This window comes from Drosophila mojavensis, unplaced genomic scaffold (assembly GCF_018153725.1).
Source record: "Drosophila mojavensis isolate 15081-1352.22 unplaced genomic scaffold, ASM1815372v1 contig_136, whole genome shotgun sequence".
Lineage (NCBI taxonomy): Eukaryota > Metazoa > Arthropoda > Insecta > Diptera > Drosophilidae > Drosophila > Drosophila mojavensis.
The window spans coordinates 21398423-21468763 of record NW_025318667.1 but is presented as its reverse complement, the minus strand read 5'-3'; the positions used below and the strand labels follow the sequence as shown (position 1 = coordinate 21468763).

General features: G+C 35.7%; 9 protein-coding genes across 19 annotated transcripts; 4 read left to right on the top strand and 5 right to left on the bottom strand.

The window, feature by feature from the left end:
• Positions 1-2978: 2978 nt before the first annotated feature.
• On the bottom strand, positions 2979-3798 carry LOC6584423. Its single transcript, XM_002010042.4, has one exon. The coding sequence runs from the start codon at positions 3770-3772 to the stop codon at positions 3101-3103; it is 672 nt and encodes a 223-aa protein (XP_002010078.1). The 5' UTR covers positions 3773-3798; the 3' UTR covers positions 2979-3100.
• A 23108-nt stretch (positions 3799-26906) lies between these two features.
• Positions 26907-36527, bottom strand: LOC6584422 (B-box type zinc finger protein ncl-1). 3 transcript variants are annotated; one of them, XM_015161536.3, is made up of 7 exons: positions 36402-36527; positions 32073-33518; positions 29739-31753; positions 28281-28812; positions 28031-28194; positions 27689-27921; positions 26907-27449 (listed from the first exon to the last, which is right to left on the bottom strand). In XM_015161536.3, exons 2-7 carry the CDS (start codon positions 32630-32632, stop codon positions 27345-27347), a joined length of 3609 nt encoding a protein of 1202 aa, XP_015017022.1. In that variant the 5' UTR covers positions 32633-33518; positions 36402-36527; the 3' UTR covers positions 26907-27344. The 3 variants fall into 3 exon arrangements, with proteins under 3 accessions (XP_015017022.1, XP_002010077.1, XP_043862946.1); XM_002010041.4 differs by having other exon boundaries at positions 28281-28749; XM_044007011.1 differs by having other exon boundaries at positions 28281-28731.
• Positions 36528-37028: 501 nt separating this feature from the next.
• LOC6584421 (zinc finger protein ZPR1) lies at positions 37029-38741 on the top strand. The gene is made up of 2 exons (XM_002010040.4): positions 37029-37825; positions 37896-38741. Exons 1-2 carry the CDS (start codon positions 37132-37134, stop codon positions 38591-38593), a joined length of 1392 nt encoding a protein of 463 aa, XP_002010076.1. The 5' UTR covers positions 37029-37131; the 3' UTR covers positions 38594-38741.
• Positions 38742-38941: 200 nt separating this feature from the next.
• LOC6584420 (NADH dehydrogenase [ubiquinone] flavoprotein 2, mitochondrial) lies at positions 38942-40119 on the top strand. Its single transcript, XM_002010039.4, has 3 exons — positions 38942-39081; positions 39195-39713; positions 39789-40119. The coding sequence occupies exons 1-3, from the start codon at positions 39043-39045 to the stop codon at positions 39957-39959; spliced, it is 729 nt and encodes a 242-aa protein (XP_002010075.1). The 5' UTR covers positions 38942-39042; the 3' UTR covers positions 39960-40119.
• Positions 40120-40758: 639 nt separating this feature from the next.
• Positions 40759-46869, top strand: LOC6584418 (protein penguin). 3 transcript variants are annotated; one of them, XM_002010037.4, is made up of 11 exons: positions 40759-40932; positions 40990-41024; positions 41114-41156; positions 41223-41248; positions 42121-42151; positions 42222-42253; positions 44457-44673; positions 44745-45441; positions 45511-45913; positions 45981-46531; positions 46604-46869. In XM_002010037.4, the coding sequence occupies exons 1-11, from the start codon at positions 40904-40906 to the stop codon at positions 46778-46780; spliced, it is 2241 nt and encodes a 746-aa protein (XP_002010073.2). In that variant the 5' UTR covers positions 40759-40903; the 3' UTR covers positions 46781-46869. The 3 variants fall into 3 exon arrangements, with proteins under 3 accessions (XP_002010073.2, XP_043862947.1, XP_032588242.2); XM_044007012.1 differs by lacking the exons at positions 40759-40932; positions 40990-41024; positions 41114-41156; positions 41223-41248 and adding exons at positions 41871-41932; positions 42023-42027; XM_032732351.2 differs by lacking the exons at positions 40759-40932; positions 40990-41024; positions 41114-41156; positions 41223-41248 and adding exons at positions 41871-41932; positions 41993-42027.
• On the bottom strand, positions 42294-44287 carry LOC6584419 (uncharacterized protein DDB_G0283697). Of its 2 annotated transcripts, XM_002010038.4 has the most exons (4): positions 43523-44281; positions 43319-43462; positions 42852-43255; positions 42294-42725 (listed from the first exon to the last, which is right to left on the bottom strand). In XM_002010038.4, exons 1-4 carry the CDS (start codon positions 43973-43975, stop codon positions 42704-42706), a joined length of 1023 nt encoding a protein of 340 aa, XP_002010074.1. In that variant the 5' UTR covers positions 43976-44281; the 3' UTR covers positions 42294-42703. The 2 variants fall into 2 exon arrangements, with proteins under 2 accessions (XP_002010074.1, XP_043862948.1); XM_044007013.1 differs by lacking the exon at positions 42294-42725 and having other exon boundaries at positions 43148-43268; positions 43523-44287.
• A 404-nt stretch (positions 46870-47273) lies between the features above and the next one.
• Positions 47274-48657, bottom strand: LOC6584417 (putative peptidyl-prolyl cis-trans isomerase dodo). Its single transcript, XM_002010036.4, has 3 exons — positions 48292-48657; positions 47870-48196; positions 47274-47804 (listed from the first exon to the last, which is right to left on the bottom strand). The coding sequence occupies exons 1-3, from the start codon at positions 48347-48349 to the stop codon at positions 47695-47697; spliced, it is 495 nt and encodes a 164-aa protein (XP_002010072.1). The 5' UTR covers positions 48350-48657; the 3' UTR covers positions 47274-47694.
• Positions 48658-48757: 100 nt separating this feature from the next.
• On the top strand, positions 48758-67703 carry LOC6584415 (ecotropic viral integration site 5 ortholog). Of its 5 annotated transcripts, none has more exons than XM_015161294.3 (9): positions 48758-49251; positions 61816-62325; positions 62414-63449; positions 63539-63653; positions 64012-64029; positions 64487-65148; positions 65207-65324; positions 65388-65486; positions 67308-67703. In XM_015161294.3, the coding sequence occupies exons 2-9, from the start codon at positions 62109-62111 to the stop codon at positions 67443-67445; spliced, it is 2403 nt and encodes an 800-aa protein (XP_015016780.1). In that variant the 5' UTR covers positions 48758-49251; positions 61816-62108; the 3' UTR covers positions 67446-67703. The 5 variants fall into 5 exon arrangements, with proteins under 5 accessions (XP_015016780.1, XP_015016781.1, XP_002010070.1 ...); XM_002010034.4 differs by lacking the exon at positions 67308-67703 and adding an exon at positions 66031-66763 and having other exon boundaries at positions 48759-49251; XM_015161296.3 differs by lacking the exon at positions 48758-49251 and adding an exon at positions 60721-60786.
• LOC6584416 (sphingosine kinase 1) lies at positions 54165-58347 on the bottom strand. Of its 2 annotated transcripts, none has more exons than XM_015161535.3 (2): positions 58093-58347; positions 54165-57066 (listed from the first exon to the last, which is right to left on the bottom strand). In XM_015161535.3, exon 2 carries the CDS (start codon positions 57024-57026, stop codon positions 54990-54992), a length of 2037 nt encoding a protein of 678 aa, XP_015017021.1. In that variant the 5' UTR covers positions 57027-57066; positions 58093-58347; the 3' UTR covers positions 54165-54989. The 2 variants fall into 2 exon arrangements, with proteins under 2 accessions (XP_015017021.1, XP_002010071.1); XM_002010035.4 differs by having other exon boundaries at positions 54165-57063.
• Positions 67704-70341: the final 2638 nt, after the last annotated feature.

The window sequence follows — 70341 nt, the reverse complement described above, 5'->3', positions numbered from 1 at the left end:
TGCATCTATTTATCTCTACATTAATCCATTTTTACATCTCTACATCTTTACATCTTTGCATCTATTTATCTATACTTCTATCCATCTTCACATTTATACATCTCTACATCTATACATACATACATCTATGCTTCCATGCATCTATGCATCTATACATCTATATATCTATCAATATATACATCTATAAATCTATCAATCTATCCATCTATCCGACTTTGCATCGATACTCATAGCATTAAAAACATCTTTTTTCTTTATACAGAGCACCTTCTAGTCTGTCACGCCCGATTCAATCCATTTTAGTTACGGCCAATGCTTATATGCACTGCTGCTAACTAAGCAAGTTCGCTATATCATTAGCAATACCAGTTTACCACTTAAGTTCGCTCTGAAACTAGATCGCTATCTAAACCTATAATAGCATTCTCCTTTAACATGTCAATGTTCTACATAATATACACTGACTTTTCAAGCTTCAGGTTCACATAGTTAGTTGCATTATATATGTATCTCTTCAATGAATCACTTTCATATGCATTTTTAGTGCATTTGCAATTCGTTGCATTAGATTTGAGGCTGTCATAATTATAGCTTTATGATTGAATGTGCAGCCCGGTGACACGTTGCCTGACGGCCACCGGATTTTTAATTTTGATTTTGATTTTGATTTGAAGCCATAACAAAATTGAGGCGTATCTAACAGCGGCCACATTCTAGCTGCATACCCTGTAATTAGATAGACAAAAATGGTGGGCTGTATAAGAGTGTGCAAAGTTGATTGCAGAGCATATTCGAAGTGGCCTTACACTATGTTCTAACAAGACTGATAAGAGATGCAATCGATATGCTATGAATTACTATTCGATAATCGATAATTATCGATCTAGGAACAAGGCAGTATATAGTATCTATAAAAGTGTCAAACTCCAAATATCTACTATAAACTATACATCGATATACATATAATGCATATGCATAATCGATACTTATCGATTGCAGTTATCGGAAAACAGGGTATCTCTAGCGTGAATACTACCGTCCTCAAACCGCTGTCGATTGTTCAGTTTTCTAGTTCGAGTTCGCCATTTAGTTGGGCTTAATATGGAGTTTCAGTTGCATTTTAAGTTCAATGCAAACTAGAAAATTGGCTAAAACCGCTGGCCAAAAGCAGAAACTTAAGAAAACCGAGACTTTTCGATACCCACTGCCATTCATAGTCCAATAATTAACGAAATTAAGTAAGTTGTGCGTAATTAAAAGCGCGGCATGCCAAGGCTGAAAACTGAGAGCCAAAAGCCGAGAGCCGAGAGGCGAGAGGCGAGAAGCGAGAGTCAAAAACTGAAAGTCAAAAGCCGCCCGCCCGCTCAGCAAATTAATTATGCATTTGGATTTTGATTAAAAACTTTAGCAGTCTCTCAATGGCGCTTGTATTCGATTATAAATAATAAATCTAAGAGCACGACAAGCCCCACAACAAATGCCCCAAATACCCCAAATGGCCCCTGTCAGTCGCTCAGCTCTCGCGAATTAGGATTACACGCATCCACGCATCTGACATCAGCTTGATGGCTCAGGGACTTTGCTGCGACGCTGTGCAAGTGCCGAGGATTACTACTCGGGGCGCTTGACAAGAAACGAAATTAATAATTAGATTAGAGATATATCTTAGGGGAAGCAAATTTATTGTAGTATTATGACAAATCTGTTTTTATTTAAAAAGAAAATACAATTAAGAAAAAATTCATAAACTCTTAAGAACTCCACTCACTGAACTCACTCGACCTCTACTTGACTGTAACTTGGCATTTTTCGGTCGATTTCCAAATGTTACAAAAATTATTTTGAACTACTTTCTATAGGTACAATCGTTTGGCATTGAAACTCTTTTTAAGCTTACATATGTATAAAGTATATATATTTGATCTCATACTCATACAGCGCTGAAAGATCTGGGCTAAAACAGCTTTACGTTAACTCTTTGATATACAATCACGCCCACTGAAGCGTAAGCTAGAGTGGCACAGTTATTTAGATTTGTTGAACTCCTCTACTAGGCGTTTCCATGCAAGCTTATCCATTATACAGCTATCCAATGTATTATACAGTAAGCTATATTTTATATAGCTGTGCTGTGTGCTATATATTCCGATTGGTATGTGTAATATTTTGGGATCAAATTTTTGAGCCATTAACTTAATCAGAGATAATTTAGCATATTCTGTTATCTCGTCTTTGCCCTATTTCAATAGCTTTATGAAACATATCTAAACAGATTCAGCATTGGTGTTTAGCTAATAAAAAAAACATTAAAAATCGACACCTCTTCAACGAAAACACTATTCACATGCAAATTGTTAATATCGATATTTATCGATTATCTTCAGATTATATCAGCGTTAACATCATTCACATCGAAACCGATATTTATCAATACTCTGAACACATTCTCAATATATCCCAATGGATACATATGTATGTCCCAATGTCTATGAATACTCTACACATCATCTCAACGATAACTCCATTCCACTCCACATTCAAATCAATATTTATCGACAATCCAAACTTCATTTGAGCGATAGTTCTATTCACAGTCAAATCAATATTTATCGATTATCTCAACGTTAACTTAATTCATATCGATATCAATACTTATCAATACTAAATATATTCCCCAAATATATTCTCAATATAAACTCCATTTATATCAAAATTGATATGTAGCGGTATCTTTGGTTACTCTACACATCCTCACAACGATGACTCTATTCACACTCCTAAATCGATATTTATCTGTAATCTAAACATCATCTCAACGATAGCTCCATTCATCCCAACGTTAACTTCATTCATATCTAAATCAGTATATAAGCTTCAAGCTCAATCACTGTTCTCTGGTCAGTGGCTCAATATAAGCTTCATACATATCGATAACTATGAATACTCTAACCATCTTCTCAACGATAACTCCATTCCCATTCAAATCAATATTTATTGACAATTTAAACATCACATCAACGATAACTCTATTCCCATTCAAATCGATATTTATCGATACACTAAACATCATTTTTTTTATTGTAAAATTGAACCAATCGAATTAGCGACGACCAGCCTTGGCAATGCAGACATCGATGTCACCAGTGACCGCCTCCAGGGCTCCGACAGCCTTGCCGGAGGCATCATGGGTGCAGGAGTTGCTGTGGGTGAGCACGGCGGGGATGCGCTCGTTGGTGCTCTGCGTGATGGTTTTCAGGGAGGAGCGGGCGCTGACCAGATAGACGGTGGCCTGCACATAGAACTTGGCCATGCAGGACTGACGCAGCACCACGTTCTTGTAGCTCTGGCACTTGTTGTAGGTGCGACCCAGCGAGTAGCCGCCGAAGACCAACTGCTGCGTGGCCGCGTTCACATCGCTGACAATCTCGGCGGACTCGCGGGCGGCGCTCAGGCCGCACTCGTGCAGCTCCTGGTGCGCAGCATCCAGCACGCTGTTAATCTGAGCATCCTGCTCGGCCACACAATCGGGACTCTCGACGCGACGCGACTCCACCTGCTCGACAGCCTGATCCAGCTGCTCGTGCGGCTCGACGACAATCTCCTCGTACTGATGGATCAAAACCTTGGCCGCATTCTCGCCAATCTGCGTCATCTCGTCCACGATGGTCAGCAGCTGGGCGTCCAGTGCCGCTGGCATCGACGCGGGCTGGGCGTGCCCAACGCTGGCCAGGCACAGGCAGAGGCACACAACACTCGAAATGATGAGCTTCATATTGATTTTTAGCTTTAACTTGACTACTGCCCGGCTCTGCCTTGGTATTTATACCAAATCCTTATCGAGACGCAATGCTACGGCTCTGATACCGTTTGATTGTAAATCGTTAGCTATTGATCATAAATCAAATACTTTTACGACCGTCGTGCTATAACCAACTAGTTCATTGATCGGCATTATTGCAGACTATTGCGAATATACAAATTTTGAATTTGTTATATTATTTACCCATTTATGAGCTCTCTATTCTAATCAGAAAACTCCAAACTCAAACTTGCTCAAAACAAATTAAATTTATATTTGAAAATTTGTTTTAAAATGTCGAGAATGTAAAAATAGAATTGTTCCAATTGCTGTAATACTCTCTAGTTCTGGAAAGATTTTCTATCATCTGAAATTGAAGAAGTCCATGAAATAAATAACGCGACTCTAGAATAGTGGATAATTGACTCACTGAAGACAGCATATCGAAAGAAAAGCTGAACAATATTTTTAAATAGAATATTTGTGCTCTATGGATTGATAGGGATTATTTTGAAAAAATTAAACAAACAAAAAAACATTAAATTAGTTTTGTGAATAATAAATTTAAATAAATTTATTAAAATAATACAATACCTAAATCCAACTGACTAATATAGATTAGGAATAAGAGGATTACTATAAGCAAGACAATGAAGTTAAATTTATTAATATACAGTAGAATCCGGTTATAACGACATTCAAGGGACAGTCGTTGTACCCGGAAGATGCTATAACCGTATAAGTTTGCTCATAACAGTTTGTCTGAGAATCAGAATTTTCATCGCTGTCACTGTACAGACGCTATATCCGGAGTTATAACCGAATTCTACCGTATATTGTAGCTATCTGTACAGGAAAATATTTATCTATCGATATCTAAGACGATATCCAAATCATATCGAACTAATACATAAAAACGACACTATATATATGTCCATATTATTATAAGTATAAATAGATGATTACTATATAATCAAGATGGTTCCTCGTATATATACATACATATTAGTGTCATCCATATACATATGTAAATCGTACAACAATTGATTGTTATTGAATGGGGCATTAAATAATTATTTACTAAATGAAATTGACCGTTCATATTTGGCGTTATCAAAGGCCCTCGAGAGCTTTACGATCCGTAATTGCCGCTGGAATTAGATTCGATTATATGTGTTTGCAAAATTTGACGGATTACAAACAAAAAATTGCGATTAGATATTTTTACCGTTGAGAAATACGAAAGAAAGCCTAAATATAGGCAGACTTTTAGACTCAATCAATATAATATATAATAAATGGTCTATAATATGCAGAAGGAATAGTCCAAAAAAACACAAATCTCTTTTGTTTTTTTTTTTTCTTTTTTTTGGTTTGTTTTTATTTTTATTGAATTATTTCTTTTTGTTGAAATACAATAAATAAACATTTAAACTATGTAGTGGTATATATATATGCATATATATATATATATATATATATATATATATATATATATATATATATATATATATATATATATATATATATATATATATATATAAGTATTTTATATAAATATATGTATACATATATAGATTTATATGTATATATATGTACATATAAATCCTTTTATTTTTACTTTATATATTTTGTATTAAATATTTAAATAAGTGTATATATATTGTTTTTGTTTTGTTTTTTTATTTTTATTTTATTTTTTGTAATTTTCCTTGTTTTCTTGCTCGTTTCTTGGTTTAGTTTTCTTTTCTTTTCTTGCTTTGTTTTTCCAATTGCGAATTATTTGAAAGAAACTTTTTTATTTAAGTAAATTGCTTTTTTTTTTTTTTTTTTTTTTTTTTTGTGGGGGTTTTGTTTGTTTTCATTTTTTTTTTTTTTTTTTTTTTGCTTTCATCAAATATCCAAGTATATATATATGTATGTATTAATAAAAGTTGTTGCATAATGCTAATGTATATAAACTGTTCCTACTAGTATACACATGTATATATATGTGTGTATATATATATGTATGTATATAGCCTCTATATAGCCTCAATATATGTGTATTTGTATATATACACAAAATTTGTTAAATATGCATGTGTGTGTATGTAATGTTTGTGATCTGTGTATGTATGTGTGTGTGTGCTGGCTATGTGCCCTGGTTTAGCTCAGTGTACATATGTAGAATGTATGTACCGTTATCTAACTAGTTCAATTTTTACTGTCTGTATGTGTGTGTGTGTCTTTGTATACATCTTTGTATAGATAGTTTCTAGCCACATTTTTTTATATATATATATATTTTTTTTTGTTTTTGTTTTTTTTTTTTTTGGCCTAAGTTAAATCTTGCAATTATCGCAAAGTTTTTTTAAAAGTTAAATTTTACTTTCTTTTCATTTTTTGTGTATAGATTTTTTTCTTTGCATACTAATTGTTTTTGGAGTTCTTCTCTTTTTGGTTTGTTGTTTGTTTTTAGTTTATATTAGTCACAGTTTTTTTATTATTATTTTTATTTTGGTAGGCGCAATTTTGCAAAACATTCAAATGAATTCAGCGTAGTTTTTTCCATTAAACATTATTCTTTTATATATATTTAAATATATATATATATATATCTTTTTTTTTAGTAAGTAGTAAAAAATAAAATACAAGTAAAAGGCAATTTCGTAGTTGAAAAAATTTGTGCTTAATTTTGTAGAAATGTTTTTCCTTTTTTTTTTTTGTTGACTGTTTTTTGCTTATATTAAAAAAAAAAAACAAAAAAACTGTAAAATCCTTGAATGCATTTTATTTTTATTTTTTTTTTTTAGTTTTTATGTTTATGTATATTAAGTTCAATAAATTCGTTACGACACATGGACTAAGACACAGCAAAAAATATTTATGCTTAATTTTTAGGTTTCAGTTTTTCGTTTCGTTTGTTTTTTTTTTTTTTTTTTTTTTTTTTTTTTTTTATTTTTATAATTTTTTTTTTTATTTAATTGCATGTTTTTCCTCACATCATGTTTGTAAATATTTTTTGGTTTTTTAATATTAATTGATGAAACAGCTAAAAAAAACTTTCAAACTTTTTGTAGCATTATGTATATAGTATATATATATACTATATATTTTTGTTTTTTTGTATAGGGAAATATTTTTCTCATATATAAGTACACACATACTTGCTATTGCTCGCTACTGTTTGTTCAACTTCAAATTGTTTATTTTTTTATTTATTATTATTATTTATTAATTTTGTAAGTTCTTTCTAGTGCTAAACAATCAACTGTCAATTGTCATCAGTTTTTCTTTGATACTGCAATTGAAATAGGTTTTGTTTTTCTTTTGGTATTTTTTATATATTATTATTATTATTATTTAATTTTCGTTATGCTATAATTTTGTTTTGATATGTTCGCTTCAAATGCGGGTCATGAAAATACATTTGCTTTAGTATTGATCTTTTGTTTTATACTTTTCAAAATTTTTATCAATCGTTTTATGTTTTTTTTTGTTTGTTTTTTTTTTATTTTTGAATACAACTCTTCATAAATATGAGTATAGTAAATAGCACATGTATGGTAACTACATATGTATATATATATAATATATATATATAAATCGGATAATCGTACATACTGTAATTTCTTCATCTTCATCATTTTGAACGCAAAAAATTGCTTGTAAAACGTAAATAAATTTGTCCTTAAGTTTTTTTTTTTTTTTTTTATATATATATTTGTTTTTATTATTAAACATTAGTGTGGCCAAAGCTTATTGTCGGAAGCGTTATGAATTTCATTTTCATAAATTACTTTTTAAATATTTTTAATTATATTAATAAAAGTTGTTGAACTTTACCTTTCATTCAAAAATTCCTCTCTTTGTTTAAAAACTCCTCAAATTGTTGTAAAAATATTATTCGCACGCTTCTAATGTACTCAACACTTTGTTAATTGTATTTAAAAAAAAAAGTACTTTTAAAATATTAGGAAAACCACATAATACTATTATATATGTAGTGTACATGTGTATATGTATGTACGTATGTGTATATTAGATGGCTGTATAGTTCCGCTCACAATTGAGTGGCTTTCAGTGCTTGAGCGCGTGTTCGCTCTCACAAAGTTCACTCTCTTGCGTTAATAATGCATAAAAGGGAATTTAAAGTTTGGCAAAGCCTTAAGCCCTTGAGTCAAACACACACACATAAGCTTCGTGTTACGCAGTGCACGAGCACGACGCGTCGTGGCGAACTCGCGTCTCTTTCACACTCATGCGATCGTTTTATTTCGCTTCAATATTGAGCGCTCGCGTCTCATGCGAGCACACTCTTTCACTGAATAGCTGTTCGGCTTCGCCTCAACGTCACTCAACGCATTTTGAGCATTGCTCATACGAACTGGATTTTTGCTTGCCATTGAAGGAGTCATCTAGTATACACATACATATATACATACATACATGCAAGATGCCTATTTCTATTTTTATTATTATTAAATTGATTTGGTGTTCTTAAAATGTGACTATATAAATTGTTTTCCATTCTATGTATGTATATTTGTTCATTTCGTAACTGTTCAATGATTTTATTTCAAAAATTAGTTTCAGTATTTTTCTCCGAACTATTCTTTTACATTTTGTGTTTCTTGCTTGGTCTTTGCTTACAATTTTAATTACTAAATTTTTTGGTTTATAAATTTTAGTTTGACCCTTGATAAATGTATATAAATGTTTTTGTTTTTGGCGCAACTTGGTTTGTATTTTATGCATATATACACATATATATTTGTTAATATGTGCATACATATATACATATTTTGTTTGTTGTTTGTGTGAGCTTCTTGGAAAGGGAAAAAATGTAACAAACAATTTTGTTGGCTTATGCAAAAAATGATGTAGCATATGTCAATATAACCTATGACGTATACATATGTATATAAATAAATTGTAAAATATATATGTATATGTAGTTGTATAATTAAATATTGCATTTGGTTTCGTTGAACGTCTGGACATTGTTTTTGGTATTTATATATATATATATATATATATATATTTGTTTTTTTTTTTTTTTTTTTTTTGCAGCTACCTAGCTTAATAGTTTTAAATATTTGGTATATATGTATGTGTGTATATATATTTGATGTACGTATATATATTATAAACGTTTATGTTCTGTGTATAGTGTAATATATATGTATGTATATATGTAGGTATAGTATATGTAGTTGTAAGCATGTCGTATCACCATAAAGTCGGAAACAATTAAATTAAAAAAATATCGTTTAATTGAATGTGATTTTGGGATTTGAGCTCCTTAAAATGTGTTCTGCGTCATGTAACCGATATATGTATATTTATATATATATTTATATACATATATTTGACATGCTCACATATTTGTTGTATTATTAGTTCAGAATTGTTTGTATTATACATTTGTCTTGGAATAGTTTTATATTTCGTCATTTCATTTCATTTCATTTGTTTTTTTTTTTTTTTTTTTTTAACAAAAATAATACATTTATTTCGTATATAATTAGGTATTTTTTTTATATATGTTATATATTTATTATTCGTATAATTAAAATTTTGATTTCAGTACCTGATTGCAATGATTATATATATTTTGTTCTAGAAACACACATTTTCACTGTAATTGTTGCTGCCTTCAGTTATATATATATAGTATATAGACTTCTTTTTGGGTCAGTTTCTATAATAATATTGAAAACACTTTAAAAATGCTACGGACAAACTCACATTGTTGTTGTTGTTGTTGTTGTAAACTGTAATATGTAAATACACACAATTGCTACACTTATTAAAAAAAAAAAAAAAAAAAAACACAATGAGCAAATCATCTAGGATATCTTCAAGTTTTGACATATTTCCTAACTTACAATATGCATGGAGCTGGTCTCCTATCATGCAAATATATCAATGTTATGTATATATATATATATGTATATATCTATGTAGATAGATATTCTGTAGGATATCTTTAAGAGCCGCAGTACATCTAAGTGTTGAATCACTCAACTAATTTCTACTATAATTCTGGAACATGTCAATATCTCAAATATATTGAAGGAGGGCACACGGCTGAGTATATATATATATATATTTCTTGTTCTATCCGATTGCTGTTTATAATAGAGGCCATCTTTGATTTATCCGAACTATATGTCTGCGCAGACTTGAGAAGAGATAGAAACCAACCTAAGAGTTAGAGAGCTTCTATCATATCAAGAGATTTCTAAAATACTCTTTAAAAAGAAAATCTCTAGAAATATGTCTTTTAAGTATTTTTGTATTTGATTCTAGTTTTTTTTGTAACACTAACATTGCAGCGTAGGACACTGCAAAAAGATTTGCTCAAAAGATTTGCCGAAACAGTTGCTTCAGTAAGAGCGGGATGTATAGTTCAGTTAATGGTTCATATTTCAGAGATTATTATAGATTCAGATGAATATATGCAATAGATCATATCTCTGTGATAAACAAAGATGATTTTCAACAATTTAGTTTGTTATTATTTGCTGTATTATCGGCATTTTAGGAAATATATCAAAGGGTCTCTTTAGAGTCTCTCTCTACTTTGATTAGAGCTTCTAGGAAATCTTGGCGCTACCAAGTCATATAGTCAGCTTCTTGTTTAGTAAGATCAACTAAGTTTGTTGGCCTGTGTTCGTTTTGTTTTTATTAGCTTTTACTCTTGCAATGAATGTTATGAAAAACAAAACAAAAATAAACTTTTTTTAATACTATTTTTTTTTTATGATTTTAGTATAGAAAAAAATTGCAAGAGTATTGAATTGTGCTAGTATTTAATTGCAAATGACATTTGGAAGATTTAGGAAGTAATATGTGTGACTATGTATGTGTGTCTGTGTATATATATAGAATCAATTGTTGGTCTGCTTTCTTGGTTTTAGCTAAAAACGTATGCGAATTCGTTTCGCTTACGAAATTCACAACCATTTCAAAGAAGTGGGCTCTATAAAAAGCGTGGATCGAACGATGCGGTTATCGTTATCGTTGATTAGTTAGGAATAATCATGTGTTAACTATGCTGATTGAATGAGTATATTTTGGTTATTGGATGTCACATATGAGTAAAGCAAACTACTACATATGAATCTAGATTTATATAACTATGAGCTGCTGAACTATTTGTTGGTTATTATTTATCGATACACGATAAACGTGTTATCGTGCATGTATGTTTGCTGTTTGTTTGTTTTGTTTGTTGTAAAGTAAAAGAAAACTCAAGCTTTGTTCTCAAGGTTCAGGTAATCAATTTCTAGTCTTATCTGTTGCACTGAGTAGTCTGCTTTTGAAGATATATGCATATACATATATACATACATATGTATATACATATATATGTATAACTCTCAATTTGTTTTAGCCATCTTAGTCTGCATATGCATATATATATATATATATATATATGTGTATAACTGTTTTATATGTAAAGTACAATTTTCAGATAGTTCTTTTTGCTCTTGTCTCTTAAAATTTTTTTTTTTTTTTTTTTTTTTTTTTCACTTGGTCAAACGAATTGTTAACTTTAACAGATGCTGGAACAAGGCTAACTACATGTTAAAATTTGTAATACATATGTATATATATATATATATGGGTAGATATATATATCTTTTTTTTTCGTTTGTTTTTCTAAATAGTCAATGAGTACCTGCGAAACTATAGTAAAAGTAGTACTTAGGTATTTGTGGCTTTACTGTTTGCTTCTTCTTCTTCTGCTGTTTTCTTCTTCTTCTTTTTTTATTGCATTGTGAAACAGGATTCGAATTAGGAAATAGTTAGTTATTGCTTAGTATATGTATTAACTTCGTTGCGTGCCTTCCGCTTATACAAAAAGAAAAAATAAAATAAAATAAAAACTAATATACCCATTTCACTTTCGTGAATGAGTGTAAAAACAAATGGACTCTGTTTATAGGTTGCTTCTTCTGCTTGGTCAGTTTGGATTCTGATAAATCGACTTTTTTCAAATGTGTTTTATTGCTGTTATTTTTGGTATGTATGTATATACATATACATAGTTATATAAGCTTAATTGATTCAAAGGGAAGACATAACATTCTAGAAAAGGTTCGTAATGATTTGTATTACAATATTTGGTTTCATTTTCTGGGTTTCTCTTATGTATATACATACATATGTCTATACGTATATATATATATATATATATACATACACAATATATATTGTTGTATATTTGTTATTGGTATAATTATGTATGTATATATTTTTCTGAATATATAGTTAAAGCAATGTTTGTTATTATTATTCTTTAGTAATATAACTATTCATGATGTGTAAATATCATTATATCATTATATACTATATACTATATACTATATACTATATATATATATATATATATATATGAATATACATATATATGTTGTTGTTTTTGTTTTTATAACCTTTTTCCACTACTACAATAAGACAATATAGTTGGATTTTTGGTGCCACTATATATACGTATATATAAATATTTTTGTTCACATAACTGTGTGTGTGTGTGTGTGTGTATGTGTGAGTGAGTGTTAGTGTGTGTTGTGTATTTCCTAAGCGAACTCTTTGAGAACTGGGCCAAAACTGACTTGGAACGCACTCGAGTGCAAAAGCACAAGAAAATGTTGATTTCTTATTATTGTTGTTTGTTTGTTTATATGTGTGAGTGTGTGTGTTTTATTGTTGTTTGCTTTATCTGTTGTAGGAATGAGACTTTAAAGCCAACAGGCAAACAATTAAATATTCGGTTCTCTGCATTTGCGCTAAGTTTACCCAATTACAATATTTGAATTTCATAAATACTTTAATATAATTTCTATATATTTAATATATATATATATATATATATATGTATATATATAATATTTTATTATTTAAAATATCAAAAGTGGATGGAATTATGTGATTCTAGTTATTACATACATACATAATAAATCATGTATCATATACATGTATATATACATATACATATATATATATATGCATGTATATTAGGTATATTTTTAAATGTTATTTGAGTTCTCTACAAATTTTCTTTTGTTTTTCATTTGCATTTTCCGCCTTGGCTTCCTTAATTAACAATTTTACGCATTTCATCGAGTGATGTACAAAAATATGATTAGAGATGTTGTTGTTGCTGTAAATGGTATAGACACATACACATATATATATATATATATATATATATATATATATATATATATATATATATAAAATGAAACCATTTTGGAATAAAATGCTCTCAATAGCAAAAATACAAACCGAATTTGGGAATATTTCGATAATCATAATGCTCAATAGATAGTTAGGTATATATATATTTATACATATATATATATATATATATATATATATATATATATATATAGATACCTTTACAATATTCAATAAAATATTGTCCTCTGACGGGTACAAGTAGAAAATCATAATTCAATTATAGCTGGGCAAATGGAAAATAATTTTTTGAAAAAGTTCTCGGAGAGTTTTTGTTTATTTTTGTTTACAGCAAAAAATGATTGATCCAAAAATGTTCTCTCTATGTAGGTTTTCTTTTCTTTTTCTTTTTTTAATACATATATTATTTTTAAGGTACTTTTACCATTTAGAATGCTTTGTTGTGCTTTATTGTATACTTAATTGGTTCAAAGTTTGTGGTATATGTGATGTGTGTGAGTATATGTGTGTGTGTGTGTACGATCTGGCAAATCATACAATTTAGTTAAATACTGAGAAAAGTTGTAAAGCGAATACAAAATATCTGTAGCCGATCCGGTTCGAGTCCGACATAATTTAAACCTAAAACCAATCCTAACCAAGGCATTCAGTAACTTTAGGTACCGGTTCGAATCAGAAATATTAATAAATTCTTTAAGCCTACGCCGAACCCTAAACAAAATCTTAAGCCATAAGGTATTCACTTATAGGCAATACAAAATTATCTTAAATATAGGATGATCCATTTAGTAAGCCAAACCAAATCTTATAAGATTTTCCTCCAACATGTAAACCAGATATGTTGCTAGTAGAGTTCTCTGGCGACCTCTCTATGTAATATATTGTCATATTAAACGTTCGTTTTCGTATATATGTATATGTCATCTGTGTATATATGTATATATGTATGTATGTATGTATGTATGTATGTGTGATGTCTATGACCGGACAATATTTCTGGTGATCTATTACATACAAAGAAATCTTAAGAAACGCATCTAAGCTGCTTCGTTTCTTCCAAGAATGGAATCAATTTTTTCATTTATATTTCTTTTGGTTTTCAAGTTGTATATCTATATGTTTATACATACAAACATATATAGGTATGTATGTGCATTTGTTTTGCTCAAAATTTGATTGTTTTTTTTTTTTTAGTTTTCTTTGTATATAAAAATTAATTACCTAAATAATGGTTCCAAAAGAACAAATTTTGAATCTAAAAAAGCTTGTTTGGAAAATATTCATAAGTGTGCCGGGTAATACCGGGTAACGTGTGCCATAAATTGGCAAAAAATGGCGCCGGCACTTGACCGTTATTACAATATTACATTAACACTATCACAGGCGGGGCGGGGCGGGGCGTGGCGGGACATGGTGTGTGTAGGAGTTGGAGGAGGGGATTTTTATCGAAATAATCGTATATCATATGATAACATATGAGAGAAACACAGTGCAAGGAATTTTCATCAGGATTATCTGTGGCCAGAATTGTAAAATATATGTATAGATATATGTATGTATGCATGTATATAATGTAGAGCTTACTTAATTGGTATGTATATATCGTATGTATATCATGTAGATTGATTAAAGAGTTAAGTCGCATGCAAAGTTCGGAAATATTCTGCCACTGCGAATAAAATGGTAAAAGGTGTAAAAAGCCTAAGGAGTACAGTCAGCAAAAATGGTATAAGTTGGTTGTTCTTGTTCTTGTTGTTTTTCTTTCTTTCTCGATTTCGTTTTAAGTAGTTTTTCATCATGTATATATAGGTTTTTTGTTTTGTATATATATATATGTATATATATGTACGTAGCTTGTAAATAGTTGTATGCATATATATATATAGATATATATATGATTCATACCCTAATACTCTCGCATAGTCCAAAATAAAAACTAAGACTTAAATCAATTCAAAAATCGAATGGCATTGCGTGCGCCCAAGGGTTAAGTTACACAAGGAGCTGAGAGCGCGGGTGAGCGAGCGAGACAGCGCACGAGCTCCGTTGGTTTGAGGAACGCGAAATGTTAACCCTTGTGGCTGTCAAACTAAATGCTGTCCAAACATCGTTAACAATTTACGTTTTTAGCTCAAATATTTGTTTGCTTCTTGTTTGTTCACTAAAATTTTTGTTTTGTTTTTTTTTTTTTATAATTAATTTGGTTTTTTCTGTAAGTTCACTTTAGTTTTTTTCGCTTTGCATTGTATATTAATTTGAAATTTCTTTTGTATTTGTTTTTGCTTTTCTTTTTCGTTAGTTGCCAAGTACCTAGTTACATATATTTTATATGTATAATTTTGTATAAGAGATATATGTTTTACATTATTAATTCATGTTTTTACTTTTCCTTTTCTTGTTCATTGAGGCAGCTTTTTGAGTTCTAAACGTTATGTTGTTGTTGTTGTTGTTGTTTCGTCAGTGAAATCAATTGCATATGTATATATATAAAATATAATTGAAATAAATAAAGTAACCCAGATCTAGTCATACCTTTGATATATATCATATTTGTGCCATTTTTGTTGTTGTTTTGTTTTTTGTTTTTTTGTTTCTTGGTTTTATTGTAATGCACACTTATCTCTTTTAGTTAATAATTCAAATGCCTAACAATTCGTTTACGATTTCTTCTTCTTCTTCTTCATTTTAATAACAAACACTCTATTTTGTTCTTTATATTAATTTGCTGCATTTGTTTTCCAAGTTTCATTTTAATTTGATTATTTTTGGGTTTTCTTCATTTCAATTTTACAACATCATAAATAACTCACATAAAATTGATCAACATCTTATGTTTAGTTAAGTAGTTTACTAAGTATATATACCCATACATACATTATATATATATATAATATAATATATATATGTAGCATGTATATATATATAGTTTGTATATAATTCATAAAACATTCTAATTATTTGTTGTATTGTTTTTTGTTTTGGTTTTAGTTCTTGTTTATTTCTAGCTGAAAAACCGTTGCGCCCTTTAAAATACGTTGTTTTTGTTTTTGTTTTTTTTTTTTTTTTTTTGGGAAGGGGTTTTTAAATATTTCTTCAATATTTTTAAATTTTAATTCTTGTTGTTTGTAAGCACACACAAAAATTTTAATATATTTAAATATATATATACATACATATTATATATATATATATATATTTGGTGCCCAAAAATATTGTTGCTGTCTGTCTGAGCTTCTTCCTACTCCTAGTCCTACTCTTGCTCTTGCTCTTCCTCTTCCTCCGGTTGTGTGTTTACTTGCTCTAAAAAGAGTGTCTAAAATGTGAGGCACGCTTAGAAATCTATATAAATTTTTCATTAAGCCACAAAAACACACAAAACAAAAATTACGCTAACTTACAAATTGTTCTTAAAGCCTTTTGACAACACAGGAAATTATTATTTATGTTTCTATTTATGTTTTTTGTTGTTGTTGTTGTTTTTTTTTTTTTTTTTTCATGATATTTAAATGTTTTCCTCCAAAAACTAATTTTCTGTTGTTTTTGATTTCAGTTTGCTTTCAAAATGTATTCTTGTTGTTGTTGTTGTTCTTTATTTAACTAGCTTTACGAATACCAGGCAACATTGTTGATATTATGTATACGTACATATGTATATGCATATATCTATATAACATTCCATCGCATTGTACATTCATTAATCATCGTTGTCTGACTGTATATATATGTATATACCCTTTATATTATGCTTAATTCATACAAAATTGTGATGATGGAAGTGTAGAGTTTGTATATACATATATATGTATATACATATACATATATATATCTGTTAAACTTTGTCTACGTAGTGTGTCCCCCCACTAATATGAATTCATTTTGCATTTCAATATTTTGCATTTGTTTAAAGAATTCGCTTCGCAAGACGAGTTGAGTTGTTTTTGTTTTTGTTTTTCTATTTTGGTCGGTCAAATCTTAAATATTAATTGTTTTTCTTGTTGTTGTTGTTGTTATTATTATCAATTATTTTGCTGTTTGCATACGCTTTGTATACGCAATTGTTTCAAGTGTATTTCTGCATATATACATACATATATGCGTGTGTGTTGTCTGTATGTATACATCGATAGTTTTAGTAATATAGATTTTGTTTTATATAATATGCTCTAGAGTACGTCTTTTGCTTTTTCATACACGTAAAAACTTTTTCTTTCTTGTTTTCAAACAACCCAGAGATATTGAATGTGTATATATATATATACATACACATACATATATATATATATTTATATGTATGTAAATTGATATATGTAATATATATACATATAGACATGTATACATATACATATATATATTTATATATATATATATATTTTTATTTTTTTTTCGTATATGTATATGCATTGTAGATTTTTGTCGATTTGTGTTCATTACACTGAGAGAAATTAGGAAGTTTTTAGTTGCTTAGTTATTTGGTTTGCTGTTCGCGAATAATTAACTACGTTCATTTTGGGGTTTCTGTTTTTGTTTTTAATTTTCCTTTTCTTTTCTTTAATTATTGTTAATTATGTTGTTTTTATTTTTTTTTTTTTTTTTTTCATTTAAAATTCTAGAAAAATAAAAGCTTTCTAATTGCTTCGTTTTTCGTATGTGTATGTAAGTGTGTGTGTGTGTTGGTGTGTTTGTGTTTGTGTCCAAGCTCATGCTTGGGTAACTCTCTAATCTAGAATTCGAATAACGGTTTCTTCATTGTATAATTGTAATTGTATTTGCCAACTGTAGTTGGTTGCATTAAACATGTTGCGCCCCTCTGCTGCTAGTTTAGATATACTATTTTAGTAAATATATATATATATATATATATATATATATATATATATATATATATGTGTGTGCTACACATACACATAAATATGTATATGCATATGTAAGTTTTATTATTATTATTATTATTATTATTATTATTATTATTATTATTACAGCACATTAATATATATATATATATATATTTATCGATATATGCATATATATCGATTTTTGTTCCTTGCAAAGATCATGGCACTAAGTTTTAATATGTAAATCTGATTACTTATATACACACACACACATATACACATAAATATATGTACATATATCAACTTTGTAGAAAGTTTAACTAAAAATAAAAAATAAATAATCAAATTAAACGCATTTGAGCAGTTCGATAAGCCGATAGTTTTGAATCGATGTGGCAATCGCATTGCATTGGGTGTTTAGGCCTACTCCATATAAATGTTTGTCTAGCATTATAAACCCTATGCCAAAAATTCTTTAATAATTCTCACTGATATGTACGCAAATGTAACACAACAAAACTCACTAAGAGTTTTTCTCCTTTTCTCTTTAGATTATGTTATGTTTTTTTTTCATCACTTTTTTATGTACTTATATAAAATAAACTGAAAAAAAAAAAAAAAAAAAAAAAAGCTTAAGAAGCTAAGCTGTTTTATTATTATTATTATTATTATTATTTTTTTTTTTTTTTTTTTGTGCAAGAGACATATATAGTGAGACAGACAAAGTTATATAAGTATATATATATAAGTATATGAAAGCTAGTAAAATGCTAAAGGAAATGTTTGTATGTGTATATAGATACTATATGTTTTCTATGCTAAGAGTATAAAGCAGCTAAATCATTTATATTTTTAGACAAATATTCGCTTGATATATCAAAAGGACAAATATTTTCAAATATCAAATTCTTCCTAACTCCCAAGCGGTTCTAAACGCTAATTAAATGTACTATATATTACATATATCATGCTGATACCTGTTTTGCTTTGGGTAACTTTTTATTATATATATATATATATATATATATGAGCTATAGCACTTCAGAGCAGGACGTAGTACAACAATTGGCACAGTTCGACAAAGGGAATTTCTTTGCCTTTCACTTTACATAAGATTATCAGGTGCAACTCGAATAACTGAAAAGGAATATTGATAAGTCTAATATATATACAATGCCGACACTTGAATGGATTACTCCTCTGAAGCTAACTTTATTCCACTCAAACTGCAAATTAATGAGATACACCTATTGGAACTGTCCAAGAAAGTCAACCCTATTCAAGTGCGAGACACTGTATAATGAGTGAAATAAAAAATAAGTAATTTAAATTATAATTTTTATTTATTTATATTATTTTTTACTTTTTACTTTTATTATAGTTTTCTGCAAGCTGAACAGAACTCAAGTTTTTGTCTCTTTTTTTTTTATTAGTATAAAATTCGTAAACCAGGAAAAAAACAAAAACAAATTTGATCTAAAATATATTTATATATATACAAATATAAATAATAAAAAATAATAATAATTGAGGAACTTTTACAGCCACTGGGCAAAGTCAAAGCAGTTTGTTTATTTAGTATATATATATTTATATATATATATATATATGTGTATATAGTTGAGAAAGTGGGCGGGCGGGTGGCGTGGAGAGAACAATTTGATTATTTTTGTTTGCTAAATTTAGCCTTTAATCACGTTTAGTTAATTTGTTTACTTGCGACTGACTTCAATTGATAGCTTCTTCTTCTTTAGTTCCTTTTAATAAAAAAAAAGAATAGAAAAGTATATACGTATATGTAAATATATATACATATATGCATGTGTGTATATATGCATGTTTATGGCCAAAATCAAGCTTTACACGGGGGCCCTTAAGGTTCAATTTGATTCGATTTCTCATCAATATTAATTAGCTTTTATTATGAATCATTATTATTCATTTGTATTTTATTTTTAATTTTCCTTCGTTTTTTTTTTTTTTTTTTTTTTCTATAATAAGGCGAAAAATATCATCAAAAAATTGACGTACACTAGATTGTTTTTCTTTTGCTCATTATTGTATGACATATATATATATATATATATCTGTATATACATATATATATAGATGTATGTATGTATATAGATTAAATGTGTATATGTATATCATTTTTGTTAATAATCCAATTGTGCCACGCCTTCAATTCATCAAAGGGACGTTGCATTTGCTTCACTTTGCGTTTTGTTTTTTTTTTTATACTTATATTAAATATTTGTTTTTTTTTTTTTAGTAGTAGAATTTCAACTTTCTTTTTTGTTTTTTTTTTTTTTTTTTTTTTAATACATTTAAAAATTTGAAATAAAATACATAATATTTTGTATATGTTGTATATGTATATATAGATATATATTTTTTTTTTTTTTTTTTTATCAATATTTTTCATATATATATATATATATGTATATATATATTAAAATAATTTGATGTATAAAGCGTTTGGATTTTGTTTAACATCGTTTGTTGTTGTAGTTTGATAAATAAATTTAACTAAATGCACAATATAAGACATGAATCTACAAGAATGAGACACGCAACTAGGCAAAAATTTGGGATCTAGGGTGGGTGTTTTTTTTTTTTTTTTTTTTTTTTTTTAATTTTTTTTCATTTATTTTATTTTAGTGTTGTAAATGGAGAGAATATTTAAAATGTTTATCCGAGGTGTACACAGGCCTTTGATGGTGTGTGTGTGTGTGTGTATTAGTAGAAACTAAGCTAAAACCACGCTCCTTCTTGCACAGTCGAACCTGGTCTCGTCGATGCCATCTAATTGCTATATGTAAACACTCACATATCTATATATGTGTAGAGTATGTGTGTGTGTATATATATACATCTTGCTTTACTCCCGATTCCATATGTATATCGTATATGTATATAGTAGTTTATATGCTCTTTTGTTTTCAATAATCTAATTCAACCAAGTTAGTTTCAATAATTCGCATTGAAACTTACATTCAATTGCAAATATTTTGTCTCGATACTCATTCCCGAAAGTGAAATGAGCATATTGGGTTTGTTTTTCTTGTCATTTTTGTTCAGTTTTTCTTCTTTTTTTTTTTTGCTTTTGACTTCGCGCATTGAGGAACAAATTAATTTTATTTCTATATATTAAATTTGATTTGGAAAATGCAAAACGCTGCATCATTCGATTTACTGTTATCGTTAATCGTTTATCGTTCACAATTTGTTATCGTTAGTAGTGGATTAGTATGCATGTTAAGGTGTATACATATATTTATATATGTGTATGTGTGTGTGTGTTTAGTTGATTTGCCAACTGAGCAAGTATTCCGAAAATATTTCGTTACGTTTTTCTCACAATTCATTTGAATTTTGCATTTTATTATTTTTGTTTTTTTTTTTTATATAGTTGTAGTTATCATCATCAATAGAATTATAATAAATGTATGTATATATATAAACAAAAAGTTAATACGCTTCATTATCGTCGTACATAATAGTTGTAGTTCATATTTATCATATATATAATAATAATAATTGTTGTTGCTTTCATCTCACTTCTTTCATTTTTTTTTTTTTCAGTGTATACTTAAATAAAAAAGAAAAGAAAAAATCTTTGGCAGCATCTTCAAAATTTCTTCATTACATTGAATTTTTGTTTTTCATAAATTTGCATCTATTTAATAAAATTTTTTAATTTTTTATTTATTGGTGTATACATAAATTTATTTAATTTCAATTTGAATTGATTTATTTTTATATTTTTGGTGTCTTCAATTAAAATTGTTTAAAAACAAATTACATAATTAAAAAATAAACATTGACTCTGAGGACTTTGAGTGTGATGTACAACGAATGTATGTAAGGATACATCGGCGTGTACATACAAACATACACACATCTATGTATGTATGTATGCATGTGTATGTAAATGTGTATAGTTAGATTATATATTTGTTTACTTGAGTAGTTGATTAACACAAAATTTATAAAGTATATAACACAATAAAGTACATGAATAATAAACCAAAAATAGGTGGAAAGCGTTCTCTTTCTGCTCACATTGTACAATGTTTTTGTTTGAATAGTTATTAAATAATAATAATAATAATAATAATAATAATAATAATAATAATAATAATATAATAATAATAATAAAATATGCCTTTTCTTAGTTCACTTTTTCGTTTCTTTTGAATTGCTTTTTGTTGTTGTTGTTTTGTATTTCTTATTATTTATATTTAATTTAATCATTTATTATTATTTTTTTTTTATTTTGCAGCTTAGCCACAAAAGAACGGCCTCAAAAATTGTTGTTGGCACCGAAGCTGGCGGAGTTGGTTCTCAATAAAATGTTTAGCGGGCGCGTCTGTGCGTGTTAAGAGTAACGTAAGCTTTAACATTACGTCGTTACGTCGTTCTCACTTCTCCATATGTCCGGTTGCGTGATGTTTGCTGTGTATTCTTATGCCACAACTGTTGTCGATTACGTGATGTTCGTTTCGTACTCTTACGTTATACGTTAGGCGTCCGTGCGTTAAGTAACGTCAGTTTAACCTCTACTCTTACGTCGTCTCTCATGTCTGCTGCGTGATGTTCGTTTCGTACTCTTACGTTATACGTTAAGTTGTGTCCATACGTGACTAGTTCCTCGGGCCGAAGCTTCAGTGTGAGTGTGTCTGTGTTTTGAAATTTCTGACGCAGCAACAGTCCAGTGCCACGCCCAATGGCCAACCAACTCTGCCGCCTTTGCCATTGGCTAAACTTACATAGGTATGTACATACATATGTATATATGCATATATATATATTTTCGCTAAACGTTCTACATAAACATGTTTTGTAAAACGTTTTTTTTTTTTTTAGTTCATAATCTCAACTAAATTGTAAATTTGATTTAAACTTAAGCACATTTTTTCATAAATTTGTATGCAATAGGAAATCAATTAGTTAACGTTTCTTTGTGTTTATATGTGTATATATATGTGTGTGTATGTGTGTATATTATTTTTTTTTATTTTCCATAGTTTTTTTTTTTTTTTTTTTTTTGTTTTGTATTCATTTTTCATTTTGAAACAGTTTTGCATAAAAATCATGTTTTCGTTAACTTAATATCATTTGTTTTGGATTTTTTATTAAAATATGTTTTTATTTAGATTTTGTTTTTTATCTGAATTAAACCTAAAAAAAGTTTTATTTTTGTTTGAAACAAAAGTTTTTTTTTTCTTTTTTTTCTATTTTGTTTTCACTTCAAACTAAAAAGTAAAAAAAAAGTTGTAAATGTTATAAATAAAAGCGTGTGGAATTACAATTTCATTTTTTTTTTTCTTCTTCTTTTTGAAGGCTTTTTCGTAATAACTAGAAACAAAGTGTAAAAAGTCGTTTTTGAAATAAGTAATTTGTTGTTTCAAAAACATATGTTTATATATATATAAACTTTAAGAGTTTTGTTTTGTTTTGTTTGCTCACAGAATTTTCGTTTGACTATTTAAGGCGCAAATGAGAAAAGAAAGTTAACAAAATTTGGCATATTTCACATTTGTGTTGTTGTTACTGTTGCTTGTTGTTGTTATTGTTTGTTTGTTTGTCTGTTTTTGTTAGATTTGTAGTGTTGTTTACATAATACTTGTTCATTCATTTAGTTTTTGCATTTGTTGCATAAGAAATCTATGTAAATTCACTAAGCACATTTCAATTATTGTTTGTATAGAGGGTAGATGGCCCGGGGAAGGACAATGGGGCGGGTCTAGATCTAAACATTTAAAACAAAAAAAAAAATTATTGTACACAATATAACATGATGTAAGCTTAATTAAATAGAGTTAACTAAAATCATCATAACGTATTTACGAATATATTAAATTAAAATTATATTTCAACAGCCAAATTGTTCACAAAAAATTGCATTTTTCTTCCACTCTTCTTCTTCATCATCTTCGTCATCGTTATATAGATGATTTCATCGTTTTTTCTCATTACTTCGACAACAACTTTGGATAGGAGGTGTAGCTGTTCTCTTGCAAGTGATTCTTTAGTAGCTTAACTAATTAAACAAAGGTAAATAGAAATTCATCAAATCAAAATATGATGTTTGTGTGTTGTGTGTGTTTGTTGCTTTCAAGTATTTCAATATTTCAGTTGTACAACAACAAAAAGGATACAAAATAAAATTAATCGTAAGACAATTAAAAGCGTTTCACAAACTTATGCAATTAGTTTAGTTTTGTTTTTGTTTTAGCTAGAGCTAGATAGTTCTTCTTGGTTTCACATGATATATTAATATATATATATATATATATATATATATATATATATATATATATATATATATATATATATATATATAAAATTGGTGTAGCCTCACACGTAGTTGCAACAAACGAAAAAAATAAAAATCAAATAAAAAATTCTGAACAAAAGATACAAAGGTAAATGACAACAAAATATACAAAATTAAGCAGAAAATTATAAACATAAACTGTTTTGACAATATGTTTTTGTTTTTTTTGTTTAGTTTTGTTTTTGTTTTTGTTTACAAAAAGTACATAATATAAAATGGTTTAGACAACTTTTGTTTGTTGTTTGATTTAAGGAAAAATCATCAATGTGCATAATATGCATATATATAAATAAATATATATATATATATATATATACCATACAATGTACACGTCTTACTAGTATTAAATAAATGACAAGATTAGAAGTTATATTCATATGAAACACATTAAAATTCAACAGCGTTAAACGAATCACTAAACAGGAGTTATTTTTCCTTTTTTGTTTTACATTTTTTTTTGTTTTTTGTTATATAAAATAATAATTAATATAATCCATTAACTGCTTAACATACACAAATACAATATGCGTAAAATTCACTTTCGATACGTTTCGTATGTGTATATGTGTATGTGTCACTGTATGTGTGTTGTATATAATAAAATGTGTGTGTGTGTATGTGTGTGTTTGTTACAGCCTATACAAAAAATAAGTTGCTTTGCTCTTACATAATAATTGATCCTAACCGACAAATGATCGTTTGCTAGACTTTTCACTTAGAACATAGTCAAAAATAAATTGCGATTTACATAATAGTGACAATAATAATAATAATAATAATATAATAATAATAAAAAATTCACAAAAAATTATTTTTGTCATCGTAAAGAATCAAGAACAACAAAGTCGTAAATTTCACATAATTAATCATAATATAATAATTATATAATAATAATAGTATGTTATTCATTTGTTTAAAAAATAATAATGTCTTGGGAGTAAACCAGCCTTATATATTTTATTACAACGGGAAAGAAATGGCACATGCCCCAATATGTGCTACTAGAAGAGTCCTTACTTTACATAAATACCATATACATACAACTGTAAACATATATATAGCATATATATATATTGTGTAAATGTGGGCATATGCACACGTATATGTATATGTTTGTATTGTTTTTGTTTTTTGTATGTATATAAGCAAGAGGAATATCATTTTAACATTGTAAATATATATATAGAACTTAACAATAGTTTTTTTTTTTTTTTTTTTTTTTTTTTTAATCTTTTGGTTTTCCTTTTCATGTTGTTTGTTGTGTATCTCGTTTTAGTGTTGATTTTGTTTAGTTAGTTGGTTGGCCTAATGCATTGCAAAATTTGATGCCTTTGTTATTGTGTTGTTGTTGTTGTAATTTGCAATTTGGTTTGTTAGCTTACATTTAGTTTGTATGTTTTGAATTTGTTTGTTATTATTACTAACACACTCAAACGCGACAATGAGAACATATATCACACACACACACACACACACACACACACACAAAAACCCTTTTACACACACACACACACAGAATGTATACTAATATTTGTGTTTTTGTTTTTCATTCAATCTGTATGTAACTCATATATACAGTGACAAAAATCAGTATATATATATAGATATATTTTTATGTGTGTGTTATTTTCTCTGTATATATATAGATATATATGGCAAAGTCGTAGGATTCACATATATGTATGTCAGTTGTAAGATATTTTTGTTTTGTTAAATACATACATATACATACATACATATATATATTTATATATAGGTTATATATTCATACGCATATGTATATATAAATAAATATCACCTTATATAAGCAGCAGTAAGGAAAAACCTAAACACGTGTCTCTCGTTTTCATTCGGTTTTTTGTTTTTTGTAGTTGTTAAAATTAAAAATATACGTTAGTTGTACATAATTTTAGATGTTTTGTTGTTGTTGTTGTTGTTGTTAATTATTGCCTGGTTTTTCCTGTCCACTTCGGAAATGTGCACAAAAAGTGCACGTTTCGCAAATATGTATATGAATATATACACATATGTATATTCATATATTTATATACATATATATATATATATATATGTGAGTTGTGTGTATATATATTGTATGTAAAATATATGCGTGTTTGTTTTGGTATTTGTTTTTTTGTTTTTCTTTTTTTGTTTGTTTTTTTTTTTTGTCGAAAAAAGATTCTGGAAGGGGTTTTGCACAAAAAAGCTAATTCGTAGATATAACAATATGCCTATACATAGATAATAAGTAACATGAAGTTGTGTGTGAGCGTGTACGTGTGTTTCTGTTTGTGTATGTGTATGTTTGTCCAATTGTGAGTGTGAGTGTCACTTTGTATTGTATGAAAGTTGTAACAAGAACATATTTCAAATCGAAACAGAAAGAAAATTAAATAAGAGCTTCTCCTAACCGCGTTGAAAATATGGTTAGTTTTCATCCAATTTTTTCTTGTGTTCATTTGTTTTTTCGTAGTTTTTTTTTTCCATTTTGTTAGGTTTTTTTTTGTTTGTTGTTTGTTTTGTTTCTTGTTATAGATTTTTTTTATAGATGCTTGTTAATTATTTGTTGTTTTAGTAGCGCTAATCGTTTTAGGTTTTAGGTATTTTTTTTTAGTTGTTGCTATTAAATTAGAGATCAAAAATAGTATTGTTGCATTTTTGTTGTTGCTTGTTGCTGTTGTACGTTGACAACAATTCTGCTGAAAACGCGATTTCGAGATTCGAGAATTTTCGCCCGTTTTTTTTTTTTTTTTTTTTTATTATTATTATTTATTTATTTATTTATTTTTTTGCCTTCCCATTTCGTTTCGTGGTCTTTGATGCAACGGTATTTGGTTGGCCGTTATTTCGAGCTTTTTTATATGGAAGGCGGCGACGGTTTAGCTCGAATGGGATTATTGCTATGCTGCTCCACGTCGTTTCTGCTCCTGCTGTTAGTTTTCCTGCTGCTATTGATTATGCTATTGTTGGTGCCTGTTGATTGATGCTGCTGCTGTTGCTGCTGTTGCTGTTGCTGATGCTGTTGCTGTTGCTGCTGCTTATGCTGTTTCCTATTTTCATGATGTTGACAATGCTGTTGCTGTCGACGACATCCATAAATTTTGCCTGACGAGTATTTATAGTTGTACTTGATTAGATCGACAGCTGGACGATTGTTGCGCGCTTTGATTTGCAATCAGTGAACATACAGGGTGTTCAGGACAAGAACATGATGATTGTTCTTGGCCAGTGTTACGACATAGCCCTCAGAGGTGATTTTCAGGCCGCAACAACGTGAAACCTGCACAATAAACAATGATTTAATTAATAATATTATCATAGAGCAACAGCAATTGACACACAGGGGAGCAACCCATTGCCCTACGCCCTACGCATCAAGCGCCATTGCTCCTCTACGTAATCATAAATATATATATATATATATAAATGGGTGCTATAGCTATATTACTATATATACATAAACAATTCTTATTCAGAAAGCGAATGCAAGTACGCTGAAATCGCGCTTCATATGCGAACCTTGACATGTGGGCACTCGAATTCGGATTGCAGTACGCCTTCCCGTGAGTAACAGGCCACATGGAAGCGATTTCCGTGTGAATCACCGATGAGTACGTCGCCAGCGTTGGATATGTCAATGCCGTTGGGAAAGCAGGTGACCTTCTCATTGCCAATGCGATAAAGGAAGGTGCCGTCCTCTTGGAAAACGGCCACGCAATGCCCTTTAAAGTCGCACACGTAAAAATCATTGTCTGCAAACGAGAAATATGAATATATTTATATATGTATATAGCAATATAAATGTGAGTACATGTGAGTAGCATTCATGATAGCAACTGCCCTGCAGCGGAGTGTACTTACCACGTATGGCAATATCGGATGGTTCACGCATATAGTCACTGCAGTCGAACCAACGCACCAATTCGCCCTCCTCGGAAATGACGAAAACGGTGGGCGAGACGCTGTCGACGGCAACAATGTGTCCCTTGGCAGTTACAGCCAGACCCGCAACAATATCAATATACCTATATACACAAAGATCACACAATTAGCATGTTGTATACAATATATACAGTTTGGGGCAGGACATTCACAATCATTCAGCACGCACCTAATTGCAATTTTTCGCATAAAATGGCCGCACTTGGAGAAGATTTGCATGCGGGAGCGTTCGTTGCCTCGATCGCAGACCACGAATTTGCCATTGTTGTGCATGACAGCCACCTTGCGGGGATACCAGAGTTGGCCCTCCTCTTTGCCGGCGACACCAAATTGAAATTTGAGCGCGCCCATTTTGTCAAAGACCTCGATGCGATGATTGTTCGTATCGGCGACAATGATCTCCTCATCGACGCCCAGACAAAAGCCGTGCGGCGAATTGAATTGCCCCTTGGCCGTGCCGAGCGATCCAAATTTGCAGCGTATCTGCATGGGCGTGGCCTTGTTCCGGCCAGTTACAACGCTGGTGGTGCCGGGCGGTGCCACAGCATGGAAATTGTTGAGGCTCATCTCCTCGACACCGCCAACAATTGGATTCAGTGTTTGCAGATTTGGTGATGTGGCTGCTGGCATGCAGAAATCTGTTAAAATATAATCAAGGCACGTTGAGCTTCCGTTCGACGACAACAAATCGTGTTGCTCATCTGTGTGTTGTTGTTGTTGTTGAGTGGTGTTTTGGGGAGTGTTGGAGATGTTGTTGTTGTTGGAGGTGTTGGTAGTAGTGGTTGTGGTGGTGGTGGTAGTAGTAATAGTAGTAGTGGCGGTGTTTTTGTTGTTGTTGGTTTTGGTGGGGTGTCAATTGTGGTAAAAAGAAAAAAGAACAAAATAAAAACAAACTTAAAATTTGCAAAAACAATAATAATAACAACAACAAATACAACGAAATTATAAGTTCATTTAGAATGCCAATACGCTTAAAACACTGCAGACAGCATCAATGAAAATCGCATAGAAAGGCGATAATATTACAAATCTAGAGGTAGTTAAAAGCTGATAAGATCTTTTTTAAAATCATAATTAAAAATAAATGTAAATAATAAAATTATAAAAAGAAAAATAAAAAAAGTTATGCAGCGAGAGATACGCTAAGATGTCTCATTTAGATTAGTGAATGCAATTAGTATTAAATTGCTCGCTAATAAAACTCTTAGGAATCGCAGTTCCATTTGATTATTTACGGTCAGCTTGACAAGATCTCATTTTAAATCAAAATTTAATAATTTAATTACAAAGAAATGCGATTGAGATAAACAAAGTCGGAAAGAAATTTATATATTTATAATATATAAATATAAATATACGTAAGCAAAGAGAAATATATAAACAATATTCACTATAAGCTCACAATAGATATTTATATATATATATATATATATTAGTTAAAATTATTAATAAATTACTCGCAGAGCCAAGAGCATTGATCGAGAATCGCATAGAGAGGCAAATATAAACGAAAGCAAAAAATGTCTCTTTTTGTTTATCTGTCTGCAGTTAGTGTACTATGTGAGCCGAGTGGTATGGAAGCAGGCAATCGAACAGAGCTGACAGTTTCGAAGATCGCGCCACTCACCATTGTTGTTGAGTCCCAGTTTAGCCAAAGCTTGCAGATTGTTGAGCGCTCGCTGGTCACCGGACAGAATGTCGGCCAGTGTTATGGGTTGGGTGGGCGTGACGCCAGAGGGCGGAATGACCGGCTGCTGATGATGGGAGGCAGCGCCGCCGGCGGCGCCGGAAGTGGCAGCAACAGCCACCGCATTAGAGCTGCCCACGCCCAACGTGTCGCTCATGGCGTCCGGTATGCTCTCCGTGAGACTGGCCAATCGTGATAGATTGTATTCAAGCATGCTGAACGGAGGTGTTGGTCCGCCAGCATTCATGCCCAGTCCATTGAGGGCACCCAGGCCCATGCCGACAGCGCTGTTACTTGCTCCAGCATTGATACTGACATGCCCAGAAGGTGGTGGTACTTGGACAATGCCTTGGGGCGTCACCATCTGCGATATTTGCTGGGTCACGGGCAGCGTCTGTGACTGTTGATGCAGTGCTTGTTGCTGTTGCTGCTGTTGCTGTTGCTTTTGCTGCTGCTGCTGCTGCTGCTGCTGTTGCTGCTGTTGCGCCTGTTGCAGCGCCTGCTGCTGTTGCTGCTGCAGCTGCGGCGGCGAATCTGGCGGCAGCGTGCTCATCATGGAGAAGTTGGTCATGACCGAGGTGTCGCCATCGAAGGAGCTCTGCAACGACGATGGCAACGATATGGGACTAAAGACAGCTGCCGAGCTCAGCCGTCCCTGCACCGAGCTGTTGTTGACAGAGCTGCTGCCAACTCCGGCCAGGCTGCGCACTCCAGGCGGCAGCATGCCAACGCCATGGCAGCCGGGCGCCAAGTTCGATGGCGGCGGCGTGTGCTGCTTGGGCGTGGCCATCGGAGAGGCCGTCGCCTCGGGCATTCCAGTTCCAGTTGTATTTGGGCTTTTCGTTGATTCCGTGCGAAATTTGCCAAACATTTCACGCGCGAAACGCTCAAACTTCTCGGGCATACAGTCGAACTGGAGCTGATAGTTGACATCGCTCTGGGGCGTCTGTTCGATCAGATTGGCGCACTGAGCACTGATCACTGGCTTCAGCAATAGAAACTCGATGGCATTGGCCTTCTCGATGGCACGCTGACCGAACTGGGAGGCATGCTGCAGGCGGCCCATGTTATTCTCAAGGCTCTGCATCAGATCCATGATCTTCAGCTCGCGCTCCGAATGCAGGCGACTCAGGTCGGTGATCATCTGATCGCGAATGACCTCGAGAGTGCGCTTATAGCCCTTGTACGCATCGTCGATCTGCTGTCGAACATTGTCGTGCTGCGATTGGAGTTCGGTTAGAGCGCTGCTCAGATTGCCGCCAGCATCGTTGCAATATTGTGCCTTCTTCATGGTCTCCGTCAGCGTTTGCTCGAGATCGGCCCGAACTGTTTGCTCGGCAACCAGAGCGGTCTCGTAGTGATGATCGTTGCCCTTATGATCGCTCAGCAGGCAATCGTTGCAGGTGGGCACCTGGCACGTAAAGCAATAGTATTTGAGATTCTCATTGATGTGCTGACGGCAGCAGATTGGCTTGTGAATGATCAGCTTGTCGTTCTGCACATTCTTCTGCAGATCCTCGATGCGCACCACCTGGTGGTTCTCGAAGCAGCGCATATACTTGTGCGCATTGTCGCAGCCGTTGCACAAGAAGTTGGCGCAGTCATTGCAACGTGATATGGCCTCCTCTTTGCTCTTGCAGGACGTGCACGGTATATGCTCCGATTCCAGATTGGACAAATCCAGCGTATTTGTCACAATATAGTCCATGGTCAGCCCCCTGACGCCCTTGTTGCCCAGATGGGTCAGCTGCTTGCACACCGGACACTCCAGCACCGTATGCGATCGCTGATTCTCACTGCCATCGAACGAGGCCGATGAGCAGCTGGCCGCCGACGATAGGGATGTGGCCGGTGAGCTGGCCGCGGCCACCTCCTTGCTGCGTAGCAAATTAAGCAGGCAATCCTCGCAATATACATGTAGACAGGATAGAATTCGCGGCATAACCAAACGCGAACTACAAATGATAGGAAATGGTTTTTAAAAATTCGATTTCGATTTAATTGACGCCATCGATAGCAACGATAAATCAAGGTTTTACTAGTAGTAAGAGGCGCAGCATTTTTAGATCTTTTCCTTTTTAATAGCTATAAATATAGATTATCTCTATATAATTGGCTAGTTGATTAAATATAAAATATCGACAACTGCCAATCGATTATAGATCAATGGCGCGCATTTTGTTTTGAGCTGCCTTTAGCTACTATTAATTTTGCTAACCTTTTTATCGATATTAAATGATGGCCAAAGTTAAATATGGTCAGCTAGAAACTCACCTGCATAGCATGCAGTTCTTGTCGGCATCTTTGAGCATGGAACCGCACGTATCCTCCAGGGAATCCAGTTCCGTGACGCTCTTAGACTCATAGCCATGGCTCAGCTCCTGGCTGCTGCCAATATTGCTGTCCACATCGACCACCAGACCGAGGCCCGATGAATTGGACGTGGATGGGGCGGTTGTTGATACCGATGATGTAATCGATGCAGCCGATCCAATGCTGGATGAGCTGACGCGCGTCGTATCAATGCTGCCCACGGTGCTGCTGCCCTTGCCGGTGTCCGTGTCCGTTCCAGTGCCATTGCTGCAGCTGCTGCTGTTGCTGCTCGCGCTGCTGCTGCTGCTGCTGCTACTGGTACTGCTGGTGCTGCTGCTGCTGCTCGTATTGCTCACATCGATGTCTTCCAGCACCGATGATGAGTTCGAATCCTCGCAGAGTGTCGTACTCATCGAGACCCGCTGCTGCTGCTGCTGCTGTTGTTGTTGCTGCTGCTGCTGCTGTTCCTCAATTGTCGCCGTAGCCAATGATTGGCTCAGCTCCTCGAGCAGTGTACTCATGTTGCCAGCAACTTGTTAATTAACCGTTTGTTTAATTGGTATCCCTTTTCTTGCTCAATCGTGACTGGGTGGGCGGGCAGATTTTCTATTGCTCTTTCACACTTTCTTTCTTTCTTTTTAATATTTTCTCTGTCTCTGTCTGTTTCTTGTAGCTTGCAATTTCCTCAATGAATAAATAGACGTGTGTTATATTTGTTGCTTAAGTTTCTTTGTCTGTTACTGTTGCTGGTGTTGTTGTAATTTTTGGTTTCAAGTCCTTTACGCTTACTTAACTATCAATCTTCTCTTATAGCTGCATATCCCAATTGTGGTTGCTATTGTTGCTTGTTCGCACTCCTTGCAGCCATGCCAATTGCACACTGCAAATGGGCGTAAGTGTGACAGTCGATGTATGAATCTCCTCTCTTCAGCTGCTACTGCTACACTAATACACACACACACGCGCGCACACAGACAGCCAGTCAGGTAGGCGTTAGCGAGAGAATGGGTGGTTCAATGTGAGAGTGTGTGCTCGATAGCTTCTGTACTCACGAAGACGAACATACACAGGCACTCACGCTCGTGCACGCTGCTCACACTCACGTACACACACACAACAAGCTCAGTTTAGCTCTGCTTTTGCTTGTGACTTCCTCTGTTCCTCCTTTCACTTTTTATGCGTCTGCATTTTGCCTCTTGGATTTCTGCTCTGCTGTTCCTCTTTTCCTGTGGGTTCTCGTTTCTTGTGCTGATCCGTTATAGGTACCGTTATTGCAATGGAACTGCGTGCTGCTATTGTTTCAATTTGTTGCTGTGTTGCGACGAGTACGATGACGAAAACGACGACGACGACGACGACAATTATGACGACGACGACGACAGATAGGCGAAGGATAACAGCGTCGTTCTGCACAATATAAATGTACCGCAAGTAATGGAAAATGTACCGTGAATTAATCCAAAATTTTCAAAACAAATTAGAAAAATATATCAAAAAAAAAAAAAAATTATAATAATAATAAACCAAAAAAATAAACCCAAACAAACAAACTAACAAAACAAAAGAAAATTTATACTATCATGTGCACTGTTTTATTAATGGTTAATGCATTAACCAATGTCTTAGTCAATTGTTAATAAGCTATCTAAATATATCTGCGAATTTCAAGAACTAACTACCCGAAACGCGAACTAACGTAGAAAAACATAAAAAAGTAACAAAAAATAAAAACAAACAAACGATAACACGCCTAAGTTTCAAACGAGAGAATAAACGTAAACGAGAAACAGACTTAAGTGTTGGCAGTAAAGTAAATGATGAAATGTTTGTCTCATCCAATCAGTCGAACGGTGAAAGGGTCTACACGGGTCTGCTTATGGCTCAGGCTCCGTGTCTGAAGCAGCTGCAGCAGCTGCTGCTCAATGCTAATACTCCTTTCGCTTATGCAACACAACGACAGAATGCCTCATACCGAACAGCTCATAATGATGCATACTTTAGGGAACAGTTAACAGTAAGCGATTCGGCATTTAGCAACTCTCTCTCTTCCTCCCTCTCTCTCTCTCTCTCTCTCTCTCTCTCTCTCTTCTTCTGACTTTTGAGAGTTAAGCTGGGTTCGGTTTGTGTATAAAAATGATTGTTCAAATTAACACATTAAGATAAGAGCTGATTTGTTGTTGTCTATTTATATAGGTACATATATGTATAAAACTTCGTATGTATGGCATTATTTATTTACTTTCATTGAAAAAAAAAAAAAAAAAAAAAAAAAGAGACCTAAGTGCAAACATATTTAATTTCATATTATTTTACAGCGCTTATTCTCGACTGGTTACCAGGTCTTTACCGCAAATAAACAAACATTCTCAATAATGATTCCCGTAAATACTTTCATCAATAATTTCTATCTCCCAGTAACACTGTAAGACACGAGCCGATCTTCAGTTTGTTAGCGATGTCATTCGATCGCGATAGTAACTATCGCAGCTGACTATAAGAGTTTTAGTAAAGAAGCGAATTGATTCTTTACGCACGTGCCCATTGATATACATATGTATGTGTGTTTGTACATTTCATGTACTCGTAGAAATTGCGAGTCGCTCAGGCGGCGCAGGCGCCTGCGTTAGCGTTGCTGCAACACAACATCTATGTATGTGTGCATACACACACCTAATACACCACATACATGCCCATATACATACATATATACATGTAGTAGTAAGTGAAGTCAATGCCGTTTGCAATAAATTCAACTTTGATTTTCGCCCTTTTATATTGCTTGATGCAAGGACGCTATGCCAAGGGTCCTTGGACAAGACAAACACACATGCCCACAGATGTTTTTTTTTTTTTTTATATATATATTTTTTTAATATTATGCATATATATATATATGGTATATGTATATATTATATTATATGCATACATATATACACTTATTTATATTCACATATATTTGTACGCGGGCTCTAACAATTCACACACATACATACATATGTAAGTATATACTTTTTGAGTAATAACCGCAGCGGATGTGTCGCAAATTTAAATGTTGATTAGTAGCCCTCGAAAAACAGGAGGAAGAAAAAAACAACAGCGAAACGGTAATAAACCAACCACAACAACAAATCAGCTGCACGAAACAATTGCACCAATCTACATTTATGCATACATTTATAGACTCCGGCAAACACACACACACACACTCTCACACGTATCTATATGTATATATAGGTAGATATAAATATATTTATACACGCATTCAGACTACACACGTGGTACGCAAATTTCGAGCGTTTTGTTTACGAGAATCTGTGCACGACTGTCGACTACGCGTCTATGCGCCCCGTGCAATTGGAAATGGGCATCAGCCAGATATGCACTCCCCCGACCCATACCATCCTAACGACTTTGTCGAATCTGCGCAGCTGTTGTTTTTTGTTTTTTTTTTTTGGCATATTCAGGCATTTTTCGTACTTTTTTTACGTACTTTTTCTCAAACGTTTATTCTCACTGTACGATTGTCTCTCTCAATTGCGACAGTTATTTTCAGTGCAGCGCGACCCATGTGTTTTACGCGTATAAGAGAGAGCAAGAGAGCACATGTGTTGGTATGCGCATGCCCGTTCAGGGCGCTAAAAAAACATTGGCAACCCCAAACACACACACACACATAAATATATATATACATGTATATATATACACTTAGGTTTTGGTTGAAAATTGAATTTCTTTCAAAATATGTAAAAGATTCTATTTTAAAATTGGCTCTAGTGTACACTAGAACTACCAATGCAGCCTGGACACCGGAGCTCTCTGTTGTTAAATTGTAATTAGATACTAACTGTGTTTTGCAACAGAAACACTGAATGGAAAAAAACGCGCCCGCTCTTTTAAAAGTCGGTACTTTTCTACATACATACATACGAACGTATTTATGCATGTGTATGGGTTTGTATGATGTTCGGGAGCCTGGGCAATTGAGCGAGTGTCTTGGCGTGCCGAGGAGCAGCATATCGAGAGTTCTAATAGTGGACATAGAAAATGGGGCAGGGAGGGAGACATCCCACACAGTAGTACACACTTGCAGCTGTGCGCACTGTCGTTCTGTTGTCCTTGAACGCAAAATTTTCACTCCACCGCCCAGGTGCTGCTGGTCGCACAAAATACACATACACATACACATGTACATACACAGCACAAACGCATGGATAGAAAGTCCTTCAGGGGTCTTCGCGTCTTGTGCAATATGGTAATATGATTGACAATTTAATTATTTGATTGCGATACCTTTCTTTAAATTTTCACACGTTTTTTTCTTCTGCTCGTTACGATTTATACTTTTTCGTCGCGCACACACGCACACACACACAGCACTGCTGTCCGCCGCTGCTGCTGGTTCTCGCGGTTAGCGATGAAATATTTCATATCGCATCGATGAAAATGGCTACACGATACCAGTGCCAGCGATAATTTGCCATCTTTAACAATGTGCAATTCGAATTTAGCGGACACTCGCAGAAGCACATTCAAATTAGACCATTTGACATCCAAAATGAGCAGATATTAGGAGAACATTAAATAGAACGTAATTAATGAATTGATCGTATAAATTAACTATAAGCCATCCATTCTTCTTTTCCTTTTCTAAAACGCCAATAGGAAAGTAATTGCACCATGTGGACTATATTATTCTCGGTGGAATTCGCCAAAACAAAATTTCTTAATAGTCGCACAAAAGTACACAAAATTTAACGGTAAACACAATTCGCTAAAAATTTCACAGAAAACTTGGCCGAACTACTTTTGACATTTGTTACAAAATATAGTTTTTGTAAGCATTTCAAAGCAAGGTACATAAGTAACGAATACGTAAAGTATCTTATGATTATCCACCGGCATTTTCCAACACTAAAAAGATTATTTAGAACAATCTAGCACTGGCTACACGTTGTTAGAGCAGCATAGTCCTATTTATTTACATTTTTTTTAACAAGTAACTGAATTTGTTAGCTAAAATATGTCCACTGCGGCAAGCGCAACTATAGCGACGGAGAGCGCCGACACGACGGACCCAGCGCCCGCAACGGCGGAAGCACAACAGGAGCCCATCTTCAAAGAAATTAATGCCGAGCAGGCAGGGGAATTGGTGGAGATTGAATCCGCCTGCATGAGCTGCTTCAAGACTGGCACCACTCGGTTGCTGCCGACGAAGATACCCTTCTTCCGGGAGGTGGTGCTGATGTCCTTCAAGTGTGAGCACTGCGGGTTCACGAACAGCGAAATGCAATCGGCGTCCGAAATACAAAAGCATGGAGTACGCATCGAACTGAAAGTGGAGAAGGAAGCGGATCTGAATCGTCGTGTTGTGCGATCTGACAATTCCAGCATCAGCATACCAGAAGTGGAGCTGGAGATACCCGTGCAATCACAAAAGGGTGAGGTGACCACCATTGAGGGCATCATTGAGCGCACCATAACGGGCTTGTCGCAGGATCAGGAGAAACGGCGAATTGAGCATCCCACGGAGGCCGAGTCCATCGATGCCTTCATCGATCGATTGCGTGATCTAAAACTAGTGAAGAAACCTTTCCGCGTGCTGCTCGAGGACATCTCGGGCAACAGTTTCATTGAGAATCCCTTGGCACCCGCCAGCGATCCACAGCTGAAAACCAGCCACTTTGCGCGGTCTACCGCTCAAAACGAGCAGCTGGGTGAGTCGACAAACCCGTTTAAGTCGCCCCATATCCAACTAATTAAATACATTTATGCGCTTCCCTGCAGGCCTCTATGAGCAAAATCACGAGGATCAGAATCTATTGAAGCCCATTGCCGAGGACTCGTGGCCAATTGAGAATCTGCATGGCGAGGTGCTGCAGTTCAGCACGAACTGCCCCGACTGTCATGCACCGTGCGAGACGAACATGAAGCTGACCAATATACCGCACTTCAAGGAGGTGGTCATTATGGCCACCGTCTGTTCGAAATGCGGCCACAAGACGAACGAGGTGAAGTCTGGCGGTGGCATTGAGCCGGAGGGAGTGCGATTCAAGTTGCGAATCGAAAGCAAAGAGGATCTCACTCGCGATGTGCTGAAGTCGGAAACGTGCAGCTTATCGATACCAGAGCTGGACTTGGACGTGGGTCCCAATGCCCTTTGCGGGCGGTTTACCACAGTCGAAGGTCTGCTGGTGGCCATGCGCGAACAACTGGATGGCACCTTGTTTCACGATTCGGCCGATGAACCATCCAGGCAGCAACTGGAACGCTTCCTAACCACCTTCGATAAGGTTGTCAAATTGGAGCATGTAATCACACTCGTGCTGGAGGACCCAGCCGGTAATACCTATGTGCAATCGCTTTCGGACGACGATGAGCCGGATGCTAAGCTCATTGTGGAAAGATACGAGCGCAGCTTTGAGGATAACGAGGAGCTTGGCTTGAATGATATGAAAACTGAAAACTATGAGCAGAATGCGTGATTGTATAACATTTCTGTATTTATATCAAAAACATGCATTTAACAGAAATTGAATTATTGAACAACTGAATCCGTAACACGTAAAATAGTTAGCAATTGAGTAAAAATTGTGTATTGAAATAATAAAAACATCAAACATATATAGCGAGCATACCATTGTTGTTGTTATTTAGCTTGCATATATATTTATATAAATAATATGCATAATTTATATTATTGCAGCGCATATTTATCTGTGTTCAAATATTGCGCCACAAATATATCGCTATTGATGCGATTATTATCGTGAGTTGCTTGGATTCCTTAACGTAACGATATGCCATACTTTAGCAACACTGGCAACTCCAGCTGATCGAAGCAATCGAAATCGTTTGTGGCACTGGTTGTGGCACCGACACTTCCAATTTAATACAACTTTTTACTTTATTATTTGGCTAAAAAGTGCATAATATGCTATCGAATTGTGCCGCAAAGACGCTGGCCGCTGTCGTAAGTAATTCGCTGTGCAACGCACTGTCAGTACTGGCATGCAAATGCCAATTACTAGCGACAAGTTATGTAATTTTTTTGCACAACAAACAATAACAATATTGTATTTGCAGCGCGGCAGCCTGCGCGCCATTGCCACCAGCAGTGCCCAGCGCAGCGACAATCTGTTCGTGCATCGCGACACACCCGAGGATAATCCCAACATACCCTTTGAGTTCAGTGCCGAGAACAAGAAACGCGTGGAAGCCATATTAAGCATCTATCCAGAGGGTCATAAGCGTGGCGCAATGATACCACTGCTCGATCTGGCACAGCGTCAGTATGGCTGGCTGCCCATATCGGCCATGCACAAGGTGGCCGAGATATTGGGTCTGCCCAACATGCGCGTCTACGAGGTGGCCACCTTCTACACAATGTTCATGCGCAAGCCAACTGGCAAATATCATATTCAGGTGTGCACCACCACGCCCTGCTGGCTGCGCGGCTCTGACGAGATTCTGGAGACGTGCAAGAAACAGCTGGGCATCGGCGTCGGCGAAACCACAAAGGACAAAAAGTTCACCATCTCCGAGGTGGAATGCTTGGGCGCCTGTGTCAATGCGCCCATGGTGTCCATCAACGATGATTACTATGTGAGGGGGAAATGAATTCAAAATACATATTTCCATATATTTTGATTAAAACTAATATCACATTCCATGCTGCAGGAGGATCTGACCGGCAAGGATATGCAAGAGATTCTGAACGACCTTAAAGCTGATAAGATCTCGCCGCCCGGACCACGCAACGGACGCTTCGCCAGCGAACCCAAAGGCGAGCCCACTTCGCTTATCGAGGACCCAAAGGGCCCAGGCTTTGGCTTACAAGCGGGTCTCTAAGTCCCGCACAATGCCAATCTAGCTTAGCTCCAACTGTTTAGCATACAATTTAACTCGTTTTTTTGTGCGACTGTGCAACTTGCAAAAACAACAACAACAACATATACAAATACAGATTGTCAGATGACAGTTCAAATGCAATAAACCCAAAACAAATGGAGTTTACTAACTATAATTTATTTATTATGCAGCCAAAAAGTATATAAATTATGTTTTATTTAAGATCTGACTGCAAGCGATAGCTATATGATATGTGTATGTATGTCTTAGAGCACCAATTGAAGCATCCTAGAGAGTTGAGAGTTTGCTATAACAACTTTTGTGTCGAAGGCAGGGTCTCATTAAGTTAATGTTGAATTTTGCTAAAGATTGACTAAATGTAATTCATGAAACAACTACAATTTCTATAGCTTGTCTCTTGCAAATGTCCATGTCTATGCCCTATAGCTATAGTACATCTATATATATATATATATCTATATATCCTGTTAGACAATGATCAAGTATTAGGCAGTCTGGTACGTGCGACCCATTCATATATGTTGCCTGCCTCGATGGTGCCTAAGTATTCCTCAAACGCTGAGTACGGCTAATTCCTAGACCAAGTTCTAGTTGTTAAGCTTTCTAATTGTACTCCAATTGGAAATTAGTGATGGTTGCTCCTATTCTGCTGCATGTGCTTAGGCAACACTAAACCGAGTATGTAGTTAATCTGCTTATCGAATACTGATTTATATGATTCATAGGCTGGCAACCATATCCTCCATTGACAGCTTCATCGACTATATAAGTGAGCTTCACCCGTCATCCTGCCTCTATCGCATTGAGTTTGTTCAAGCGAGAGCAACGAAAATTGTCTAAAGTTTCTAAGTGAAATAAAAAAAAAAAAATTGTTTTCTCAAAGGTTTTCTCTAAAAAATAAGTAAAGTGACAAAATTAAAATCATGTCTAATGTTGAAGTGAATTTGAAAGTGTGAGTAAATATATTTCAATTTATAAATTGTTCGTTGCAATATAATTTTTTTTTAAGTTATTCGGATTGCCGATTGGTGTATGATAGCAAGAGTAAGTGTTTTCCTAAAATTTGAATTTTATTTCTCAGTAGTTTGGCTAACACATATTTTATATTATTTTCGTATTCCAAAATAAATCAGCGTGTGTAAAGTCTGCTGTAGATTCGAATGTGACTGTGAATGTGTGAGTAAATATATTTCAATTTAATAGAAATATTTTTGCTACATAAATATTTCTCTTTTCGAATAGGGATGGCGTGCCGATTAGCACACAGAGTAAGTTATTTTCTAAAATTAATGAAATTTTAGTTCTACGAAGTTTGCTTAAAATATATTCTATATGCTTAATTGTTTATTAAGTTATCTCAATTTAATTTACTGCGCCAAACCCGGAATTCATAAAGAATCATTTTTTTCCGTTTTCATAACCTAAAAGCTAAGTTGAAAGAAAAAAATTTGTTTCTGCGAGTGCGAAAGGGACGGCTGGTGTGACATGAAATGAATGCAAAAAAGACAGCTAGTGTGTGCGCGTGTGTGTAAGGGAGAGTAAGATTTCTCCCATTTTAACTATTCTTGGCAGTCACTCGTCCGATTTAACGGTGCTTCGTTTTGTTAAGCGACTTGCGCAACTCTTCGATCAGGCTCCTCCTGAACGGCTCGATTAGGCCCTCTCAGGCTAGATTCGCCCTTCGTCTGTCCCGACAGCATTAGCAAATTTGTCAACGAGTCTGGACATATGTCAAGTTGACATATCCTCGACATGATAATTTAAGTGACTTTCACAAATCATCCTGCCTCATTCGTACGAGTACCTCAAAGCGAAAACGTCAAAAAAAAAAAAAAAAATTTTTTTCGAAGTTTTTTATTAAATTTTTTTTTTTTTTTTTTTTCAAAAATAAATAAGTGAATAATAATGTCTGATATAGAAGAGAAAGAGAATGAGAATCTGACTTTGAATGTGTGAGTAAATTAGTTTCAAGTTAATTGAAATACTGTTGCTATATAACATTACTTTTCAAGTTTTATGAATTCCGAATTGGTGTATAATAGCCAGAGTAAGTTGTTTCTTAAAATTTATTTGAATTTAATTTATCAGTAGTTTGCTTAATACATATTTAATATTCTTCTGTTATTCCAAAATAAATAAGCGACTGGAGGAGGGGTTGTCACTGTGAGTGTGTGAGTAAATTTATTTCCAGTTAATTGAAATATTATTTGTTGCTACATAAATTATTCTTTTTTCGATTAGGGATCATATTAACGGCAGCCCGGATATCCAGGGTAAGTTAATTTCTAAAATTAATTAAATGTTCGTTCTATATAAATTGTTTGAAACATATTTTACATTCTTATTTATTTGTTTATGGAAAACTTAATAGAAAGTGTAGTTTAATTTAGTTGACTACGATAATACATTATAAAGAGGGAATTATATTTTTTGTCATAACCTAAAACCTTAGAAGAAATTCTGTTTTAATATTTTATTTTTTATTTTTTATTTGTTGGTTAATGGTTTTCACGTACTTAGACAATTTATACTCTTAAGAACTAGGAACGTGCCAGGCCTTCAGTAAGGTTTCACGTTTCATCAACTTAAGCTAATCGCTTTAAAACTGTTATTCATTTCAATTACTACTCCGAATTCGATACTGCACTTTTTTCTCTTTGTTATTTTTGTTTTGTTGTTATTTGTCGTCAAATATCTCGTATTGAACTACAAGTCCCGTTCTCCTATTCCTCGCCATAGAAAACGCTGCGAGTGCGAGAGGGACAGCAGGTGTGACATGAAACGAATTGAAAAGAGACAGTTAGTGACACATTACTAAGAGGGAGAGGGGCGGGGACAGGGAAAGGGACACCTAGAACTTTCTCGTCTTACCGATTTTTCGCTGCGGCTCGCTTCGAGGAACGCTCGATTCGATTGTGTAAATTAGAGCGTGGAATTGTCTCGTTGACCAAGCGTTTCGTTTTCTTCGGCGATTCTCGCAACTGTTTCGCGTCTACGTTGCGTTCCTCGTTCAGTCTCCTCTTGTACTTTTCGATTAGGCCCTCGCAGGATAGATTCGATTCAGGCTCCCAGGTGTCCTCCTTGGCACCGAAGCCCTTCCAGCGTATGCGATAGAGAACGCCGTGCTCATCGTCATGGACTGAGTCCAATATGCGTTCCACTGCCCATTCCTTATCCGGATCGGTGGACACAGTCTTGCTGCTCGCCTTTCGGCCGCGTACACCCTTTGCCGCTGCCGGCGATTTCTTGCCAGCTCCGGCGCTCTTCTTGCTGTTCTGGAAATGAACTCTGAAAGTCAATGACATAAACATAAAGCATGGCCCAGGCATAACTTTTACCTTTTTACGATATTCCTCGATCAGGTCGTCGCAATTAAGCTCGGCCTCCGGCTCCCAGCTGTCGTCCTCCTTGCCGTAACCCTTCCAGCGAACCAGGAAAAACGACTCGCCGTTCTTCGACTTGTGACCTACAATCGCCTCCACCTGTAATGCAAACGAATATAATAGTTCGCCTTATGGCAAGTATTTTAACCGTGTGCAAACCTCGAATTCCCTGTCAACATCATCATCGGCGTTGGCGTTGTCATCGTCATTGTCATCATTATTGTCATCTGATACGGCTTTGGTTGACGATTTTTTGTTTTTATTCTTTTCAGCAGCCGCCGCCTGCAGCGCTGCTTTGCCCTTCGATTTGGGCGTCTTCTTTTGCTTCTTTCGGGGCGGTCCACTCGAGCTGGACGCTTTGCTGCCATTCAATGGCAGATCATCGCTCCCATCCGTGTCGCTGTCATTAATGGTGATCTTTGTGGATGCCACGGACGCCCGTTGTTTTTTCGAGCCAGTTTCCTGCTTATCGTTGACAATTTCGGAGTCATCATCATCACTTGAATTGTTGGCTCCATTTTTCGGATTTTCATCACTGTCGGAGCATGCGGCTGATTTCTTTTTGCTTATTTCCGAGAGCTCTGCTAATTTTTTTTTGCCTAGCTTAACCATTGCTCGTGTTGTTTTCCTTGAATTGTGATGTCGTAAAAAGAATGTTTGCACTTTTTGCCGCGAAAAAAAACAACAATTATTTATATATCCACCGTCGCGACTGAGGCGACTGTACACTAGGGGTGAGATAACTGGCCATACACTCTTGACGATATTCCCAGCCGATATATGGTATTCATATACAATGTATGTATATGCAACAAAGAGATATTCAGAGCTACAAAATAATTATATTAATTGGGTGTAACAATCTGATTGCACTAAATTATGAAAATATATTTTTAACAATATCGTCGAATTTGCAATCTGGTCATCGATAGTTAAAAACCGCTGCTAGGTATTTTTTTTTCATATTACCACACTGCACTTGTGCCTTTCATCGATAACGATACCTCTCAATATATCGAATCGCTCGGCACGTGTTGCCGCTGAACCCGAAACACAAACACATTTCTCATTTATCAATTTGCCCTAAATAAAGTGAATATGGTTGAAGTTGATAATCCTCCGGCAGCTGGAGAAACAGGTCCAGGTCTCAGCCGGCCAAACCCCTCTGATAACCGAAAAATGGCACACACAAAAACGGATTGGAATCAGTTCAAGCAGGATAGAAGGCAGCTCAGATTGGAACGCAAACGCCGCCGCGGATCCTATGACATCTGCCTGAAAGTGAAGCAAATGTATGAAGTGCTGAGATGGTAAGTATCCCGCCTCAGATTCCAACAGAGACAGTCACGTAAAGACATTGATATTTCCATTGCCATTGCAGTCGTAACGCCACCCATAAGCACATATTAGTAGAGAAAATGTATACAATATTGGATATCGACGACATGATATTAAAGATGATCGTGGCTCACGATTCCTCCCGAGTGGTTCAGTGTATGCTAAAGTATGCAGCACCCGACTTAAGGGAAAAAATATCAAGCAAATTAATACCGAAAGCCGCGGAGTTGTGCCAGTCAAAATATGCACATTTCTGTATAAATCGAATGTTGAAATATGGATCGCCTAGCACAAAAAAATCATTGGTCAAAGCTTTATACGGTAATGTGGTCCGTCTATGTGGTCATAAAATCGCTAGCAAGATCATGGATTACATATACTTGAATGGGAATTCGAAGGAGCGTCGCTATCTGCGCCAAGAGTTCTACGGAGATCTTTATAAATTGGCCAAGGATGACAAGGTGAAGTGCCTGAAAGACACATTTGAGAACTCACCAAATATGAAAGCCTCCATAATTGGCGCTGTGAAAGCCAATCTGGAGCATATTGCCAATAAGGAGCTATTAGATAACTCTTTAGTGCACGCCGTTTTGCTCGAGTACATACAGGTCACCGACGAGGAGAAACTGGAGGAGACTGTCACCCCTCTGGCTGCTTACATACCGTATATGTTAAGCACTAAGGATGGCACCGAGGCGGCGATTTTATGTTTCTACTACTCTACTTCGAAAACTCGCCGAGTAAGTCAAGAGTTGCACTACGAACGAATCTCCCTCACTCATACATATCATTTCATTCCAATCTCTTAGGCTGTCATAAAAAAAATCAAGGAACATTTGCTAAAGATCTCCATGCACGAGCATGGCCATACTTTTCTAATCGCCTTGCTAAATGCATTAGATGACACGAAGGCTATCAAAAAATCTATTTTTGATCCCTTGTATGGTGATCTGAAGACTTTGGTGTCAAATAACTACGGACGTCGTGTTGTCCAGTGGATGGTGGCGCCTGGCGATACATCCTGTTTCCATCCCGGCTTCATTGAGACCATTGAGTTGGGCTTGAAGTTCGGCAAGAAGGACAAAGCGACACGTCGTCAAGAGATCTTGGATCAGGTGGAAGCTCCTATTTCTCTAGCTATGGCAGAGAGTCCTGCCTTCTGGCTGTCCAACAATCATATTGGACTCGTCACTGCAAATATATTGAAGCATCGTAAGCACCTTATATTTTTCCCTGAATATTTTCAACAACAATTCTCTCTCTCTCTCTTTCTTCTCAGTTACTGGCGAGCATTATGAGAAAGCCGTCACAGCTTTGGCTCAGGTAATCGCTGATGTCAATTGGCGTATTGCCGAAGTATCCGACGAGGGCGAGTTGATGAAGAAAAAGCCGCAGGATGTGGAGACTTACATTTCCAATACAATAGAAGAGCGCAAGAATAAAAATAAAAATAAAAATAAGCTCAAGTCTGCTGCTCTTGCGCTGATCACCTCGGATGAGGAGGCCGATGCCGAGGATAAGAAGAAGGAGAATGTAAAGGATAAGGAGAATGACAAGGAAGAGGAGGGGGATGAGGAGGAGGGTACTCCAGCCAAAAAACCGAAAAAGGCAGAGACCTTGGACGCTGATAATGAAACCCCAGACGCCGTAAAAGAGACCTTGACAGTCGAAGAGGAGACCCCGGCCAAGGAAGAGGAGGCTGTCCCATCGATTAACGGAATAGAGGATGCTGGCATGCATCATGTAATAAAGAAGATCATTCGTAGCGACCTAAAGCGCGAGTCTACTCCATTTGGCAACCAGTTATTCAATCATCTTAATACCGATGTGGTAATTTCATATTAATTCGAATTTTATGTTATCATTCAAATGCTAAACTACTTGTTATTCTGTTTACTTTAGCTTAAATTCTGGCTGGGTATTAATCGTGCTTGCTTCATTCTCGTCAAGCTAGTGGAGAATTCGCCAGATTTGCTCAACAAATGCCGCATTTTGTTTAAGGAGGAGAACCTGTCCCAAATTGTCGAGGATGCTCAATCACCAGGAGCTAAATTGTTGTTGGAAAAATTAAAAGAATAGATAGATAGATATATGATAACATATTCAATGGAGTAGCTTTAGTTAATGATAACAATTATTAAATAAACATAATATATATATATATATATATATATATATATATATATATATATATATATATAAAATATATAATATATATCTCGTGTGATATGACGAGTGAGTTAGCATCTTAATGGCAATTGAAGAAGTATGTATTACCATAGCTGTTGCTGAACTTGGACCCGATTGTTGTTGAGTGAGAGAGCAGAGATTTGCAATGATTCCGATAAGTCAAGGGAAAGCAATCAGAAGTGAAGAAAAGGGAGTTGGCTCTGGACTGTTGCACAAGCAAACACTTTTGAATTAGCCGAACAACAACGAGAATTAATTTTTGTGCAGTTATAATGGAGACGGGAATAATAGCGCTACGGCATATACATACATATGTATATATTGTATATAATGAGAATCGCATAGAAAAGGCATATAAGAAAAGAAATGTAGTCAAAATTGCTCTTGTTAGAAAAATCGCATATGTTTATATTTAAGGTTATAAGAAATACATTTTGTGTGGTGAAAATCGCAAAGGTGAGATTTTCATATAAAAAAAGGAAAAAAAAAAATGGCGTCTTTAAGAAACAATTTAAATTTCTTTTTGTGGTTGGGTCTCTTATAGATCCATTATAAATTCGGTTAATAAAACTTAATGCTTAGAGTGTTTCGTACTTGGCAGAGATGAACGATATTTATATATTGTCTTATTTATTAACAAAGCAGAGGAAAGATCTAACAATTTGAATGGGAATTTAAGAGATTTTTAGGGCAATGCGAATGAAAATACTCTATAAGAGTGGATTTTCATTCAAGCGCTTTAATTTCGTTTGATTTGTAATAAGTTAATTCCGTGTCCTCTACATGTTATCCGTTGATTTGCTCTATGATTTCCGTAGAATGATGTGCAGGCCGGAGTCGGTGTCAACAATGTCCGATAATTGTCCCACCTTCAAGGCGAAGGCGGCTTTCTCGAACGGCGCCTGCATTTGACCTAATTAAGGATTCAAAAGGGTTAAGAAAGTGATTCATTGAAATGGAAGCTCATTCCAGACTAACCCCGTCCGAATTTGCCCAGGTCACCGCCTCGCTTGGCAGAGCTGCAATCGGAATAGGAACGCGCTAGTTCCTCAAATGTCGCCTCATTGTTGACAATTTTATTGCGATAGATTTCGAGCAGCATTTGGGCCTCTTCTTTGGTGCGTGTGATGTTCTCTTCGCGCCAGGAGCTAGGCCGTCGGCTGCCCTTGTGTTTGACCAGCAAATGGAGGCACTGCACCTCGTTGGGGGCATCACCTGAGGCGCCATTGCCCCCCTTTTTCGCCGGTTCAGTTGGCTGGTCCCATTGGGACTCTTTTGTGTGCACGTTGAGATAGTAGCTCATACCTGCAGAGCACACATATATTTGCGTATTGAAAAGCGAAAAATTACCGGTTGCAAATGGAGTTTTGCAGGAGTTTTTAGTTTTGGTTTATCCTTACCAGTTGAGCGGCTGGTTCGTTTTTCCCATCCTTCGGGCAAGTGTTCAGTTTCTGGCATCTTGCTGTTTTTTATATATCCTAGATTTTTCGGAATAAATAATATGTTCCAGTTTATGACAACTTAAAATGCTCCGAGGGATAAACAGCAAATGCGATAAGGTATCGTAAGCGATAACCACCCTCAAAACCTTTGTGGCGATATTTGACAACTCCATAAGGGAGGATGCATTATGGATACTACCATACGATGAACATCGATGCAGAGACCGTGAATTACACATATATACAACCAAAAATCTATTTATTCACCTTATTTAATTAGTTTTTCAGTAATTATTTCATTTATCGATATGCGCCTATGTCTAATATCGAGCCTAAAAAAACTGTTAGTTCAGCGTGTTGAAATGTTAAATGGATTCCGTATTTTGTATGGCATTTGATTGCTAGTTAACTGTGGTCACACTGTTCGCAGAGTGCAGTCACACTGGAAGCTCAGTTTATAAATTCAGCAAACATCAAAAACTCGAACGCCAAAGAAATCTAATTTAAAGATTGTGAATGATATTGTTTTTTGTTTTGTATTTTTTTCACCACAGCCACATAGCTAACGATACACGCGATAGTGCATACAAAGCAAATCCATTGCCGCTTAGCAAATACCAATTGAAAACTTACTCCAACCAGAAAACGAATCGTGTGTGTGTGTGTTTGTATGTATGTATGTGTGTGCCAGTGTCTGCGGACAAACCGAAGAAGTGACGTTTACAGCAAATAAAAGTCGGTCTCGTCAAAATTTGAAGTGAAATTAAATAAAAAGTCATCGTCGTCGTCGTCCAGCAATTACAACTCTTTCATGGCAGTTTAATGCACGTCTGATTGGAACGACGACGTCGCTTCGCTCGTCGTCTTCGCCTGAAAATTCGCCATCTTCGCTTAGAATACCAATAAGAAGCAATAACGGTGAGTGCTGAAGCAGGTGTGTTTACTATTTACATACATAGATAGTGTGTATACCTACACACCGATAAATATATTATTTATATGTGTGTCTGAGTCTATAAAACGTCATCAAATAGCAATAAATAAAAAACTTTCTAGTTGTACTTCGTTTTTGCTCTCATTTATACAGATGTATATTCATTTTTATTGTTTGCCCCTTTAACATTATTGGATTGCCTCTTTATTATAGCCCTATATTATTATCAAATAACAATAGCGACAACAACAATAACAACAAGTGCCAGCAGCCAACAGTTATTCCAATTAGAGAAAATTCTCTGCGTTTCGTTTACACTTTCATATGCCCATTTCCTACCACATCAGCTGCTTTGTTGTCTTGTTGTTGTAACCTTGTATCTTCCAATTCAAACTTCACAACGTCTGCTGCTGCTGCTCTCTTGCTCTTTCGCTCTATCTTTCTCTGTGCGCAGCGTTACCACCTTGCATGGGTGTCTGCACATATACATGCACACATCCATACAGGCATATGCACATACATATATGCATATGTATTCACCATACACCCATGCCCACATTTATACGCCTCGCGTGTGCTTTGCTATAATTCTGTTTATTTATTTATGTTCATGCTTCACATACAGCACGACCAGCAAATATATGAACAACTTTATATGTACGTATGTATGTCTATGCATAATTTGTTTAGAAGTAGTTCAGCCTTTTGAGTGTGCCGTCTATATACATATGTATTTATTTTGGCTTGTATTTCAATAAGTACATACATACATTTCGTTACTGTGTGTGTGTGGGTGTATTGTTTTAATTTTTATTAATTTTTTTTGTATTGCTGAAGCTGCTTTTTGAAGTATTTTGACCTTCTCCAAAAGCCGCGAAAATATGTTAAAAATGATTTGCACTTGAAAAGTGAGCCACGTCCATTTATCTGTGTGTATAAAATTATACGTACGTATGTATGTATTTAAACTGCCATTTGTTAATGCTTAGCTGAAAAAGTAACAAAAATAATAGAGAAAAAAAAAACATGCATACATATGTATGTATGTCTGTCTGTATAAATGCTCATAATTTCCTTCACTCTGTCGTCCCAGTGTCCATTGCAAAAAACCGTTATGTAAAGTAAGCAACAATACAAAACAACAACAAAAGGCAGAAAAAAGCATAACAATAGGCGGCAACACCTACCCACAGCTCCCTGTTGACGCTTGTTTTCAATCACTTTCAAAATGTTGTTTACAGTTTCGACTTCTGGCAACACTTGCAATTCAGCACATTTATACTAAGCATGCATGCATGTATGTATGTATGGGTTTGGGCAATCGCAACCGTCAGATGAACGAGCATAAATGTATGCACTCCTATGCATAGATGTAATTTGTATGTGTGTATGTGTGCGTGTGTGCGTGTATGTATGTCATACATACTTCGATACGTGCCGGTATTTTAGGAGTTTACTTTTGATGAATTGCACTTCTCAAGCTATTTCCAGTTTTTTTTTGTGCGTTTTCGTCGTTTCTATCTTTGCTATATTGTTGTCGTTGTCGTAACACCGTTACAATTTTTTTTGTTGGCCTCATTTCAATGATCAATTTTGTTGTTATTTCTGTGCATTTTATGGCGAAAGCTTTTCCCTCTCAGTCAACGCTGATGTTGAGACACATGTGTGTGTCAAGCGGGATGAAAGAGACAGAGAGATTGAGTGCGGGACTTGTGGGGCTCATTTCCTAATTGCTTTTGCTGTTGATTCAGCTGGTTTCTGCACGCATGTGTGTGTGTGTTTTTTTTTGCAAGCTTATGATAGTTTTTTTTTTTTTTTGCACAGAAATTAGTCTAAGCCTTGTTTATGCATTGTCCATGGCTCATAGTGCCGCCCCTATTAAAATGATTAATGCAAACAATATATACGCACAGTTGCTATCTCACTCTACCACTCTCTTTCACTCCCTTTCTCTTTCTCACTGGAAGCGATAAAACATGATTGTATACAAATAGAATTGAAGCAGCGCGTGCTTCTGCTCTACTCCCAGATGATTAAGCGATCGCTGCAATCGTCTGTCGCTTGTCTCTGCATCTGCCTTCATTCTATACGCTATCAATTCTCAACTGTTCCACACAGACACACACACGCTTGCTTGGAGTAATCGAAGCGTGTGCGTATGTGTATGTGCACCGTAATGACTCTTACCCTTTCAATTTCCTATCAAATTCTATATAGCCGCAACGATAGCCAACTCATTAGCCGAAAACAATTTGGAACGATTTAATTTCGATTGTTAATGTTGTTGTTGAAGCGAGTGCTTTTGTGCATTAGATTTGCCCAAATATCAACGTAATTATCAGTTACGTAAAATATCCTGGCGTTGCCACTTTGCCTAAAAATAGCTGAAAATCTCGAATAACAGCTACAGTTATGAAGCACAGACTTTTTTGGGGCTTGGCTGCGGTTCATTGTGAAGGATGTGGTGAGGGCGATGGGTGTCAGGTGCGGCAAAATGAAATTATGCTAATGTGTGTCTGCCCCATACCATCGGGTCAGGCGGGGCGTGGTCTCAGTAAACGCGGTAAACGCGGTAAACGGTAAGCCAAGCACCCAACCTCCTGCATCTCTTAGTTTGTATTTAATTAGGTTAAAACGCTTAAAAATGTAAGCGAGACGCCCCCTGGCAGGATTAGAATTCCACAAATATCTCTCTCTCTCTCTCTGTAAACACGTTTGAACTTTCCAGTTATATGTTGTCATTAAATATGCCAAGTTGCAAATTGAAGAACCTGATATGCAAAATGTCAACGCCACAAAAATGCAATATTCACCTCAAATTTTGGTTGTTTAAATCTTAAACCAAATGAAATGAATGGTATTACACTATGGGATGCCCTGTTTGAATGCTAGAATCGATTAGCTTTGTTGCTTAACTACTTTATATAGCATTTAATGTAGAAAAATTATATTATTTTGTACAGTTGAAAAAATGATTCAATTATAAAAATGTTTAATTTACTTTATTTTATTTTTTAAATAAACAAAGAATATTCATCTATTATAATATGGCATTAGATAAACAACATTTATTTATCATTTTTTATGGATTTCAAGTTTGCTTACGCTAAAGTCAGGATTTTTCTTTTTATATAAACAGTGGATAAACAATTTCCATTTATTACCAAATGAAAAATAAAATTAAATGATCTTAAATTAAATTTTACTAAGTAAAAAAAAATTACATTTATTATTAACATTTATTAAATTACAAGTTTTTACTATTATTGCAACAATATACAAAATATATTTTTTATTAAAGACTATTTTATTGTCAAATTAAAAAAAAAAATAAACCAAAAGTTGTATAAAAAACTATTTGCAAATCATCAGCAAAGCATTCGCATTTAGTTACGCTCACTTTCGCAACTTATATACCCTACATGTCATACGTGAGCTATATCAATTTGAATACATAAAACAAAAACAAATGTATACATTTTTTTTTCGAAGCCGTGGCCGCTGCGGCTGCTGGTGCCGCCAGCAGGTTTCTGACTAATTCCCACACAGTCCGCAAGCCCCGTTACCCGTTCGCCCAGCGTCTTTGCCTACTCGATTGGGTGACGATGGCGAAAGAGTGTAAGTGCGGAGAATGAGGGATGTGGAGAGCAAAGAGTGGAGACATATTTAGACAGAGTCAGCAAAGAAATAAAATGCAATTTGTATAAACAATAAAAAGCAATAATGTCTGGCCTATACAGTGACAAATGCTATTTCCATCTCTAATACAAGCCACCCACTCCCTGTCTCTCTCTCTCCTTCCATCTGTCTCTGTGTGTGTGTCTAATTCTGTGTAACGGTTTACGAATGCTTTTATGCATGTATTACTTGACTGGCTCGAGTGGCCACTTGAAAACGCATCCGAAATGAATTTAAGACGGCATTTTTTTTCCATTTTAATTTAATTTTTTTTTGCTGGTTCTTGGCCGCTGCACACACACGCACACAGACATGCCTATGTGTTTTATGAATGAATCAGAGTGGAAATAAGTAGGCAAGTGCATGCACTACACGCGCGCACACACATGCATTATTATGTGCGTGTGTGTGTGCGCGCAAAATGTTGCCACTTGGTTGAAAAGTCGTACAAAAAATAAAGTATATATAAATAAATATATGTATGTATGTACACCACATAGCAGCACCCTTTTTTCAGTTTATGCATCCACGACCATTAAATACACACATGCATACATATGTAAATACATGTATGTATGTATATACACTTGCTAACAAACTACAGTAACGAATGCAGGCAGTTAATTATTGTCTACAATTTGATGGTGCTGTTAATTAGCAACTATTCATAGCATTCACACATACATACACACACGCATACACATATATAGTTGTATGTGTATGTGTATGTGTGCTTTGTCCACACATTAGCTTTTTTACAAATTAACAGCACTTAGCCTAAACGTATGCAGCAAACTTTGCTGCCTGTCACAGTGGCGTCCAAAATAATATGCTGGCTAGCAAATTCGAGCTGTGAATAGCTAAATAAATAGCTAAAAGTTTAAACTAAGTAGAATTGTTTGACTAAACATTGAAAAGTGTTAAGTGCGTTATTTATGACCAATTTTTTACTAAGCTCGTATAATTTTACTCTATCGAATTAAGGCCTTATCAAAAACGAATTTAAATTGAAATTAAGTTGCTAACTAAATGGGGTCCAGTTATAAACCGCGCACTCGACCATTGCCCCAACGTTTTGATATCTCTTTATGTATATATTACTTATATATATATATTTGTGTAATGATTATAAAGATAGGCAAGTCCAATCGATTGCCAGGAAATCTCTATGTTTTTTTTTTTCCAATCTGAGCCATATAAAAGTCAATCTAATCGAAACTTCAGTTAATCATCGGTTTTTATTGGCTAAAAGTTCAAAACAAAAAATACCACTAAATAATTTCTATAAATATTTCAATTGACTGTATACTTAATGCCCGCATATATCCCATATTTATCATATTAGTTGACAAACACCTTTGAAAACAATCAATCAAAAAGAAAACAGTTGTAACTGTGGACAGTTATCTGAATTAAACTAGTTTCTGGTGCGTGTGTATTTGTGTTCTATTATTAAACATTGCCGATGTTATCGCAAAATTAACATTCTGCTATAATTGTTTGACAACACAAAATACATGAATATGTTAAATTTTAATTGATTTTAAAAGCTGTTAAAAATATCTATAAGTAAATGAATTATTGTATATATAATAAAAACGATTTGGCTTACAATTTTAAAATTGGAAAACAAATATTAATAATAATAAGTCAATAAACCAAGGCTAAGGAATCGATGAACCAAAACGTAAACAATTTAGCTGTTAGCTCAAAGCTGTTAATGAAAATGAAATGTTAATTGAAGCCTCAAAAACAAAACAATGTTTCGTACATATGTAAATATATACACTAAATATTATATACACACTCCTATAACTAAATATATACGATATTCGTAGATATATAGCAAAAAATATTCTTGTCTTGGTTCCTCTTTTACTTGTGTCATATTTGTGCTCTCTTTTTCTAATAATATTCAGCAGTAATAAAAAAAAAAAAAAAAAAAAAAAAAAAATTCATATATCTATTAAAAAAAACAGTCTTAAACCATATTTATATATATGTATATGTTGTAAAATTAATAACTGGAACTTTGAAAACCTGCTCACTGCCCCGTTGTGGTCATCACATTGATGAGGCCTGGGAATACCTCGGCTTGTATGGGCCCATAGTCCACGCGCTCCCCATCGATGGTAAGGATGCCATGGGAGCCGCAAGGCTCAATGCGAAACGCTCGCACCGGCACCACCTGTATGTGTGGATCCGGCTCCATGGGCAGATGAGTGCCATTGTGCATGCCCAGCAGAAAGTTGAGCAGCTGAGAGCGTCCGACACCGGCTCGTATGATCACCAGGTAGATGAGGCCATCGTTGAGCCGGGACTCGGGCGCAAAGTAGCAATCGGAGGCCAGGTGGGTGGTGTAGGCCGCATGGACCATCACGAATTCGCCCTCCTCGTGCAGCCAGCCATCGGCGGCAGATAGCGGCATCTGCAGTCCGGGTATCTTGCTCACCGGCACCAGCTGATTGAACTCGGCATTGGCTGCCTCGATCCGCTGGCTCACGTTCAGCCGGCTGCGGTTGGAGCGCGAGCTCTGGCCCCCAATCGAATAGTAGGCCGTGCGCCTCGACACTGCCGAATGCCAGCTATCCGCATTCTGGCGATAGATGGAACGATCCAGGGACAGGGCATCGGCAAACTGATCCAGATCGGACTGATTGTCGCGCAACTGCACATCCTCGTCGTCGGGCAGGTCTTTGAATTCGCTGAAGTCTGCGGGCTGGGGCTCAGCCTGGCTATTGGCCTGCTCCTGAGGTGTCCCTGTCGTGGATTGAGCTGCTGCAGGAGCTGCTGCAGGAGCTGCTGCAGGAGCTGCTGCTGGCTGCTCCGTGGAGCTCTTTGCCGGCAGATAGTAGAGTTTACCCCGATAGCAGCGCAGCGTGATGAGCCGTCGAATGGCCCAAAGGGTAAAGCGCTGGGCGCCAATCGAGCGCAGGCTTTCGCTCTCAATATCGATGTCGGCAATGAGGCCCCAGCCAATGGAGAGGAACGAGTACATCACATAGTGTCTGTCCCGGTGAGTGAGCTCGACACGCACCACATCCATGGGCGTAGCGCGGCCGGCCACACAGATCAGCGTGGCATGGAGGATGGGCTTCGGCTCGTACGGCTCGTTGCAATGATGAGCGATGCTTTTGGCCAGGCCGTTGCCGGAGCCGCAGGGTATGATGCCCAGGGGCAGCTCACGGCAGGCACGACGCCAGTCCATGCGCCCCATCAGGCCGTTGAGCACCTCGTAGAAGAGGCCGTCGCCGGAGGCGACAACGATGCCCGAATATCGTTCCATCAGATCCTTGCGCGAGCGTACAAATTCCTGCGCATAGTTGGGATGGGTTGTGATCTGCAGATCGTACTGGACCTCCGCTTCGCGCAGCACTGGAGCCACCTGCTTCTGGAACAGTTCGCGTCCCTTGCCCGATCCCGACTTGGGATTCAGCAAAATCAGCAGCTTTTTGCCCGTCGCCCGAGCCACTTCACCCGCAGCGCCTGAGCGCTGCTTGTGCTCCCGTATGGTGCGATGCCACAGCCGAGCGGTGGCCAGATTCTCGGCATAGTCGTCGCTGGTGCGAAAGCGTAGGATGCGCAACGTCTTTCCTCGTCGCAGCGGCTTCTCCTTCTTCAGATACGCATAGATGTAGAGGTAGGCGCTGTTGTCGGCTTCCTTTCCCTGCTGCTCCTCTGCTCCTGCACCCTCGGCATCTGGGTGCTGGTGCTGCTCCTGCTGCTGATTTCTGGTGCTTTTGCACGAGGTGAGGCCACCTCGGGCTCGCTTCTTCAGCCGCTGGCCACAGCTGGAGCCGATGATGTCGTCGATGCGTATCAGCTGCTCATTGATGTGATCATTTTGTGCCGTCTCCCGTCGTAGATAGATGCCCTCTGGACAGAGCTTGACCACAATTTTGATGTTTTGCTTGCGTCGCCGGTTCTCCACATAGAAAATGCCAATTAGCTCATCCGTTGCTGCCTCAGCTGCCCCATTCACATCGGCCTCGGCCTCAGCCGTTTCCGCATGCATCGGCTTCAGCTGCGATTCCGCCTCCGACTCTTGTTGCTCGACTCGCGGTATTGGGTTGGCTGTCATGGCCGCCAAACGCCTCCAAACTTTTGTTTTCGGTCACCTGCTGAATGAGACATGCAACAACAGTAATCAAGAGAGGTATTATCAGAGGCAAAAAGTCAGATACCCTAGGAAAAGCAGCTATGATTATCTGAGGTAATATAGTAAGACAGACCTATTCGTCTTTGGGAATGGAAATGAAGATCAACAGTGATTCATATTAAGAAAAATCTATTAAGCTATACAACTGGAAATGGACAGATCTATATAGGAATCTTTAATAATCTATATTAAGAATGATCTATATATCTGTACAAATAGAAATGGAGTGATCTATATGAAGATCTACAATGATCTATATTAAAAATGTTCTATATGAATGGAAATATAAAGATCTTTTATGGTTTATGTATCTATACAAATTGAAGTGGAATGATCTATATGAAGACTATAGATCTTGATCTATATTAAGAATGATCTATATATATATAACAATAGAATGATCTATATGAAGATCAATATTAATCTATATATCTATACAAATAGAAATGGTTTGATCTATGCAAAATACTAAATAAAATACTTGAGCTCAAGCTCATATATCTAAAAGTCTAAAAATAGTTCAGATCTAGAATATTAGGATCTCGAGCTTTGGCTTAGATTTCAAGTCTAGGCCAAAAAATGTTTGTTTATATCGGCGAGCTATGGGAGAGCTACCTAAAAATACCGTATGCTGTGCATTTGTTTATGTATGTACTTGATTTACCTTTAAATCAGCTCAATTATTTGATAAACCCCGTAATCTTTGGAACGGCTATTATCAGTTTCGTGAAAACGACTGGAGCAACCCATGAAAAATGAAAGACGAAAAAAAAGGAAAAAAAAAAAGCTGACGCTCTAGAAACAGTTGCCTTGCTTTGATGCATTTCTAATTGATGTTATCGTATATATGCCATTGGCATGTGACTGTAATGCCCCATTGCTGCAGCTGTAGGGTATTACAAGCAGAGAGAGAGAGAGAGATAATGAGGGGGAGAGATATATGGCTTTTGCCCTGCTTTGTTTGGCGTTTGCTTTTGTCTTCACTTACCTAATTATTACCAGTTTTAAATGTTGTTGTTGCTGCCAAACTTTTTCTTTTGTTTTTCTTTAGTTTTGTTGTTACAAATTTATTTTGTATTTATCTTCAATTTTTTGTTGTTTGTTTGCTTTTTTTTTGTTAGTTGCCGTTCGCTCCTGTGCGCTCGACTCCACGTATCTTCGCGTACTGAGCGAACTAACCTCATTTTTCGTATGGAACGAATGAGCTGGGGAGATTGGCGCTGTGCGATTTGATTTCACTTGTCTCGGACCCCCCCACACACACACACACTTGTACACCTGCACACATGCATACCTGCATGTGTGCGTGTGTGTGTGTGTATGTTTAGTGTTTCGAAATCTAATCAACACGTATCGTCGTATCATGTCGTATCGATGTTGTATGTATTATGTCTGCTTCATAACTGTATTGTCGTACATGTGTGTAATGGCCGTTATAAATAAATAAATATATATATATATATATATATAAAACTATACATACATATTTATACCTAACTATGCATATTACTCGTCCTCTCTCTCTCTCTCTCCCTCTCTCTCTCTCTCTCTTTGAATGCGCTCCAAGTTTAATGGCATTGAACCGCATTTGCTAACTGACTTCGACTTTGAATTTTGTTGTTGTTTTCTATTTATATTTCCATTTTTTCGCAAATGCAATTTATATTTGTGGCAATTCCGCTCGTAACCCCAGCCACTTGGCCCACACACATACACACGCACACGCAGTAATTTATAACTGTGTTTGCCGACACACAGTCATCTTTAACATTATCATCGTGTTGCATTTATTGTTTGGGGCTCGTTTTTTTATTGTTCTTGTTGTTGTTGTTGTGTTTTGATGTTTATGTTTATTTTTGTATTTTTGTGTGTGCAAATTTCAATGTACGTTTGCTATTTCCACTTGGCTGCACTTGCGGAAGTGTTTAAATTTTTGATTAAGCTGAACATGACAAGTTTTGAGGCGTTTTCAATTAAATAAAATAGGTAGCAGTAGCAAAATGAGGTCAAGGCTCAAACGGCAGCTACCCTGTAAACGTGTTGCGAATGCTAGAAATTATAGTAAATAGAGATTGATAGATGGCAAGGGGTAAAGTCAATTGATTGCATATAAACCTTAAGTGCATGAGAAGCGCAGAGTAGGGCGATATTTTCCTGGAGTAGTTGCAATTGTAAAGAAAATGTTTAACGAGCTTTTATATATATATATATGCATACTGTATATGTATGTGGGGTCATAATATACTTGCTTACTATTTATCTATATATACATAACTAATAGATAAATATATATTATCCTCATCTATCATAACCTCACATAAATAGATGGCAATCTGAATTATAATATATTGTATAATAGTTTTGTTTTCTTTAGTCTGTTATACCCCAACTCTACGTATTAACTACAGGGTATTACAGCGCCCTATACCCCAAAGCTAGCTGATATCAAGGCAGCTATGCCGGCTGACAGTGCACCCACTGCAGTGGGCGTAAGCTCGACTCGTGTGGGTGGCATACAAGCGACTGTTATACTGTTATACTGTGTCTGTGCGAGATGTATTGTCCGCATACTCGATCATATGGCATATCGACGAGTACAAATGTACATGCTCGACATGTACTTACGTAATGCCATCTCTCGCTGTTGTTTTGTTGTTTTATAAATGTATATTTAAGTTAATTTTTGTACTTGTAAATCGATATCTAAATTCATAAAAAATTCCGTTTATTTTTTGCTTTCTGTTTTTCCTTTGTTCATTGCATGCCGATAAGAAACGCCGCTTGCTGTTGTCTTTTTTATTCTAACTAGATAAATACGTTATTTATGAATCGGCATGGAGAGACTTGCAGTAGAGGTTCCTCCAGTGTGTGATTCAGAAATTCCTGCCATGTCTGATGATACAAGCCCCATCACCTAGATGGGGTCAGGTGGGGATTGAGCAGAGGGCATGCGATAAAGGCTATAGCATTTTCTCACCTACTTTTTTCGAACAGGTGCTCCACATAGCTTATCGGCTGAATGTTTATTTTAAGGGACTCTCTCTCTTTATAGCCTGTGCCACGCAGAGCTAAGTGATAAGCGAAATGCTAGATTGATAAGAACTTAAACGCAATGGCTTTCAAACTGAAAGTATATGCGAGGGTAGTTTGAAGAAGTCCAAGTGAATGTGAATACTTGTAAAGTTTTACTTGATCGAAAATATAAAAGAGCTTTTATTGAACTGATATATCTTTCAATAACTTATATACTTAAAATATAATAATGCATAATCTGCGTAATACTGATAATCTAAACACAGTTCCATCATTATAGCTAATTTTAGTAATTTAACTTGCAAAGATTTTATAGGATATTCATATGTATATATGTATATGTATATAGATTAGACACTACTAAAATACTATCTGCTATATAGCATTGATCTTGTGCTGTCTATACGAATCTCTATTGCGAATTTCCTGAATACCCTGGTTAATCAAATGTCTGCTATATAAGATATAGTATTTTTAGGTTTGTCACACCTCTAATGAATATATTTTTAAAATCTTTACAATTTATGCGATTAAAACAACTGCAACTATATTCTCTAGATTAAAATTCTTAAAATTCTGATTTAAAAGAGGCAACAGGGTTTGCAGTCCGGCGGATAGACAAACGAATGACTGATCAGACGTACGTATGGTACGTATATTGCGCAAAATAAAGATAAAAAATAATAAAGATAAATCAGATACAATAATAATAATCATATAATGTAATAAATAATGTAAATATAATATATGTATAATATAATATAATATATGAATACTCATAAACGAGTATAAAATTCAACAAAAAATATATGTGCTAATAAAGATATATAAAATACCATAATAATATTAGTATAAAGTAATACATAAAGTATATATAATACAATATATAATATTTAATATATAATATATTAGATAATATAATATAAGATATTTTCTCTTCACCACAAAAACTAGTATAAAATTTGATTCAAAATTTGTGTGCTAAGAGGAGTTTAATTAACAGCTTAAACTTTCTGGATGCATATATATAATTTATATATATAGTATACATATTATCTGTTTAAATACCGTGGTTATATAATTTGCAGCTTGATTCGCGCTTATCTGGCCAGTACGGCCATTGACAATGCGGTCAGGGACGAGGGTCGAGACGCGTGCGCAATCCGATCGCCCACCCGTCCCATACGACGAGCCATACGAGCCGAGTGCATCCGTTCGGCTGAAATATGTAGATAATAATATATGTAGTAGATGTATCTATGTATGTATGTTTGTATGTGTATATACAGTTGTTGATAGTAGGGTAGCCCAGACTGGTTTTTCTGTTTTGTTTTGATACATTTCTTTTTTGGGGCCGCACGACTTATAAACAATACGAATACAAACTTGAGCTAAGTCGCCCGCAACGTTTGTTTGCATTAAACCAAATGTGTGTGTGTGTATGTGTGTGTGAGTGTGAGTGTGAATGTGGCTCACATACTGTATTGGGTTCCCCATCTCAGAGTCAGTTGTCGTTGACGTCTGTCAGTCTGGTGTTTCGATAAGTCTTAGCGCACTTAAGTTGTCAATTTCATTGAGCTCGAGTATGAGCACCTGTAAGACCCGAAAAGGCGAAAGATAACACCCGCCCACAATTACGATTATTATTAATTAATTATCCAATTGCAATCAATTACAGTGCGAAACGAAACGAGAGCCGCGACGATGAGCTGAGCCTAGCTATGCATTCAGAGAGCTATCGTTGAGATCAGCCCGCGGGGATAACTGCTCAAGGACCAACAGCAACAACAGTAACAACAACAACAACAACAACAACAAGAACCACAACTTCAACAACTTTGTGTCTGCGCCAAAAAGAGAACTAAAACAGCAACCATAAAGAGAGTGTAAGAGAGAGAGAGAGTGAGAGAGTGAGAGAGAGCACGCTCGCATCTTCGATAGAGTTTGTTGTGGCAGCCCCGTCATATAGAGATGACACTGACCGCAACGGCAACGCCACCGGAGAGCAACAAGAAAATGGAAGTGAATGCCCCAGCAGACGAGAATCTGCCCACATCTGAAATGGATCTGCTAGCCAAGCTGGAGGCGGCCAACAAGCTAATCGAGAGCGATGCCAAAAGTCTCAACTCGCTGCACTCAACGCACAGTCGCAAGAACTCGGACACGAGCCAAATCAGCCTGACATCAAGTAAGACTCGAATCTCAATATCCCCCATATATGTGTCAGCTGTTGAATATATGTTTGTATGTAATGTGGATTTCAATCATTTTTGCAGGCGGCAATTCCGTCGCCGAGGAGGACATCTGGACGACATGGGCATCCATTCTGAACGACTGGGATGGCGCGCTGAAGCGCAAGAATCCCTGTGTGCGCGAGCTGGTGCGCCGTGGTATTCCGCATCATTTTCGTGCCATCGTGTGGCAGCAGCTGAGCGGCGCCGCCGACGCCGATAAGAAACAGTATGCGGAGTACATAAAGGCGACGTCGGCGTGCGAGAAGGTGATTCGGCGTGATATAGCGCGCACCTATCCGGAGGTGGACTTCTTCAAGGAGAAGGACGGGCCCGGCCAGGAGGCGCTGTTCAATGTGATCAAAGCGTATTCGCTGCACGATCGTGAGGTCGGCTACTGCCAGGGCTCTGGCTTCATTGTGGGCCTGCTGCTGATGCAGATGCCCGAGGAGGAGGCGTTCGCAGTGCTCGTGCAGATCATGCAGCAGCATCGCATGCGGCACATGTTCAAGCCATCGATGTCCGAGCTGGGCCTGTGCATGTACCAGCTGGAGAATCTGGTGCAGGAGCAGATACCCGATATGCACCTACATTTCCAGCAGCAGGGCTTCCAGACGACCATGTACGCGTCCAGCTGGTTCCTAACGCTCTACACGACCACACTGAACGTGAACCTCAGCTGCCGCATTATGGATGTCTTCCTCAGCGAGGGCATGGAGTTCATTTTCAAGGTGGCGCTGGCCCTGCTGCTCACCGGCAAGGAGTCGCTGCTGTCCCTCGACATGGAGGCCATGCTGAAGTTCTTTCAGAAGGAGCTGCCCGGCCGCGTCGAGGCCGATCCGGAGGGCTTCTTCAACTTGGCCTATGCGCAGAAACTGAACACGAAGCGCATGAAGAAAATGGAGAAAGAGTATCAAGACTTGAAGAAAAAGGAACAGGAGGAGATGGTCGAGCTGCGACGGCTGCGCCGCGAGAATTGTCTACTCAAGCAGCGCAACGAGCTGCTCGAGGCCGAGAGTGCCGAGCTGGCCGATCGTCTGGTGCGCGGCCAAGTCTCACGTGCCGAAGAGGAGGAGACGAGGTACTTGAACTTAACTCCAACTCTCTCTCTCTCTCCCACTCCCTCTCTCTTGATGTAATCTAATCGCATTTATGCTGTCTATTTCTTAGCTATGCCATTCAAACGGAGCTGATGCAGCTGCGACGCTCCTATCTGGAGGTCTCGCATCAGCTGGAGAATGCCAACGAGGAGGTGCGCGGCCTCAGCCTGCGGCTACAGGAGAATGTAAGTGTTGTATAAGACCACAACGAATTTAACACTATTCTCGATTGTCTTGTAACTAAAAACTGCTGAAACTGAAGAAATTATAAAGAGAAAATAGTGCTAAACTGAATTATCGAAGTCGTGCTAAATCTATAGATATACGTTTGTTAATCATTTCTGTCTTTCTTTTTCCATTCTGTTTATTTCTTGTGGTTGTGGTGCTTAAAAACATGCATATATCTCAAACAAATATGTCGAAATCAAAATAACTAAACATTCCAAATGGTAATCCAATCGCAAAACGTTTGCTTTAAAAAAAAATATAAATAAATAAATAAAAAAAAAAAAATCCATGAAAATTGCTGCCAACGTCAAGCAGAACGTTTCGATCGATAGCGTAAGTATCTCAGCTTGCCAAAATGTATATACAGACAGGTGTACATACATATATATATAGTATATATGTATATGCTCATGTCGTGCTTGGGCCTCCAAAGTATTGCCCTCAGCCATGGCAGGTGCATGCCAATTTTGGCATTACGTAGCATTACTTTGCATGTTTGTTATCGTTCTTTTTTTATTTTTTTTTTATTTGATAAGTAATTTGATGTTGACTAATATAATAATTCATTCATTCACGTGCGTACATAATAGAACAATAACACAATTAACATCATTTGTTCATGTACTCTAAGTAGATATTATGACTAGAGCTATCGCTATCGCTATCGATATGACACCCATTGAACATCATTGATCGATTTTCCGATAGCTTTCAAACCGTTGTCTGCATGCAAATATTGATGCGCGCCCTTTGTGAGAGTTTTGCTAAAGCCAGACTTTTCTCCATTTAGAATAATTCGCGGCAATCGTCTATCGACGAGCTGTGCATGAAGGAGGAGGCGTTGAAGCAGCGCGACGAGATGGTCTCCTGTTTGCTGGAGGAGCTGGTCAAGGTGCGGCAGGGCTCGGCCGAAAGTGAGGATCAGATACGAACTCTCAAGTCGAAGATCGAGGAGCTCGAGGAGGATAAGAAGACGCTGCGCGAAACAACGCCCGACAATTCGGTGGCCCATCTGCAGGACGAGTTGATAGCGAGCAAGTTGCGCGAGGCGGAGGCCTCGCTATCCCTCAAGGATCTCAAGCAGCGCGTGCAGGAGCTGAGCAGCCAATGGCAGCGCCAGCTGGCCGAGAATCAGCGCAACGAGCATAGCGCCGCCTCCGTGGACTCCACACCCAAAAAGCTGTTGACCAACTTTTTCGATAACTCCAAGTCGACGGAGCACACACAGAAGCTCGAGGAGGAGCTAATGACGACGCGCATACGTGAAATGGAAACGCTCACCGAGCTGAAGGAGCTGCGACTGAAGGTCATGGAGCTGGAGACTCAGGTGCAGGTGTCCACAAATCAGCTGCGCCGTCAGGACGAGGAGCAGAAGAAGCTCAAGGAGGAGCTCGAGCTGGCTGTCACACGCGAAAAGGAATTGGCCAACAAGGCGCGCGAACAGCAGCACAGGTGCGTCCCATTATCATCAATCAGATTATTCAGTTAGTAATTTACGGACTTTATATAGATACTCGGATCTGGAATCTCGCATGAAGGATGAGCTCATGAATGTCAAAATCAAGTTCACCGAACAGAGCCAAACGGTCGCCGAGCTGAAGCAGGAGATTTCACGACTGGAGACAAAGGTGAGGCCTCGAAATTTATAGTAACTCAGCTCTCGAGATTAACGAGATTCGGATCCCTTGTAGAATTCGGAAATGCTTGCCGAGGGTGAACTGCGCGCCAATCTCGATGATTCGGATAAGGTGCGCGACCTGCAGGACAGGTTGGCTGACATGAAGGCGGAGGTGTGTATTGCCGATGGGTCCAGCAAAGCCCTTTACTTGGATACCATTTGCTGTTTATTTTCGGTTTCGGGCCTTTAATATTCTGCGCACCCACAAAAACCCATCCAAAAATGCCAAATTAAAAGCGCCAAGCAACAGCTACACTCACACACTAATAATCACCGTGTATACACACCCACTCACACACACACACATTCACATATGCACTATGAGCGCCTACGAAATTGGCGCTGCATTGGCCAACAGCTAGACACACTAAAGACAAGCAGAAAAAACCCCATTCAGGACTGTGTTTCAGCTCATGCTAATTGCTTATCAGCCCATAAGCTTTGGTGTGGCATTCGCTTTTATATTTTGTATACGTGCATTTTACTTCGTTTATTTTTGTAATTTTCAAAGATTTTTTTTGAGTTTCTGGTACTTTCGGTACTGCTGAAGATATTAATATCGTATGTTTCTCATTTAAATCTCTTTCTCATACAAAAAAAAAAAAAAAAAAAAAAAAAAAAAAAATATCAAATGCAACGCAATGCTGCGTCTCTAGTATCCAACGCCAATAACCAGCCCCGACACTGAGCCGTGGAAGTGGATAAGCTAAGCTAATCGAATATATATAAAGTGCTAACCAAAACTAAAACTAAACCAAAAACAAATATTCAGCAAAGCATCGTCGTCAAATACCAAAAGCATCTATCCCCACATTCCAGTTAAACCCCAAATCGACTTCAACACTTTAACAGCCAACGACCAAATGTGCAAATCAGGTGTCTATATAAAACTCTGTTGAAGAACGAACTCATTACCCAATCCTAGATTAGCATTAGCATTCTGTATAGTTACGATCTAAGCGCCTGTTAGATCATAGACTTTGTTGTCGATTGTTTTTGAATACATTTGGTATATCCATCATGTTCATATTTCAAAATTCTTATTACAATTTGGCATGTATTTAGTGTTAACTCTGCATCTGCCTGCTGTTTGTCCCCAAATAATATATGAACATATTTCCATTTATAAACTTTTATTTCCGAGTGAAGCATGCGCTTTTAGATTTCATACAAATTTCCCAAGATTTGTGCATAATTTCTATAATTTTATTTACTGTTTTGCATGCTAAACGGGGATTGGTCTATTTGCATGTTATACATATGTTATTATTTATAATAAGATTTTACTATTTATTCTGTGAGCTCGCTTCATATCGGCTCAAAACTATTTTATATGTTATTAAGTAAAAACTGTAATATAATTATAATAAAGAAAATCTCGCATTTTTATCCATTCTCATTTGTAATACATCTATACATATACATATATATATATACCCGCCCAGCGTGCTGTAGACACTTTAGCCACGTTTCACTGTATCACATTGCTATCATTTTCCTGCCAATATCGTAAATTTGCAAAGCTCTACGCTTAGCAAAGACACAAACCAAAATATCGTTTAATATTTGTATATGTGAAATTGAAATGAATTTTTAAATATATTTTCACATGCATGAGCTTTTCTTCATTGTTTGTTTTTCATTTGATTCAAATTTGATTTCTTTGTGCATTTCTTATCTTGTCGCTTACATATATAGAGACTATTGTGTATATATGTATTTTTGTAGTTGGTATTTGGTAGAGCTCTGTAGTAAGCTTGGTTAATATTTAAGCACGCACACTAACACAGACAAACACACATATACACACACACATATACACCACTACTACTATTAGTACTAGTAAAATACGTATACGTAATGCACGCACAACACGAATATAATTCATCAATGAAATCGTAACTAACTTGGCCAACATCATTTCCTGCTGCAGTTGACCGCACTGAAAAGTCGTGGCAAATTTCCAGCCCACAAGCTGCGCAGCGCCTCCATACAATCCATCGAATCAACAGAGATCGACTTCAGTGACCTCAACATGGTGCGTCGCGGGAGCACAGAGCTATCCACATAATATATAAAGCCGATGGCGTCTTACACAGTGCGGATAGCTAATATATCTACGTATATGCATATACATATAATGATAACTATATAGACCACTCTATATACATATATATACATACATATATATACATGTTATTGGCTGATGTATGTGGAATACATAACAGACTATGTAATTTCTGTCACAAGGTCGCAGCTGTGGTGTGTCGATGGTCAATAAAAATATATATATTAGTAAAAATTCAATGAAAAAAAAAAAAAAAAAAAAGAATAAGAATGAGAAAACACAAATACTATTTATAAAATATGTTTTAAACAATAATTATTAATATTATGATTATTTCTTTCCAATTTTATTGTATGTATTTATATAAGGAATTATCGCTGTTATGTTAAAAACGAAAAGTAATATTTATTTATTGATATGTATAGTTTTTTTTTTTTTTTTTGTCACAGTATATATATAAATATATATATATATATTTTTGATTATATATATTTATATGCACACATTATTATAAAGCAAATGATGGATTTTATGTAACCTACACTTTTAATGTAAGTTTTAAATTGAGAAAAAAAATCACAAAAAATCATTAAAAAAAAAAAAAAAAACAAACAAACGAAAAAATTATGTGAGTTTTAACCGAGTTTAGAACGAGATAGTTTTTTATTTGTATTTTATATTGTTTACCTCTTAAAGCCTATATACGTGTAGAATGATATTGCTGATATTTTGTAAACACACATACACTAACACACGTATACACACACACACACATGTCTAAAACGAATTTGTAACTCCTCATCGTGTAGTTAACTAAGTTTGACATAATACCTATTTTATCAATAATATCAAATGTTTGCACACAAATACAAAATACAATAGAAATACCCATTGTAATTCTATTCTAAAATTATATAGCAAGCATACCCAAACAATTTATAGATAAACTTTTACGATAACGAAGTGCGAAAATCAACCCAAGAAAGTTTTTAATAATGTTCAAACATGTAACAAGCGTTGCCAAAATGTTATTTCAAACAAAAAAAAAAAAAAAAAAAAAAAAAAAAAAAAAAACGAAAAACTAAAATGATAAAAAACCCTTAACTATTTCAAATAGTGCGAACCAGAACCTCGAGATATGCAATGAATTGCAGGACTCCAATAACTTACGATATTCCAAAAACGATATTCGGTTAATCCCATTTAACGAAGTAGTCGATATGATATGTGCGAAATGCATATAAACACTCACACACACACACACACACATACACAATAGATATATCTATGCTATGAATATATATTGATATTGATATATGTATAAAGCGCATCAATTACTTACGTACAGCTGCAAGGCAAATGGATCTGCGATCCAGCGATTTTTTAGCAGCATGTCAAACTTAAACTAGAAGAAGCTGAAACAACAAGAGAAATGCAAACAACAAAATGAAGCAAATTTTATGAATATGTGTATTTAAGTTCGAGCTGTTTTCCAAGTGCAATAATTAATTCAATTTACATTGTATAATTTATACACATGCATATGTTTTTATTAATTCCTAAGCATTGTTTTTTTAGTACTTTTTTTTTTAATATGTGTGTTTTCTATATATATAAATTTTTTTCATTTTTGATTTTATTTTTGTTAAACATTGTACAACTAAAGTCATTTATTTTATGTAATTTACCGAATTGTATTCTAATGCAGCAAACGTGCTTCCATTGATTTGCACTTCATGACAAGACCATATGGAATATACATCTACTTATATAGTTCTAGTTAAATATAAACTGAGTGTCACAAATATACAATCAGTATGCATACATATAGACATAGACATTTATTAAGATGTTGTGCCAATTGTATTTAACTCTCCCTCTCTCTTTCTCCCTCTCGGTTCAACTCAAGCTCTATTCAGTTAATGTCACAAAATTCGTTTATAATTGAAGGTGCCAAACTAGAACATTTCCCAAATCAAAGCAAAAGAGTCTTTAAGCTGTTGCTCGATAGAGCTCAAATTCCAATAGATCATCTAAAGTTCCTTTTTCAGTATTAACATTCTCTATTTAAATGCCATTTGTATTTTCAGAGCGCACATTCCTTTACAGATACTGCTCTCTTTTCTCTCTCACTCTCTCTCTCTCTCTCTATAATTCAAAATTTATAATTGAATTGTACAACATTTTAGTAAATGTTCTATTGAATATGTATGTTCAAGTAAATCTCGATATAAACTTAACGTATTAGTTAATTGCGCACAATAAATTTAAACACATATATTCAATAACTATCCTACATTCAATTGATACGTGTATGATCTGCAAATGTACGTAATATATCTGTTATAACTAAGTTTGGCTTTTGCTTCTACTTTTACTTTTACGTTTTTGACACAAAAAGATTTTACATCAAGTTAAGCTCACATAGAAAGGCAAAACAAAATTTAACAAAATGCATAAATAAAGGACAAACATATCTGTAAAACATATATATATACCATATGTATATACATGTACATGTATACATATATATTGAGTAAACTGCCTTACAGGCGAAACAGTACGAGTACGTTTCAATAACAGTCACTGTTAACATTAACCATCTCATGTTAAGCCTCAAAGACTGCAACACTTAACAGTGCCACTCGCATTGCTGTTACTCAGTAACTGTTAACTTTAACATTTAGATGTCAGCCTGTTTCGACTAGGTAAGTCGAGCTGACTTATCGGCTGAAATCCTCACCTTTATTTTCAGTGATTTATTTATTTATTTTTTTTTTTTTTTGGAAATGCGCTAATTGTAAGCAAAGTGCATTTTGCTGTTCAGTTGGGAGCACTCGAAATGTTAATTTCCAAGCGCAATGCACGCACACATATGTATGCATATATCTATATATAT

Coding starts and splice junctions, on each gene's coding strand:
- LOC6584423 (XM_002010042.4), bottom strand. CDS start 3,772: ATGAAGCTCATCATTTCGAGTGTTGTGTGCCTCTGCCTGTGCCTGGCC.
- LOC6584422 (XM_015161536.3), bottom strand. CDS start 32,632: ATGAGTACACTGCTCGAGGAGCTGAGCCAATCATTGGCTACGGCGACA. Junction 31,754..32,072: donor AAGAACTGCATGCTATGCAG/GTGAGTTTCTAG, acceptor TATCATTTGTAG/TTCGCGTTTGGTTATGCCGC. Junction 27,450..27,688: donor TCGAGTGCCCACATGTCAAG/GTTCGCATATGA, acceptor TTTATTGTGCAG/GTTTCACGTTGTTGCGGCCT.
- LOC6584421 (XM_002010040.4), top strand. CDS start 37,132: ATGTCCACTGCGGCAAGCGCAACTATAGCGACGGAGAGCGCCGACACG. Junction 37,826..37,895: donor CGCTCAAAACGAGCAGCTGG/GTGAGTCGACAA, acceptor GCTTCCCTGCAG/GCCTCTATGAGCAAAATCAC.
- LOC6584420 (XM_002010039.4), top strand. CDS start 39,043: ATGCTATCGAATTGTGCCGCAAAGACGCTGGCCGCTGTC. Junction 39,082..39,194: donor CAAAGACGCTGGCCGCTGTC/GTAAGTAATTCG, acceptor TTGTATTTGCAG/CGCGGCAGCCTGCGCGCCAT. Junction 39,714..39,788: donor CCATCAACGATGATTACTAT/GTGAGGGGGAAA, acceptor TCCATGCTGCAG/GAGGATCTGACCGGCAAGGA.
- LOC6584418 (XM_002010037.4), top strand. CDS start 40,904: ATGTCTAATGTTGAAGTGAATTTGAAAGT. Junction 40,933..40,989: donor GTTGAAGTGAATTTGAAAGT/GTGAGTAAATAT, acceptor TTTTTTTTTAAG/TTATTCGGATTGCCGATTGG. Junction 45,442..45,510: donor CTACTTCGAAAACTCGCCGA/GTAAGTCAAGAG, acceptor CCAATCTCTTAG/GCTGTCATAAAAAAAATCAA.
- LOC6584419 (XM_002010038.4), bottom strand. CDS start 43,975: ATGGTTAAGCTAGGCAAAAAAAAATTAGCAGAGCTCTCGGAAATAAGC. Junction 43,256..43,318: donor TCGAGGAATATCGTAAAAAG/GTAAAAGTTATG, acceptor GTTCATTTCCAG/AACAGCAAGAAGAGCGCCGG. Junction 42,726..42,851: donor CGAGCCGCAGCGAAAAATCG/GTAAGACGAGAA, acceptor TCGCACTCGCAG/CGTTTTCTATGGCGAGGAAT.
- LOC6584417 (XM_002010036.4), bottom strand. CDS start 48,349: ATGCCAGAAACTGAACACTTGCCCGAAGGATGGGAAAAACGAACCAGC. Junction 48,197..48,291: donor ACGAACCAGCCGCTCAACTG/GTAAGGATAAAC, acceptor TGTGCTCTGCAG/GTATGAGCTACTATCTCAAC. Junction 47,805..47,869: donor CCTGGGCAAATTCGGACGGG/GTTAGTCTGGAA, acceptor ATCCTTAATTAG/GTCAAATGCAGGCGCCGTTC.
- LOC6584416 (XM_015161535.3), bottom strand. CDS start 57,026: ATGACAGCCAACCCAATACCGCGAGTCGAGCAACAAGAGTCGGAGGCG.
- LOC6584415 (XM_015161294.3), top strand. CDS start 62,109: ATGACACTGACCGCAACGGCAACGCCACCGGAGAGCAACAAGAAAATG. Junction 65,149..65,206: donor GCGCGCGAACAGCAGCACAG/GTGCGTCCCATT, acceptor GACTTTATATAG/ATACTCGGATCTGGAATCTC. Junction 65,325..65,387: donor TTTCACGACTGGAGACAAAG/GTGAGGCCTCGA, acceptor GATCCCTTGTAG/AATTCGGAAATGCTTGCCGA.